The sequence below is a fragment of the Lygodium microphyllum genome, chromosome 10, assembly GCF_053477565.2.
Source record: "Lygodium microphyllum isolate KBCC chromosome 10, Lygodium_microphyllum_v1.1.10, whole genome shotgun sequence".
In the NCBI taxonomy this organism is placed as follows: Eukaryota; Viridiplantae; Streptophyta; class Polypodiopsida; order Schizaeales; family Lygodiaceae; genus Lygodium; species Lygodium microphyllum.
The window spans coordinates 106,621,831-106,693,919 of NC_141144.1; the positions used below are offsets into that span (position 1 = coordinate 106,621,831).

At 38.3% G+C, this 72,089-nt stretch overlaps 1 protein-coding gene across 1 annotated transcript; it reads right to left on the reverse strand.

Moving 5' to 3' along the window:
- Positions 1–37,665: 37,665 nt before the first annotated feature.
- Positions 37,666–41,205, reverse strand: LOC148030397 (auxin response factor 18-like). Its single transcript, XM_087686722.1, has 3 exons — positions 39,479–41,205; positions 38,143–39,188; positions 37,666–37,956 (listed from the first exon to the last, which is right to left on the reverse strand). Exons 1-3 carry the CDS (start codon positions 40,760–40,762, stop codon positions 37,887–37,889), a joined length of 2,400 nt encoding a protein of 799 aa, XP_087542848.1. The 5' UTR covers positions 40,763–41,205; the 3' UTR covers positions 37,666–37,886.
- Between the last annotated feature and the right edge of the window lie 30,884 nt (positions 41,206–72,089).

Consider the following 72,089-nt stretch of genomic DNA (forward strand, 5'->3'; position numbering starts at 1 on the left):
TAATCATGCTATGTTGTGGGGAAGGACTCAAATAACTCAAGAAGTGGAGTTCGCATGCATGAGATGGGAATTAGGTGGGGAATTAGGTGGACAAGTAAGGCTAAAATGCCTAACTTTGGAGAAAAATACAAGGAGTATTATTTTAACAGCAGTAGCATATTCGAAAGAAAAAAAAAATGAGACAATGCCATTGTGAGAGGAGCAAGAAGTCATGGATGTCTTGGGGAGAACCCTCTCACGAATTGAACTTGCAATGATCAATCTCCTACATTTCCATCATCTCATGCACATGTTGAAGACACATTTTGCTCACCCATATGTTGAACATACATATATACTTCGTGACTAAGAAAACAAAACAAAAAGAAAGCTAGAAGCTTTGTGCTAGGATAGCTCATCTTTACATTATCTATAGATCACATGTACTCCCACAAATTGCATAGAGGATTCAAAGTGAGAGCTTGTGATAGTTTACTATTGTCTAACTATCCATACAACAAAGTATCTTTTGTCCATATGGTTTTCTAGATTGAGTTATGGTCTTCAAAGACTCCTGTTGAATGCTACTAATGCTCTATGGTTGACAGATGATTGCCAGAACCAAAGTGCATGCTTTGGAGTGATTTTTGCACAGCATATGTATGTTTTGATGCTACTGTAATAAATTTGTCGAAAAGGGTTGAAATGGATTTTGAAGGCCCATAATGGGTTTACAAAGGTATTGATGCTTTTTGATAGATGATAGCAATTCTAGGTAATGATACCCATCATTTACTATAGGGATTTTGTTATATTCATGGTAGTACTCCCAAAGATTTCATAGAGATTTCAAAGTGAGAGCTTATGACAGTTTATTGATGTCTAAACTGTGTATATAGCAAGGTTGTCATAAATGGGTGGCAACCTTGCTACCTCATAGACATTTCCATTTGCACGTTGCTTCTACCAAATCCATGTTTTTTGTGCAAAATCCGACGAACCTTGTATAAAACCTTCCAATCTCTAATCCTCTATCCCATGCCCCTCTCATAGATAGGGTAGACAAGTAAGCCTACTAGAAGTAGTATTATTGTGCAATTATAGCAATATTACAACCTAATTTCCCATCCTAAAAATGGCATAAAATATTATAGAGATACTCCAAAACAAACCGCCTTTCAATCAATTCATCAAAACAAAGCAAGCCACTCCAACATACAAGTTCCAGCAAGTAGAGGAGGCTCAACTGAAATCTTTCCACAAGGAATTTCCACATTTGATGCAAGATATATCAAACATCCCAAAACTATTCCAAAGCAAGTATTTCTCCTAAACATTGTAGTAATATACAATGCATTTTATAAGCTTCGTGTAGAAAGGGACAAAGAACTCACCAATATATTTATTCAAACAAAAATACTCTGAGACTCCCCTAATTTGTGCCACAATAGCACAAATGGGTTTGTACATTATCTTGAGCCTATCCATAACTAAATATCAACTCCTCTCCTTCCATGATATCTTTGCTAGCAAAAAACACTAGTCTCAAAACAATAGTACCAATGAAAAATGATTACCTCCATCATAAGCATGGTTTATAAACCTTGAACATTTCCAAATTTTGTTGCATACAAAATTCAAGCAGAGGCATGATTGACCTAATGGTAGGTGCTCCTTAATTAAAAGAAAAGCATGTACAAACGTCTTCTCATTTTTTTGATTCTCATCATATAAGCTTGTGTACTTTTAGCTTTTGTTATGTTCAAGCGCTCACCTACAAAAGTAACACAATTAGCTCATATTAAGAACTTTTGAAAGTGTTTGCGTCATGGAAAACTCAACAAATGGATATTGTAAGTGCACACATGTTCATATATACAAAAAACATAATCATATCAAATAGAAGATATGCTCTCTCTCTCTCTCTCTCTCTCTCTCTCTCTCTCTCTCTCTCTCTCTCTCTCTCTCTCTCTCTCTCTCTCTCTCTCTCTCTCTCTCTCTCTCTCTCTCTCTCTCTCTCTCTCTCTCTCTCTCTCTCTCTCTCTCTCTCTCTCTCTCTCTCTCTCTCTCTCTCTCTCTCTCTCTTGTAAGGATGGAACAGAACGTGCATATTCACATTATAAAAGAGCCTCTTGAAATGAGTTGTTCACTATGCAATCCCCAACCCTTGTGTGGGTGCCAAACAACAGCCACCTTCATAGAAAGCCCATGTTGATTTATCTGGTACTTGCAACTATCATCATATCTAGTACTTGCAATTGTCATCACAAGCAAAGAGAAGGCCACATTCCATTATAATATAATCATTCATGAGCTATTTTTGTATGTGAATTGTTAGGCTTACTCAAGCAATGAATCCTACACTCATCATAAGCAATAGTTCCAGTGCATCTGAAAACCACTCTAGCACATTCTTGTTAGCATAGATGTAGTCCAAGACAAAGGATTCTAGTGTTTTGTGTTGGTAGAAATATGTGATATCTTTTCTACCTTATTTTTAGTCAACATTCCACCAAGTTCCTACTTTGTGTTGACCAATCAACCCCATGCCCTACATGTATCAAATTCTACTTCGAAATCAACATGAGGGTCTTAATAGTAGATTTTCTGTCCAAGATTCATCAAATTAGTTGTCATCATTACTCATCTCAACCAATTTTGTGACCCTTGGCATACCCCCATATTTATACACTCATGACCACAAAGAAGGGTAGAGAAATTAGTGAAATGGACATCAATTTTGCCAATAAATGTGTGAACCTATAGAGTATGCTCATTAAGGTTTTCTACGAGTTCAAACTAGGTAGAAAAACATGGACGTAGTATGTAATCAAGACAAAAGAAATTGCCACCCATGATTGTAGCAACACGTCCAACATTTTGAGAAAGAATGACATTATCATCCTAAAGCTCTAAGCCCACATCTTGTGTTGCACTTATTATCAGCTAGTACACAAATAACCATATCATATGCATCAAGAAAATTTTTGAGTACTGTCACTTTCTCTTTGAGATTCCGTCCAGAAGGAATTATTGGATGTAAAGAGGGGAAAATACCAATCCGGTTTTGAATCAATATCAAACTGAGGATTATGGTGGAATTATAGCCATATTACAGCCTAATTTCCCATCGTAAAAATGATATAAAACATTACAAAGATACTCAAGGACAACCCACCTTTCAATCACATAATCAAAACAAAGCAAGGCACTCTAGAGTTCCAACATGTAGAGGAGGCTCAACAAAAATCTTTCCACAGGAAGTTGCCACATTTGATGCATAATACACCAAACATCCCAAAACTATTCAAAAACAAGTATTCTTCTTGAATACTTGTAGCAATATACAATGTTCTTTATTAGCTTCATGCAGAAAGGGACAAAGAACTCACCAACATATTTATTCAATTAGAAATACTTTGGTTGACCAAAGAACCAGTACAGCGATGAGTGTTGTAGCAATTATTTTACTTCTAGATATGATCAATATGTTATGTGTGCTTTGGGGACTGATAATGGTGTGCTGGGGGATAATGATCAAGCGTTTATCCCCTTCTAGCTTTAGTAGTCAATCCTCCCTTTGTATTATTAAAAAATGTTGTTGATGTCTAGGCTTGTTCATTTCCACTACAATCAACCTACGTTATTCGTCAACTATGGATGGAAGTTCCTTTTGTACATTTGAAACTAATCACTTGCTCAAATTTTGAGAATGCCACATAGCATATAGAAGAAGAATGGATAGCGCCTATTCAGAGGATTCACTACTTGGCTATTGCAACTGTCACGACATAGTCTATAACCTCACCACCATCTCCGAATTGCAAGTGACATCATATTCAATTGCTACAACATACTACACGTTCTAGAGACCCATCACATGTAGTAATCTTAGCATACCCTTAGCTACATGTAATCCTCGTTCCACATCATCCTGAGTTCTGTTAGCCATGTTTCAATCTGTGGTAGCATAGAAGAGCAAATCACTAGCTTTAAAATGATGTCAGTGATCCTAAATAAATGTTCAAGCAGACCATGTGGCCCTTTTCCAATTGATAGTTTGACACTTTATTGCAATACCTCTCGAACATAATGTTTTGCAATGCTTTGTAGAAGGATCAGATTTTTGCCCCAAATCCACTCCACGTGCATCACTTGCCATAGCCATAACTAGTCGATCATTGATAACAATGGGCACTCCACTCTTTCTCATGAATTCCACACATGATAGTGATCCCTTCACACAATCTGCTGGGTCCTCAAATTGGTTAGATACTTTGCTTCATGGAGCATGACTAGCTCAATAGTTTTAGCATTTTCCACTCATTAATCTGAATTTTTTTTAAACAATAGCTATTATTTGATACCCTGCTCCTCAATCTGAGAGAGGGCTAATCCGTGTAACACAACCTTCATCTCTTCATACATCCTAGTTTAATGATGATGGTCCCCTTGCACTCTATCATTAGGTGCTAAAAGTGTTCTAAGGGATGGACAACACCTACATTCCTACTATCATTAGGTGCTAAAAGTGTTCTAAGGGATGGACAACAACTACATTCCTACTATCAAAGATGAACATTGACCCCAAGGGCCTTATCATGTCTGTCAACTTGAAGGGCATCTATGGGTTTTGCAGAGAAAATCAACCTATTTGATTCAATATTACATCTAAAAAACTACAGCATCTCATCCTGTATTATCTAAGTGATAAAGCTCATGTGAAATTCCTTACTTTAGGTGACAAAAACATAAATTCAAACAACTGCTCACAAAGTATGAAAGGTCCAGGCTATCAATCTAGAACCCACATTCATACCTGTTAAAATCATATCATGCCCTGACTTGGTAGAACCTTGGCTCAAAACCCCATAAGCAAATATACTTTCATATGGTGTAGGGAACCTCACTCATCAGTTGGACCCCAACCTGCCATTCTTCTTTGCATATGCATAACTAATGACTATAATAATAGTCCCAATCACATACATAAACTTCAATGAAGCCAACAAACCCCATTGTGAGCACCACTCAGCATAGATGGCCTATTGCATGTCCAATTTTCACCAAAAAGAACAAAGAAATGCTTGCAGTAATAGCAAGCTAACTAGGGTCAAATTGCTAAATTGGCCTTTCAATGCTTTTGTGCACTATGAAGTGTATGCTTGAGCATTTATTTGTAGGATTCGACATTAAAGAAATGCAAAGCACCAAGGCAACAAAAATGACTATGTCTCTTCATGTCATAACTAATGTGCATCACATATAACCAAATGGATACTATTATTGTCGCTAAATCTAGAATCATGAGTAGAACTAGGAGAAGCAAAAAGACCTATGAGTATTGAGATGATCCCACAATAGCTCCTCCCATCATCCACATCTTAACTTTCTATCAACATTTGTAACTCTGTGGGATTCCATCAAAACTGAGTCACTTTGTGCTTTTGTTGTAGTTGTTGTAAATGTGGTATAGCTACCAAGATTTCATCCATATATTGGTTGGGTTTCCCTGCAATTTTAGAATCTCCAATTTCATGCTCTTGATGAACACTCGACATCATTCAATTTTCTTGCTAGGAAGATTTCTTTTGCTAGAATAGTTCTAGCATGCTTTGAGCAATTCTTAGAAACATGCAAAAGGCCAAGAACAACTAGGCCATGTAGCCACTGTAGGCCCTTCCACTCCTAGAGAGAGAGAGAGAGAGAGAGAGAGAGAGAGAGAGAGAGAGAGAGAGAGAGAGAGAGAGAGAGAGAGAGAGAGAGTGTGTGTGTGTGTGTGTGTGTGTGTGTGTGTGTGTGTGTGTGTGTGTGTGCACGCACGAGTGAGTGAGTAGTGAAAGAGAGAGTGGATGGGTTGTGTGCCTTTGTGTATGTGTTGTGTGCTTTTGTGTGTGTGTGCATGAGTGGGTAGTGAAAGAGCTCAGAGTATGTGTATGTATATGTGTGTGTTTTTGAGTTTGTGTACGAGAGAGAGAGAGAGAGAGAGAGAGAGAGAGAGAGAGAGAGAGAGAGAGAGAGAGAGAGAGAGAGAGAGAGAGAGAGAGAGACTCACTTGAAAGGAGCATTACAAGCCCTTGTACAAGGAGTGTGCTTGAAGTATGCTAAGAACATGATACTAGTGCACTAAGAATGTGTTGATTTGTATGCTAATAGTGTGATAAGAGTGAGTTAGCAATGTGCATATAAGTGCTAATACCTACATATGGTGCTAATAGTATGCTAACAATGGGCTAAGAATGTGTTAATAGTGTGCATGCAATACCCTAAGAATATGCTAGCATTGTGTTGAGAATGTGCTAATAATATACTTAAAGTGTGCTAAAAATACTAAAACTATCGTAAAAATGTGCTAATATGCACTAAGAATGTGGTAACAATGTGTATAGTCACATGACTACTTTTTATTAACTTTTTAGATGCTACCCATACCTCATCAAGAAGATGCATAGGATTATAAATGTAATAATCTCTCGCAATCCATATTCGAAAAACATGTGTTTTTTGCACAAAACTCATGTCTTTGTTTCCAAAAATTAAGGATTAGCTCTTTCATTACATTTGTTATTGGGTTGACTTGTGTTTTTGCTTTCAACATATAGCCTATTAGCCCATTCTAACACAGCTATCTATAGAAGTGAAAATTGTGCCAAGTTTCACTTGGGAACTTCAAGGACTCTAAAGGACTTAAAAGGGATATTTGGATGTTTGCTTGAGCTCATCAACATATTGAGTGCACTCTTCTTAGAAACTCCTCCTTTGAGTTTTCCACTTGAAGAAAGTGATACTGTTGAGAACATTAGATATTGACATGCTTTGAACCTCACCCACTTTTCTTGTACCGTGACATTCTAAATAATCTGCTAATAGTGTGTTTAACAATTGGTACAAGCAAGGATGCTCAACGTCCAACGATAACTAGTCTGAGTATGATGCAAGTAGACTTCAATGAAAATCAAGGTTTCATTTTAAGAAGAATCCAAATATTGCAAATAAACTTTTCAATGTAGGAGAGGATGTTTTGAAATTGATCAAAAATGAGGTGAGCTAGGTGATTTCACACTCTTTTGGATGGATGTGTTTGAAAAGAGTCATAAAGAAGAAGATGGGCACTTTTCTCTTTAGACATCAGAAAACAAATGATGGATTGTTTTCTTGAACAACCATTTTCAAGCTAGATTGGATTAAAGACATAAGCACCACACCTCCCTTTGTAGGCCCTTGGGTCCCCCCTCCACCTCCCCATCCCCAAAAGTATGCTTCTAAAAATTTTCAGATTAAAAACCCCTAATGTGAATTCTACATGAGGTAAATTTGTGAAACATGCATATAATAATGCTACTTATGAATTGATTGAGCTTCATGGGTAGTCTGAGAAGGATACTTATTGCGGGCAAGAGGATCAAAATATTCAAGAGAAGAGATCATGACATATATACAATGGAACATTTAGGAGAGGATGGTCATATGGTTAGAGAGATTGAAGAGGAGGCAATGGGTAATATAGCGAAGGAGGATGATACTTTGGATGCTTAGGATCAGGAGCTCAAGTTTTTTGTATAGCTCGAAGGAGATGAGGATGGGTAGATGTGACCCATCCAAGGGATGAGCAGGTTTAGAGGGGGTGGATGTCATGGCACTGCACATCCACTCTCGAAAAAAATCAAAAAAAGGATGTTTCTAGGATGAGTAGTTGGAATAAAACCAATATCACTTCCACATGTTAGGATGTTTAGCATGGGAGCTGGTACAAGAATTTAGTGAATGCTTTTTACTTTATCCATTAGATGAGTAAGGTTAGGAAATGGGTGGATCTTTTGCTACTTTTTTGGTGCACTCGTGCATAGATGGAAGCATTGAGGAAGAGACAATGACTCATTGTCATTGTGTTTTGGTGCTCTCTTAGGATCATGTATTTATATCACTCGAATGCACTAATGGATCTTGAAGGTGATGAGAATAGGCCTTTCTATTAACATCAAATCATAAGTCATTTAACTGGCTCATTTGGTATTCTTCTTGCCAAGCTTAGAGGATACGAATCAACTTGGGAAACATAAGGGTATAAACAAGCAAAGTTGAAGGTTTAGATGGCTTATGCCATCAATTGAGATGTAATTGTGGTTGAGATGAAGGCATTGGAGGACATGTCAATATCTCAATGAGGGGAGGGCATGCAGAGCGCTGAGAGGTAGTAGGAAGGAAGGAAAAGCAAGAAGAAAAGCTGGGGATAACCGGAGGTGGGAGAAGAAAGCCATTAGGAACATGATGTTAGAGGAGGAGTTGTCATTCTGATGAACATTAAGGAGGTGCAAATTCAAAGGGAGGAGCCGCCATCATCCTTATGGGGAGGAAGGAGGGCGTTGGGAGTCTTCTGCTTAGCCAGTACTGGCAATCGCAGCTCGACTATCTGGCTCCCCTCCCTCTCTTGCCTTTGCATTGGCATTATGGCACAAACCTCTGACAGAGAGACTACCTTATCAGGGCACGGCGTAAAACTATCGACGGATGCTGATGAGAGCTCGAGAGGTGACGCACTGCATGCAAGTTGTCAACTGTCGAGACACGACGCGTGACGTCTGGCCAGCGAGCATACTAAGCTTCCTTGTAGAAAACTGACTCTAGCAATCAGAATTCACAAGGAACTTTTAACACTTGATAAAGTATCTAGAAAAACTCTCAACTAATAAAAGTGGAACACTTTACAAGTTAGTGATATAGTAAAATATTTCTATATAGAAAAAATTTTAAATTTTAGTGTGATGATCGAGTAAAATATTTCTAGATGAGAAAACTAGTTAGTACCATAGATATAGTAAAATTTTCCTATATAAAAACTAGTTGGAACCATTAATACAAGTTGGTACCATAGATATAGTAAAGTTTTCCTATATAAGAAAACTAGTTGGAACCATTAATATAAGCCATTGCCACACTAATATATCATATTAAACAAACTAATCACAATTTGTTCACAATGTTGAATTGTTAGCAATAGAATTGTGATCGAATCCACTAAAAAAGCTGTCATAAACACTACATTCTCTCTACTTCACCATATTCTATAGCACGTAAGGTTGATCTAGAGTTGTCATCCTCTTCGGATCTACTCCACCATTAAAAAATTTAAGTCTTGTTGGCTCTTCCTAAGCCTCCCTTCCATTTGTTTGAAATGCAGATCCTTGCTGCTTCACCAACAATGTTGTCCCTAGATGCATTTCATGCTTACAATCAACAAGGATATCAAAAGGCTAAAACCTATGCATAGCGAAAAAAGCTCAGAGCAACAAGAGAAGGCCTACCATTTTTAGCAAATTGCCTTCCCTTTGATCCTAAAAGCATTGCAATCTCCCATAGCTCCACAACATAGATCTACTCTACTGGTTGTATGCTTCAAACCCTGTAGTCCTATCTACAACAAGACAAATAATGAAATGATATTTAAATTATTTGCTCATGGAATCATATTGTATCATACTTACTAATGGGGATAAATATAATGCCCATCCAAATCAATGCATACTCTTGTGGGAATATGCAATGATATCTAGACTCTCAAATAGTAAGATTTACCAAACACATATGCTAGTATTGAGTTTGCCCACAAGATATGAATCCAATAGATTGAAGTATCATACCAAGTCAAATTGATTTAGCTTACCACTACATGCAAATAGGATATCAAAGCCCTCTAACTTACATTCTTCATTTTCAATGTTTTAACAAGTTGTTTAGCTAGGCGAATGAAACATACAAATCCATCAAGCTCAAACTTCAATCAATCTAACCTTTTATTGGGCTTACTACAACCAAAGTAGCAAGAGGAGCATCTAATGTAAGAGCACCAAAGTAGCAAGAGTTGTACCTTCTATGGATTTCTTTCATAAGGATACATACCTTGTGCTGGCAGTCCAGGGTTTGATATGCTTCCCCTCCTCCAAGCACCTTATTGGCATTGCCCATATCTGGAAGAGCTGCTACCATGGCCACTCTGACTTCATAGGCAAAAGCTACTAGATAGAAGAAGCCTCCCAGTAGTGAGGTTTCAAGTGCGCAGAGGATTCATCTAGAAGATTAGACAAAGATTCACAAGAAAGAACCCTTGATTTGCTAGCTAAACATTGATACTCCTATTAGAAATGGTGATGTGGATGAAAAATGTCCTACAAGCAAGCCATATTCTACAAAAAGTTAGATTAGTCTTAGATATTAAATATCCAAGGTGAACTAAAGTACCAATCCATAGATGGTCTCAAGAGAACTCAAGAAGCCACTCCTTCAAATTCATAGATGGTCTCAAGAGAACTCAAGAAGCCACTCCTTCAAATCCAATATGCCCAATGTTTCTTATTAATTCATTAAGCTCCAAGAGTTCGATACAAAAGGGATCGTTTTTTAGTTTGCTTCTACTAATTTTGTGCATTATGGAATTCAGTATGATCTCTGTTGAATACATCTCGTACTACTTCCACATGTCACCTTGAGCCTGTAGACCTTAGCTTACCCATTGCTACTAGTGATGTTTGCACTGATGACTGTACTCCCAAATATGTCTATCCACATGCTTTTTGACAAGGCCTATGATGGGGGGTGCTTCAAAGGAGAAAGGCATACACTATGTTGTTAATTGCTATCCTAGTCATAGTTTTGATAGTGATTGTGCATCAAAATTAAGATTTTTGTTGGTGAAAATTGGTACCTGAGCAATGTAGGGATCAATAATTTCAAATGATGTGTTGTTGCTCCCTCAGCCATAACTCGTTTGAAGAGTTAAAATTAGCACCATGTAAAGTTGCAGCTTGCGATCCTTCACATGATGGCTGCAAATTTTGGAGTTAGTATACTGATAGCATTATAAAGAAACCAAATTCATTGTTTATACACTCATACATACAAAGCTTTTAGTTGGTTACACCTTAACACCACCTAATACTACAGAATCACAGAAAAACCTATCAATAGTGTTTTATAAAATCATAAGGCAGCCCCTCCCAGCTTGTCGTGCCCATCCTTATCCTCAGCTTGACCCACCCCTCTCCTTTTTAGTGTATAACTTTCTGTACATGGTACATCAACTCCCTACCCTATTATTCCTTCCTCCAGCTCTGTCTTCGACTTTCTTGCCCACCACTTAATGCCTCTCAACCCACCACTTCAGCCTTTTCTTCCAAAATAAAGTGTGGCAAATTATATTATTCAAAAACATTAAAGAACTACTGAGGGCTCAATAGCATACCAAGGCCTCTCAAGGCCATTTGGGGGAATTGTGAAAGAGAAGCAAGGAGCTAGGCAAACCCAGTATGAAGGAACAATTTCCCAAGCTCTGTTGATGTCAAGCGTCTCCCTAGAGCTGCTCCCAACCCACAAAGAGAGTGGATAATGGAATTTCCATGCACTAAATGGCTCTCCCTGTTGAAGATTGGCTACAATGGACCCTCCAGATGTGCCCCTGTTACATACTTGGATATTATGGATGGGTCCTCTCTGCAACTTGCAAGAATACTTTTATTGTTCCAAAGATGCACCTGTAACCAAATATAACTTCTTTATTTCTGATATTGTATTGGTACTCTAGTAGAGCTCATATAACACATTGCCATAGTAGAGAAGCATAATATTACTCAATTGCATCTTCCTAGAAGCATGCATCTCAAAAAAACAACTATGAAGTAATCTTGTCTGCAAAAATCCACAATAGAAACCTATTGGTTCCTGCCATGGACATTGTTAGTGTCAGCAAATAGCATATTTTCATCTCTTCAGAACAAGCTCTTCAAAAACAATGTTAGAAGCATCTCTTCAGAACAAGCTCTTCATTCTTAGACCAATGAGGATCAGGAATAATTCCCCAGTTATTATGGACAATCTACTTTTTAAACCTTAGGGTCCAACCAAATCTCTATGTGGTATTCAAGCATGTTCCTCACCCTAAACAAGTACTAGCTAGTATGATCATCACTGACTTATATAGATTGTGTTGATTGGTACATCAAGGTTTTGGTTAAAAGCAAACAGTGCCCCAACATAACTAATTGCCATTGATGCTAACTTCTTCATTAAAATAAAATAAGCACTGCCTCCACATAACTAATTGCCACTAATGCTAATCTTCACTAAAGCAAAATGAAACAATGAAGCTAGTAATGCTAACAAAATGAAATAATTAAACATTTCGTACCTCTCACCATGGAGAATGCTTCTACACAACAAAACTTCATATGTGTATTTCCAAGATCCCTCCTGATAGCATAGCAGTCAGTTAGTCCAAACAATGTAGACCTCACAAAGACCAAGTTTGCACTTAGGCATAGTTCTATGGCTGCATTTTTTAGTAAGATTGGATTGGCAAGGGTCCATGGAATGCTTGCCATAGTCTCCATCAAAGCAAGGTTGTAGCTACCCTGCCTGACTTTATGCCCTCCTTGTGTTCATGTATTATGCTACATGCCTTTATGTCCTATTTTCCCCAGGCATAGCTTCTTGCGTGAGCATAAACCAATATGTGTTTTAATTTCTTAACATCAGCCTAGCATCTCTCTTTCACATTATGTGACCTTGACATTGCACCATGGAAGGAAGGGTAATAAATGGAGTGCATAAGGTCATCTCTAGTAGTAGAAAACTCTAGAAAATGTTCCAGGAGGAGAAGCTTCTACCAATGAGATTGTAGCATCAATGATGACCATGGTGAATGCACTTGCAGCATCAATATGTATGTTGCATGATTAGTCCTAGACCTCCACTTCATCTCCTGGAGCATTTTGAGCTCCTTCTAGGATTTGGCAACAGAAGGCATCTTTCAACAGAGTGTTAGAGTCTTTCCTTTCTTCCCTGGTGTCTTTTACATAGAGATGTCTTCCAAATGATGCTTCTTTGCACTATCATCAATGTATTTCAACATATCAGTATCATCATCTCCAAGGACATTTGGTGGCTCTCCTTCCGGCATCTAACCTCTTTTTCCTTCTATTTCCCTGCTACTATTGCTATTGCTTTCTACTTTACCAATCTAATCCCTATCATACTTGTTGTCAACATTGCTAAATTATTGTGGTGCAAATACGTCTTATTTGCATGACCAATGAATCTATACAACTCAAGAATCGAAAAGAGCAAGCTTTAGCATTGAACCGATCTCATTAAACTCAAGTAAACACTACTCTCTTTGGTCTTCATTGTCACTGTGGTGGTCCTCATGGTCTCGATCCACTCAATCCTGCATGTTGTACACTTCAAGAATCCTACAAAAAAATATGAAAACATTATTGCTGATGGGGAAAGCAACTTACAGGATGATGATATTAGCAGCCCACACCACTAACATCTCTCTGCAAGCTAGGCAACACCGCAGTGTAAAGGGGTGGTCGTAACAAGAAAGAATCTGGGGTGAGAGCAACCATTGTTGAAGCCACATAAGCAAAAGGCAGGAAGTTCACAAATGTTTGGACACCCAACTATGTAGGCATCAATTTGGGCAACCTATAAAAGACACTGATTGAGGATTGAGAAAGAAGTAGACCTTTGAAAGAACTTTATGAGTCGTTGAACATCAAATGACTCATTTGAAAAAACCTTATGAGTGATTTGATGTTGGACATAAAAAAACTCTAAACTATAGAGGAATCAAGAGAGAGGATAACACGGCTTGATATAGGGTAGCTGCAATAGTTGTCTAAAGATGATTTATTAAGTGGTGACATGGCTGCCTGGAGTTGCACATACCTCTGCCATCATGCCACAATCATCCCCTACACATGAAACCCTTCTCCTCAGACACCCCCATTAATCATAAGTTGACATACATTCCAATGTTTTCTACAAACCTGATTTATAATGACCATCTACTATTGAGCATTGGTCAAGTCTCCAACTAATGCCCAATGAAGATCCTATCTAACAATTGCTGCCCCCCACTCCCCCTCCCCCCAAGCCACTAACATTTGATGAGAGGATCCTTGTGGCCTACCACTTCGTTGACCTACGACAAGTGTTTTCCATAACATAGTGGAACTGTCATAAAATTGACAAGAACCCCACAAACTGCATAGGGTTAAATGTGGAATATACACTTAGGCTATCTGCATATAAGTAGGACCACGCAATAGATTAGCCATTTGATGCATTGGATGTTGATTGAGAAAACATACCTCCAAATTTTTTTATTTCTTGTGGAAAATCGAAGCTAATATGAGAGCCTACAATCTACCTTCAATCATCATCAGTGCACATTGAGTTTCCAAGGCTCCACTCCTATTAGTGCATAAAACTTTGTGGCATCCATTTTCTCCTCAATCTAATGTTATAAGATTGAAATGATCTAGATTGGCACACATCGTCCAAGAGCTGATGCAATGTAACCAAAATAAAACTATTCTTACTTCTTTGTTCTTTGTATTTTTGTTTGTGCATGTTTCTCTCTTTGACATATGCTCATCAATTTAATTAAAATTGTACCTTTGATCATGATAATGATAATGATAATTCTAAGTTGGAGCATGTTTTAGCTCCTAAGAAGCCAACAAGGGTATGAATCAACTTGGAACAATGCTACAATGTCACTTGGACGTACTAGGTTAAGGACATAAAGAGCCAAAGGTAACTTGTGAACCCATAAAGTAATTAAGACTGGCTTTTATAATGTGGGCTACAACAAGGCTAAAGATGTCTAGTGAGAATCTACTCCTAATTGCAAACTTGGACATGCCAATATAAACATAGTCTTGGTTCTACACCTTATAAGCTTTCGATGAGAAAGCATCAATTGTTGTAGTGTTTTAATTGCTTAGTCAAATGGTTGAAATTTGTGGGGCATCCTATTGGTCTTAGAAGAAGAAAACGTGCTCTTTAATTAAGTATGATGTTGCTCTTAGAAGAAGAAAACATTCTCTTTAATTAAGGATGATGTTGCTCGCCTTTGCCATAGTGATGAGGACAAGCTTCCAATGAGCTCTAATTTTATCGTATAAGTTCTTAAAATGCCAAGATAGTATGTTATACACTCTAGCTACCTAAAAAACCTTAGGATCTTCTAGTAAGCATACAAATGAAGCCAAAAGTGTTTGCCATTTGGATTGATGCTCTAGAATGGTTAAGTCAACTACTTTTTCTCAAAGTGATGGGTTCAAATTTTTTTTTGGTAATCCGTTGCCATATGGCTTTTTATTGTCGAACATCGCTCGAAGACCCTCGAGGGTACCATACTTTGTTTGAGAATTGTAAACACTGTTTATATGGTAGGCAGACATGTAGTATGCATAAGAAGTCTAGCATGGAGCTCATGGGTGAGCCTTTGGCTCTTTGTTCATTTGGATGTATGTGTGGTCCCATGCCCTATCAGTTTCTAGGTGGTGAGAAGTACTTTATCACATTCATTGATGATTACTCACATAAGGTATATGGGCTTACCCTATTAAGTAGAAATCGGATGTCTTGTCTACCTGTCAGTATTGGCTTGCTCTTGTTGAGAACCAGCCTAGGTATAAGCTGAAAGGCCTAAAGTTAGATAATGGGGGTGAGTATGCCTCAAAAGCTTTTGAGCAGTTTTGCGATGAGTGAGGTACTAAGCATCAATGGACTGCCCCCCACACCCCTTTCTAGAATAGTATTGTCGAACGCATGAACAAGACAATTCAAGAGAGAGTCTGCAATGTGCTTAGCCAAGCAAGCTTACCTTAGCACTTTTGGATTGAGCCAGTTATTACTGTCGTACACTTGATTAGTAGGTCCCCTTGCACTACTATTGATTGCCAAGTTGCAGAGGAGGTCTAGACTAGAAAACCTCCATCATATGCTCATTTGTGTGTCTTTGGTTGTGACTTGGCATTCTACCATGTTTCCAAGGACAAGCGCAAAGATCCTGTCTCCATGGCTTGACATAGGACAGCTGCAATAGTTGTTGGATCCCATCTCATAAAGTCATATAGTTTTCATGTCAAGGCTCCTTTGCACATGCATGCCTTTGCTACAATTCAATAATATATTAATAATGTATGTATTGAGTTGAGGCAAACATGCCTTCCTCCTTTAACAACTTGCTCCTATTCAAAAGTCTACAATGATAGACATAATTAGTAGGAGATATTGTTTGTATGCGCAATCGATTTTGGGAAAGACAAGTGACTAATAATGTACTTACTAATAAGGATATTGCGGTTGGGCGCGCATGAAGGACAAAAGATTCATTAGATCACGTGGAACTTTCGGCAGCTTGTGAGATGATGAACTGTGACTATGAGGGAAGAGGGTGGCGCTTGAATGATCTGATAGAGGGGCCACACTCAGATTTGAAAGGCTGCAATGATTGGAGGAAGGAGGGGAGTCCAGTCGACTGCACGGGAGTCGAGCAACCTCAGAGGCGGCGTTGCTGTGGGCTATGCCACGAGAGAGTTTGTATTATTCATGGGCGCGCCTCAACCTGATCAGAGGCGGCGTTGCTGTGGTCGATGTATAAGAACCCGGGGAAGCTTGCAATTATTTCCAAAGAGACTATTGCTCCTTATGGATCATGGCCTGCTTTGAGCAATGCTCATGCATGGACCTTGGAGGTGACTGTCCTTCTAATGGCCTTGAAGCAGAGATATAGAAGGGATGGCACGCCACTGAATGGAGGGGAATAGCAGTTGATGAAACTTGGGAGCAACGCACCCACAAAAGAGGAACTTGTCTGAATTACAAGGGTGGCCATGACGAAGAGAACAACATAAGGATCCACAAATTTGACAATCGCAATAGTTTGAGTAAAAGAGAGAAGCCTAAGCTCGGTCTTGATAGACTCATTGTCCAAATTGTTTGTCTCGACCAATCTTTCCATGCTATGACAATGTACCAAGTTGTTACCCTGATTTCTCAAATCTTATGAATCACTATTACCTCAATCTATCCCCTCACACCCCAATTTTCAAAGCTAAAGCTTCTTTTCCCTAACATCAAAAGCCAATTATTTCTTCTCTTTGACCTCACGAGTACGAAGCTTATTGAAACCTTTATTGATATCCCTAAACAGCATCGTTTCATGATTTCTGCGTATTAGAAGACGAGAGCTGGCAATTGACTTAACTTCATGTTATATTTATCCAAAAGCTTAACTTGTTTTCTCTAAGCTTGTGCTATCATATTTCTTAAGTTCTTGGTATTGATTACACGTCTTCTTCCATCTTACTTTACTTGTTATCCTCCATGGATTTGTGGCTTGATGTGATTGTCCTTTGACAACATCTATAGTTAGCATGTCGATGGTCATTATGATCTACACATGCCCATTGATTTATCAGTTATTATATTTGGTTAGTTACACCTACCTACAACTGGCATAGTTATAGTACCAATCAAGTAGTATAGTCAATTATGTACTGTTTGATTTCGTACACCACTTTTCTTTATGTCGTATACAACTTACCTATACTTTGTATATATGACATTGTATTGTGAGAGAAAGAAGAAAAAAACCAACAAGAAAATATTTTGGCATCCATCTCTCTTCTTGTGTTCTTGAGTGAGCTTCCTCTTATGTGTATTATGTGTGTTGGATGCAATAACTCAAGCAAGTCCCCACCACCACAGTGACGCATGACATGGTATCAGAGCGACACCACTGAGAGAGGCTCGTTTTGAAGACCAAAGTGAAGGAGAAGAAACATAGATACAAGCAAGCACACAATCGATACGAAGCTCTCCAATTCTTTCTCTATTTTCCTTAGATTGCATTTTCAAAGTCTATTTTGAGTCTCACTTTAGCTCCCTAAGGTTGAAGATTGCATTTTCAGAGTATACTATAATTTCAACTTTGTCAATCATTCTTCACTACATAAGTTATAGATTTTAAATCTATAAGTTTCGAGGTGTTTGTCAAGAAGCAAACACAAGGTTTACATGCAAATAGAATGTAGATTATATGTATTATTGAGCAATCACTAAAAAAAGCTACCCAATTTATTGCTATGCAAATTTTATGAAAGATTACAGAAGACTTGTTTATTGTCTAGTGCTTAGTTTTGCCACAATGGCTAAGAACAATGGAAATCTTATCGTCAAAAAAATAGACAATAATAATTACCTGTCAAGAAAATTCTATGTAACAAACTTTCTTATTTTTGAAAAGGCCTCTATAAGTTTGTTTTAGGTGAAAAAAAGGAACCATAGCCAAGTAATCTTACAAAAGCAAAAGAATTAAAAGACCAAAAAGAATGAAATGCAAAAGAAAAAAAGATAATGTGTTGGTTATCTACAGTTTGATAATACTATGATGGGGTATATCAAAAATATAAAAACTTCACATGCAACTTGGACAATCTTTGAGAATATGTTTTTAGTAAATACAAAGGCATGGAAGATTCAAATCAAACAAGAGTTGAATACCTTGAAGAAAGGGAAGATGTCTATGAATGAGTATGTTTTGAAAGTGAGAAGCATTGCAGATACCTTAGTAGCTATTGTTGCAATTCTTGATGATGATGATCTAGTTTCTTCTACTTTGGACCTAATGATAATAAGGTCTCAAAATCTTTTGTTACTCTTGTATCTATACGGAAGCCATTTCTAGATTTTGATGAGTTAATCTCTTTCATGAATGATCACTGAAGATATCAATATCTAAGGTGAATCATCTAAAAGAAGTAGTGAATAGGTCCAAGTATTTTATTGAAGTTCAAGAAGGGAATCATTGATAAATAGATAAATGATGTATGCTTGATGGGACCTAAAACGGGCCGGCACTGGCTCATGCACTAGCCGGACCTCTATCATGCGCTCAACAACCCCACGGCCTCGCGGCCAGGAGCGTTGATGACACATACATCATACACTACCTTCCTAAACATCTTGCGTTTGTATCACGTCTCGTAGTCCAACTCTAACCCAATTAACACTCCTCAGAGGGAGTCCCAGCACATTGCCAAATAGCACGAAGTACAAACATAGGAGGTCCTCCCATGGCTGACTGTCGCTACCTCACTGCGACTCTCCTACGCCTTGGGGATTGGCCCCTCGATGCGTCGGTAAACATATATATTTCACAATAACGCACATATTTCCACTCAAGGTACCAATTATTCATATCCAGGAATGTACCATACCTCACTTTACTTTCCCCTAGACCCAACGCCTAGCCTACAGCTTGGGCAACCTTACTCACTCAACGCTGGTCATGTTCCTCTAGAAAGCACTTACCATGCATCCAGGAGGTATTGTCTGATACCTTTTATCATTTCTTTATGATTTATGCAAATTGTGAATGTCTATGTGCTCAAACAATTAAGAAAATCAGCATTGGTGCACATGTGGAAAACATTTCTTTCAATGATTTCGACTATCGCTCGTATGTGGCATTGCATGAACCTAGCACCGAGAAACCCTCGTGCTACTATGTTCTTAACTTTTAATTATCGACCAACCTAAATGGTATGCATAAAAACCAGCAAGCTTTTCATCATTTCATTCAGCATTTAAACACATTTTATACACTCTACCCCCTCACCCGTTTAGGTTGCGCATGGTGCATAGGTTTAGGGTTCATTTTTCACATTTTTATTGTATGAAAAGCAATAAAAACTCACTAAAACATAAAGGTAGGGCTGAATTGAGGCTAAACCTTATACTTCAGACCCCCCATAAATCCACAAACATGAATCTTATTTTTCCTTAATTTTCGGCACTCAAAATTCATTTTTCCCTTTTTTTTCCATTTTTTCTATTTTTCTTGAAATTTTTGCAATATTAAATAATTAAAAATTCAAAATGAGTTGTGGGCTGTGGCCCTTAGGTTCATTTGCAACAAGAATACAAATTTAGTTGGTGTGTCTTATTGTATTTTCCATTTATATATCAAAAACACCTAATTTTTCCATATTTCGCGTGTTTTACGGGTTTTACACCATTAATTTCAGTCACAACACTTATGATTTTCTGATTTTCTGAGCATAAACTGATCAAACTCATAGCAAGCAACATCATAATGCATAATCATCCCATGGGAACAAATACTCATGAAGCAAATTGCATAAAACATCAAAATTTCCTTTGTAAAAATGAGATTACCGTTCTTTGCGGGTTGCGGGTTTTTATTTGTCATATCTCGGGACTGATTTCCAGCAGCCATTAATGCTCATGACAGTCCACAATCAGCAATCTTCCTTCCTCTTGAACCACGGAGCAATCCAGTCTTCATTGGACAAGTATCCGCCATCCATTCTTCTACTTCTTCTTCACCACATGAATCTGGCCTTAGAAGAGAGAGAGGGAGGAGAGAGAAATACTGAAATCAGAGATCTTCATAGAGACCACCATTGGAGGAGCGAAGACAGGCAATAGAGTCAGCCAACAGGGAGAAGATCAGGGCCAGCATCAATTGGATAGGTTGTTTGCAGCCCCACATCTCCATCTCCATCATGAAGGGCGCATTTTTCGCACACACGCAGGCGTTGTCCTCTTCTCCTCCATCATGATTTTTTTTAATGCCTTTTCGTTGGGGGGTTAAAATGTCCCCAAAGGGCACCCCCCCTTTGGTCCATGTTGTGGCCACCCTTTCAAATCTTGACCATTTCTTGGCTCCTTCCCCGTCCGGACTCCGAATTGAGCTCTGAAAAATCCTAGGTGTCCGGCTCGACATCCCGCATAGGTTGATAACTCTTTTCAACCCGCACGACAGTCTGAAAAATTATGAAAAATCAACAAGTGTCGCTCGGGCGCCCTTAAAGCACTTTGACGCTTAAAATCGTCCTAGGTCGAGCCACCGCCTTCGACGTTGAATATTTTTCCCTTGATATTCGTCATTTTTAGCTATTTTTAAGCACTTCTTAGCACCAAAATTCCGCTCTCAATGCTCCAGGAAGATGTACTGAATCCCATATGCACAATGAGGAGAGTGGAACAACCCAACTTCTATAAAGCAGTGTACTTAACTATCACTTTCATAATGATGAATACAATATCATGATGATTTCCTCTTTCAGTTAGTGTCAATGTCATTGTCAATTCAATACACAAGATTGTCTTTATGAGTCCAAGCTTCCATCTTGGAATCTAATTCACTTATGTAACAGTTGTCTACTCATTGTCCATGTCAACATGAATTTAGTATTCACCTTCCAACCTCCATAGCTCCTGCCATGCTCTAGATCCAACATTGTTACATGGTATCAGAGCTTAGCTGAGCATGGCATAACGCCCCTCTCTGCTCTCTCAATCCCTCTTAACCTCATGTCAACTCAAATCCAGCTCATGGTTCCATTTCTCACTTCCATTTCCACTTAACCTTGTGGCAGCCATAGCCAAAATCGCACCTACCTAACTTTGAGCTTCTGGATCTCTCAAATCAAAGCATATCTCTTCAAGTTCTCTTCTAGAGATCTCTTCCTTGACTCCTTGGGTAACTTTCTATCCCTTCAAACACTGAAATTTCCTTAGCCATAGCTCAACTTTGACCGAATTTGAGCTCGCTAGTGAAACTATGCCTGTTGACGTTCGTACGGCCTGCTCTCCCTACACGTAGTGTGATACTCGCCATCACCATAGGGCAATCGAAGCTCTACCTCTAAGCTTTCTCCTACTCAGAGGGTTCCCTAAATGATCTCCTGTATGAGTTGAAATTTGATAAAAACCAGTCGGGTACAAAAACCCTAACTATGGACTCCATTGCCAATCAAGCTTCAAGCTCATCTTTCCTACATTTTCTCACTCTTGCCACTTGAACCAAGTTTCTACCACTGAGATCTGTAATTTCCAACAAATTTGACATCTGACATTCAGATCCAAGATAATATCTTTTTAATACTCATGTAGTGTTGTTAAACACTAATCACCTTGTGTCTCTTGAGACATTAAAGTACAAATATTTTGCTTTGCTAATTTTTTGCTAATCAAAAATGGCAAATCTTGAAAAAATAGCAAAGTTCAATGGAGAAGGCTTCTATGCCTGGAAGGAAAAGACCATGTACCACCTCATGAGGAAAAACCTCTAGGACCTCTTTGAAGATAATGAAGGTGATGCAAATGGCAGGAAAGAAGATTCAGAAAGTGGGATCCTTGCAGTAGCTCCACCAAAAACCAAAGAATGGAAAAAGATGAATAACAAGGCACTAGGCATCATTGCCTGGGAACTAAGTGATGATGTGCTACATCATATCTCTAGCATCAGAGATGCTAGAACTACTTGGGAGAAACTTGACAAGATCTTTGGTACCCAAGTAAAGAATTCAAAGGTAAATTTACTCATGCAGTTTTATAAACTGGATATAAAAGATAGTGCTTCCATGACCATACACATTAACAAGTTCAAGAGCCTAAAAACCCAGCTTGCAACTCTTAAGAAGAATATTGGTGAAGATGAAGCAATAGCCGTACTACTTGCAAGTGTAAATAAGGATCCATATGAGAATCTTGTGTCCACCCTAAGTAATGTTCCAAGTCTCTCACTTAAAGATATTGAGCACTCACTACTTGATGGAGAAAGCAAAGTTAAAAGCAAGGATACAAAGGATTACACCACCAAAAACAGTCTCTTATACACCAAGGGCACTTATGGAGCAAAAGGCCGTGGTCGAGGACTCAGCATCAACAACAACAAGGATCAGATTATATGTCATTACTGTGGCAAGAGTGGTCATATAGCCAATGAATGTTTCCACAAGAAAAGAGCACAACAGATGCAAAATGATCACCACCAAAACCAATTCATGAATGAAGAAGATGATGAAGATGCTTCTGCTACCATCAACAACTCTGATAGATTGTTCTAAAGAATTTTTCATTGTATCTTTCATATGTTTTTCCCATAGTGGATCTCTATTTTTCCCTTAGTGGATTTGCTTTGTAAAAACCCTTGACCAAGATATAAAGTTTCAAGCTTTAACTTGACTAGGCTGCCTATGAGCTAGTCTTCCGAGCCATGTCACCATGTAGAGGGGGCAAAATCTTGCAAATGTAGGGACTCGTCATTTGAGGGGAGGTGTTGAGAAATAGACAAATGATGTATGCTCCAAAAAGAGATGTCCTGAATCCCATATGCACAATGAGAAGAGTGGAACAACCCAACTTCTATAAAGTATTGTACTTAACTATCACTTTCATAATGATGAATACAATATCATGATGCTTTCCTCTTTCAATTAGTGTCATTGTCATTGTCAGTCCAATACACAAGTTTTCATCTTGGAACCTAATTCACTTGTGTAATAGTTGTCTACTCATTATCCATGTCAACATGAATTTAGTATTCACCTTCCAACCTCCATAGCTCCTGCCATGCTCTAGATCCAACGTTGTTACACGAACATGGTAGATATTCTTCAGGAGGTTGTGGTATGGATCATGCTAGTAGTAACAAGAAAAATAAGTTAAATCAATAGTTTGATAACATATAGATTTTGAGAGAGATGGTAATAATTCTAGAGGAAGGGGGAGCTCTAAAGGAAGAGGTAAATGGCAGAATAGAGCTTCTAGCAATTTAGGTATTATCTACCATTATTGTAGAAGAATAAGTCATATCACAACCCACTACTTTGATAAGAAGGATGCCATGTGCAATGGAAAATTGCAACAAGGAAATTATGCATTGTCTTTAAGATAGAATGATGATAAAGATGAATATTTATTTGTTATGTGTCATATGATAAATACTATTACAAAAAATGGGACATGTAATGATGTATGGTATATTGATTCTGGTGCATCTAGTTATATGACTAGCCATGCTAAATGGTTTGGAGAAATGCAGAATTAATAAAGTCTAGGCTATGTAGAGACAAGTGATGATTCATATCATTCGATTTCACATATCAAAAAAGTTCATTTGTCCTTGTATGATAGTCAAATATTGTGTTTCTAGATTACTATTGTTATTATGCTAGCGGCTATTAGACTCCAACAGAGTTGTCCCAATAAATCTAGCATTGACTGTGGCTCTCCAACAAGTCGCGAGTGTTTGCTTGATGTGCACAAACTTTAATTATAATATAACAATTATGACTATGAAAATTCCTTCTTTTTTCATAATGTGGATCCAATGAGGTTCATTGGTCAAGGGTTCTCGTTGTTGAAATATCAAAATTTCAACATGGAAAAGTGTGCACAAAAGGGAGAAAAGCGCTCACAAAGTACAATAAGAAGATCTTGCTTCTTTAGTTTCTCATGAAAGTACAACTGGTACACTCTCTCATCTACTGAGAGTGACCTTTGGCCATATTTATATAGCCTCTGAGTGAGCTAGGGTTAGAGTTTTCTCTTTCCTCTAGTCCATTCACACCTCACCTTCCCTCATGCACCCTTGCTTACATAGGGTTCTCATGCTATACTTCTAACCACCCCCCTCAATGCCAAGGTGGCATTGGATTACATAGCATATAAATATTCCCTCTCTCAATTAGTTAGTGGTATGTCTTTATAAAGTAGGCTATAAGGATATATATGGAAAGATGATACAAAGGATACTAGAAAATGAGGTCATTAGAGGTGCTTTGGAGGCATAGTTCGCCTCCAATTCCTTTGGTGCTTCAATGGAGTTAGGACATTTACTAGTGATATGTCATGTTTGCTTACATTTGTTGCACTTCATCTTATTGGGATATTTTTCCAGCAGTTGCTTACAATATGTCCCTTTTTATTGCAAAATAAACATTTAGTGAGAACTTTATGAACTAAGAGTTGATCATGGTTGTTGAGGTAGATGCTGAACTAGTGCTACCTTCCTTTTGATTTCTTTTCCCATCATCCAAACAAGACTGAATGACACCTTCAAGTGTAGGATTTGGTACATTTGTTAGAGTAGTTATAAGAGTTGGGAAGACTTTCCTTACAACCTTTAAAAGTTTTGCGATAACATCTTCTTCTCAACAACTTGGGCTTGGATTGAAACTAGTTGGCCTATTAGCCCCTTCACGTGGGAAATGAACTTTCCCAAGTCTTCTCCTTGCTTGTAAAAGAACTTTATTTTGAGGAAGATTTTGGAGTTCTTTCCTCTTGCACCATACAATTTCTCGAGATCATCCCACTTCTCATTCTCACAGTTGCAAGTTGAACAATGTGGCGGATTAAGGATTCATATAGGTGCAACATTATTATAGCATAGGCTCTTTCATTATCTTCTATATATATATAAGGTTGGATAGGTCAATTGCCTTGATTCATTTGATGAAGGGACAGAAACCCCTCTCCATCATTTTCACCAATACCTGCCATGGATGAAAATCTCTCCCATCAAACTTGTGGATTTGAGGTTTTACATGAACATAGGCCATGATAACAAGATAACATTTGAAGAGGAGCACTAACATGGTTTATGTTTTTATTATTTTAAATGTGGCCTTACCGTGTCACTTAATGAGATAAGCACTTAATAATTGTGCTAAAATGCTAAATGGCATTCATATCTCAGACTTAACATTCAGATTTCTAATTAACATCAATAATAAGAAATGACTGAGAAATGTAGCATTAGTGCTTACAAGTACTCATCTCATAGTTTATGCATCACTTGAGATGCGAAATGTCGAAGGACTTAATGATATCCACCAAGTGTGTCTAGTCCTGAGAGATGGAGCTTCCAAATCTACAATGAACTCCAAAAAAGATTAATGAATGATTATTAAAATCATTGTTAGTGTTAACCTGGATGATTAAGGTTGAAAGAAGTGAGCTTGAAGCTTTCTAGTTATGGCTGCCAACCAGACACACAGTTAGGATTTCACTCTGTGTGACCAATAGAGAGAGAAATTTGTAAATCCTTTTGGGTGGGGATAGTCCACTTGGGGGCTACAAATGCCCATTGTGGCTTTGGGATCGTGCCTTCTACAGAGGCTGCATGAATTGACGAGATGCGTTGTTGTCAAAAACTATGTTGTTTTGGGGAAAACGCCAATGTTGTCCTTTTGCATGCTCAATGTTGACAATTAGGATGATAAGCAACTGCACCTTGAGGTGGCGAAGAGCTTCTCAAAAGAAATTGGAAGCTAATATACCCTCTTTTTCCCTAACCAAGTCCTCCACCAACTGCATGTCCGAATCTAGCTATGGATGTTGAGATGATAAGATGAAGAATGTAACTTTCTTGTGCACTTAACTGAGATAGGATGATTAGGAGAATCTTAATGTATCAAATATGGCTCTAACACCATGTTAAAACATTAGTGTGCAGCATGGAAGAGTGTGTATAAGAGGGAGAAGAGAGCTCACAAAGTACAAAAAGAAGATCTTGCTTATTCAATTGCTCGTGAAAGTACAATTAGTACACTCTCTCATCTACTAAGAGTGACCTTTGGCCATGTTTATATAGCCTTTGAGTGAGCTAAGGTTAGGGTTTCCCTTGTCCTCTAGTCCATTCACACCTCACCTTCCCTCATGCCCCCTTGCTTACATAGGGTTCTCATGCTATACTTCTAACACTTGCTCAGTACCAAATAGTCCAATCATCCCCTAGAAAATGATGCTTCCAATGGTGTATACTCACTCAAGTGAGATTTCGTTCTCAATATTACTCACAAATTTTGTGCCCTTGGTGAACAAAATGCTATATCGTCACAATCACAATTCTTGCACCGAGGAGACTTGCTTGATGTTAGATAGAGATGGGCTCTCAAAGCCAACATTGAGCATCATTGGCTCAATTAGCTAAGCACCCAAAGCCCCTATTTGTAGACTGAACCAAATGTAAAAGCAACCTAAACTAGCATGAGTGTACTTTACTTCAAGCAATCTCTTGGAGCTTGAAAGAAGTTGAACACAACATGCTCCTATAGTGAGGGGTCTTGGTCTTATAGTATATTGAACATGCAAATTCAAGGGCACTTAGCCTCTGTTAATGCAATGTTTCTCGTCCCACAAAGTACCCTTTATGCAAGTTCCTCTCTAAAGCAAGACTCGGAATTTGGGGGATATAGTACAAAGTCTAATGAGCCTCCAAGTATTCCTCAACATAGTTCTGACTAATTTTACCTCAACTGATGGTAGCTCTTATCTTAGTGAGACTCAAAGTTTGATGTGCTTGGCTCTATGTAGGCTATTTAATAAGACGTTCCATTAGTGCATGGGACCCAAAAGAATTGTGATTCCAAGGTGTATATTGTCAATGTGGTGAGGCCTCATTGAGTATCCCCGTGTAGGTCAAAGAATGTCTCCTAACAAATTACCCCAAAGGTTGTTGCTTCTTCTTTAGCTCCGTTAACACTAGTTCTTACAATAAAGCTTCATCTCTCATTCCTCATGATTGCAAGAAGTAAAGAGATCCAAGAGCATGTGGTAGAGTCATTGACTTTCCTTCTCCATGTTGTATTAAAAAATGCAAGTAATCGCATCATCCAAGTGTAGCCCCTAAAGCTACCACCTTGGCTTCTACAAACCTACACCACCACCAACTTAACTTATTTGAATCTACACCACTGCAGCTTCAATGTCGAGAGAAGAAGAAGAAGAAGAAGAAGAAGAAGAGCTTCTTCCAATTAGTCATTCAAGATATGGAAGTAAGAGGGGAAGAAGATAAGAAAGCAAGGAGTGAAGATTGAGTTTCACCCTCCCTAGTCCCTCACTCTCTTCTCTCTCCCTCTCTCAAGCAATGGGAGAAATATGCAAGCAAACAAAAGGATAGAGAATTGATAGAACCAAAAGTTGCACACACAAGAATGAGCTCTCTATTCACCTTTACACATTGGATACATATGATTAGGGTCTCACTTTAGAGTTGGTCACCCTCTACCCTTTTCCTCTTGTGTCAAGTCCTCCTTATTTTTTACATTTCACTTTGGGCACTGCCTTGAGGTAAGAGAATTAGAGTTTCCCACAACCTCCTCATCCATTGTGGGTCTTTTCTTACTCATCCATTGTGCACAATCTCCACAACTTTTGTTGGGGTCTTCTAGTTTTACTCCAAGAGATAATACAACTTACACAAGTGCAAGCCCACATCTCTCACTTTGTTTTTAGAAAAATATAGGAATTTCGTATTTGCAAGTAATGGATCGAAAGATAACATATTTGCCTTACAAACATACAATGCCTAAAATAGCAGAGTGAAGTACTCAAAAGTTACAACTCTTTCCTAAAATCAAATATGCCATGCTTATTGGCCTTTTTCATTTTTGGACACTTACATTACTATATTTAGTAGCTGTTATTTTTTATAGTGTTTAGTTACATGAACATGCCATCTATCATAGTTCTTACAAAATTTACACAAGAAGATACTCTAAGGGGACCGACCAAAGAGATCATTGTTGTAAAGAGCCCAAGGATAAAACCTCTAAAAAATAAACAATATCACCTAATAATTCTTAGTTATAATCATTCCATAACTAAGCTAGAGAGAATAGACTCAAAAAGAGGAGATTAAGAAGAGTGAGAGAGAAGAAATATCTACATCGTGTCAGCAACTAATGTCCATCTACCATAGCACAAACATAATTATCATTAAATATATATATATGTTCCACCCCTCACACCCTCCAACTTCATCATCACAATAATCACCATCTCCCTCTCTGTTAATATATCAACACCACCCTCTAGCATAGTCACCACCATCTCCAACTTTATTCACAATACTTCTCATATCTCTCTTTGACATTATTTCACCATCCCCATCATTAGTAATAGTCTAATAACATGGAGCACATACATCACCACCACCATTATCTTACGTATATGTTGGTAGTTTGTAGACTATGAAGGTATTTGAACATTGATTTGTAAGATCATATAACTTTGGAATCCCATGTTTTACATGTTCATCACTCATTATAATATAAAGTTCCAATAGTTGTAAGCATTGAGGCTATGAGACACACTAAGAGAATTTGGCTTATAGAGAGAGAATTCTCATAGGGATGTGAAATTTTGAGATGCTTTAAACTTGCAAATAACATTTGATTAAGTTACTATTCAAATACGCAAGGTTATTTAGCACATGTGATGCACATGGTAGTTATTTCATAGTAACAAGCCAAGGACCCGAGGATGCAATGGATGTCAAAGGAAAAAGTTATGACAAGTTACAACAACTGGGTTTTGGTAGTCAGTTGATGCCAATTTGGAGCTTAGGACAATTATTTGGCCACTAAGTGTCAATGATTGGTAACACTAGGATCTAGGCATTAATTAATTGATTAATGCTAGTCTAAGGGTCAAAACAAGTTAGGGACCACTCCAGGTTGTAAATGGCCTGGCCATTTAATTATGGATGGCCACATTAAATTTGGGTAGGGTCAAAAGGGCTCAAATTAATTTTTAACCTTATTTAATTTTAAAAATTAATTTAATAACTAAATAATGCTAAAATTTGCATTTAAAAGATTGTCACTTAGTAAAAACACCCATGCAAACTGAGAAAATATTTGTGGGCCTGATTTTAGCAAGAGTTTCCAACCTGTGTGAGAGAGAGGAAGAGGCTGTGGATCAAAAATTGGCTTCAGACCAGACATTCAGGAGGCTGCCAACAACTGCAAGATACCTTGGTGATGCAAGGACATGATTTATGATGTGTGTTGATGCAAGTGGTAGCATTTAATGTAAGTGATAGTAGCCACTTTCTTGACAATAGGCAACGACAATCTATGTTTATTTGAGCAAATAGCAATTAATTCCAACCATTTTCCCACGTGAAATCCTTGAATTTTGTCTCTAACATTCTCTCACCTTCTACAACCCATTCTTAAAATATCTCGACCATTTGGAGTAAATCACAATCAAATTTGATAGACATCAAAGGAAATTTTGTTGTAAACCATAAATTTTTATAATATTTGAGATTTAACGATCACCTCGAGACTCATTCCATCAATAGAAGGCATAGTACAGTAAAGTCAACACATGCAATTTGTGGTATTGTTGAATTTGGGGTAGTATTTAGCAAGTTGGGGTCCAATTAGAGCAAGTCCTTAGTGAAAATCAAGGGGCAATTTGCCCAATTTATATGTTGATTGTTGAAATAGCATAGAGCTTTTGGATCAACCAAGAAAAATTTGAAAATTCAACTTATAATCAACCCATTAGCAATTGAAGATAAAGAAATACCAAAAAGGCCACCAATTTTGGGGACCAACATGGTGTCCATTGTCCAAGATTTTAAAGGTTAAGTGTGAATTTTAACTTATGTTTATATATCAATTGCTATAATTAAGTGCTTGATCAAGCAACTACCATCACTCCACAAAAGGAAGGTTAGCTTCATAATAAAATACTTTGGATATGCTATCTAGGTATAGGATGGAAATTGTAAGCACATATACTATCACCACCATTATCTTGTGTATGTCTTGGTAGCTTATAAACTATGAGGGCATTCAAACCTTGATTTCTAAGCTTGTATAGCTTTGGAATTCCATGTTTCACATGTTCATCACTCATCCTAATGTGGAGTTGCAATACCTTTAAGCATTGAGGCTATGAGACACAATGAGGAGATTTAGCTCATAGAGAGAATAAAATGCTTTGGATATGCTATCAAAGTATAGGATGGAAATTGTAAGCCAATATCCATGCAATAGAAGAAACATCTGAACATGAGCAATGATACAAAAGAGCGGCTAGAAGACCCTACTATATACAAGAAAATCAAAGGGATTTACTATGTCTATATTTGTGTGTTTGTATACAAGAGTATACTTATATGATCGAGTATGTAGATAGCTTCACAATGGCTTATTTTTCTTTATACGTATGTGTACAATTTTGCCACCCTTCTTCATCCCTTAATATGATTTCTTTGTATAAGGTATGTTTAAGAATTCCTGCATAAGAACAAGTAATCATTGTTCTTTTAGATTTCTTGGATATTCTAGGATCATCTTGAAAATGTTCATAATCAAGTGGAGCAACATTTATTGGATCTTGAGTGCTTTTGCATGTGATTTCTCCAAAATATCAGATATCGATGCATGATTACAATTCTTAAAGATGGACAAAATGAGAGTAGTGATGAGTAGATTTCTTAGGAAAGATTAAAACCAATAGACTTAGGACTTCTAGTGTTTGTCAATCTCAATGTGTTCTTCTCATAATCAATCTTGGTGTAAAAAGGACATTACAAAGGCCTTTAAGGGAAGAATATACAATTTAATATTCTAAAGAAATGATAAGAAAATTTATATTTTTTTTAATTTATCATATGCTTCTTTTGTGATGTATATAAGTTTAAAGATGATCTAGAGAATTATTAGAAAAGAGAGAAAAGATAACCTAAATTTGGATTTTAGAACCAAGGATTTGAGAAGATCAAGCCAAATTTCATTAGGTTTGCATAGCTTGAAACTCATGTTGTTTTTTTAAGAAAAGGAGTATAATTATATCTATGCAATTAGCTTTCTAAATCCATGAAATTTTCTTTCTATCTAGGCTTGAATATTTGTTTGAGATAACTATATGGTTTTGACTTCATGGTATTTTTGGTTTTGTGAATTGCAAAGAATGAGGTATTTTTGTTGCATATTTTCTAATCTAGATTTGCATGTGTACTCATGAGATGTAGTAGATAGGGAGAAGATTAGAGATTAAAGAATCCAAGTTATGGTTATATGACCCTTTGTAAAGGATATTAGCTAGTCTTGAGTACAACTAGGTCATAATCAATGGTAGCTTATTGACCACTCTTATGCTTGGGTTGTTTTTTCAAACCTCTTTGAATATACCAACTAGTGGATATAATAAACATTAAAAAATCTCTAAATCATCATGTACCTCGTTGGCAAAATACAAAAGAACTAATGAGGTGTTGGTTGTATAAGAAGTTTGCGCTTGGTGATTGTGTACTGTGAGGTTTTTTAAGGTGGGCTAGTTATACTACTTAGGGGTATGGCTTGGCCTTAATAAAAGTTAGCAATGTTCTAAAGTGAATGGGGTTTTTCCCCCATCTCAACATGTTATATCTAGAGTTTTAGTTTATCCATTTTATAGTAAAAGTTGTGCGCCTTTTGAAGTATGCACACACGGTATATATCTTATGTAGGATTCTAAAATTAATGACTCGCTTTTTCATTAATTATTGATGATGATGTAGCATGGCCATGAGACCATTTAGAAACCCAGTATTCCTAATGCATTACTTAATGGGGTGATCAAAGCACTGTGACGGGGATATCTGGTACAGATATTACAATTTATGAAGGGGGAAGAAAGTGTATGCCAAGTGTAAGAGTGTACACAAGAACCAAGGAGTTACACATAAATGAAGATGGATTAAGTTCTAAGAAGAGGAAGTGCATTAGCATTGTGTATATGTATTTATGTGTGCATCCGAGGACGCCTAGGAATGTTTACTTGTGTGTAATGAGCATTGCATTCATTTGGGGTCATCCTCTCCCTTACAAGTCAAGGTTTAAGGTCTTTTCTCTCTTAATTAAGAAGAGAAGTAATTTTTTCACTAAGAAAAATGAGAGAGGTAATTCTCTCACTAAGAAATACGAGAGACATGATCCTCTAGAAGTAAGGAGAGAAGTGATTTTCTCTTTCTAAGGTCTAAGATGGCACAAGCTTTTGTGGGAAGTCAATCTTAAGGTTGAGACCCAAGGCAATCTAATAAACTCTCCTTATCTATGACTCTAGGTGGTTGCATGGACCATAAGTTAAGAGTACAGTTTAAAAGGCTGATTTTCTTAAAATAGACATAGTGAATCCATTTTTAAAATATCTCGCGATAAAAAGCCGATCTCTAAAAAAGACTCGTGAGGGTTATCAGAAACGGCGAGATCTAGAACTTTTGTATTGTATGTTTTTCCATCCGAGCAACACACAGAGAGATATTCCAAAATTGGTGCTACAGAGTAGGTCCTGGAATAGCCACATCTTGCATGAAGATCAACCTTTCCAATCTTGGCACTCAAGCCTCTCTCCAAGAAGAGAAGCTCTTGGAGCCTATAAAAAGGGAAACTCTCCTTGGGTGTGGAGAAGGTGAAGGAAGCATCACTTTGCATGTATCCAAGAGGAGAAGAGAAGGAGCAAGTGCTGCAAAAGTTCTGCTGAAATCAAGTTCCAAGAGGAGAAGAGAAGGTGCAAGTGCTACGAAAGCTCTACTGAAATCAAGCTCCAAGAGGAGAGCCCTACACATTGTGTAGGAGAGAAGGGGAGACTCCAGAAGCATCAAAATGTGCCAACTTTCAAGTTGTGCTAGTATTATCCGGTTGTATACTGTGCAAGGAATTGTGATCTTGTTCCCAAGATCTACAAGTTAATAACTCGTTTATGTGTAAGAAAGGAGCTTACTCCTTGTCAATAATATAACTCCACAAGGGGGAGGACTAGGGAGGACTAGCACATCTTCCAATCCTTAGTGTGTTGTCAATCTCTCTATCTCTATCTCTTTCTCTCTACATCTTTCTTTTCACTCATCTATTTTCTCTCTACACCAACATAATATTCACCATATATCTTTTAAGTATATAAGAAGGTTAAGTGCATATCTCAAATCTTATAACAGTGGTATCATAGCAAGTCTCTTTGCTGATATCTAGTACAAACAATACAAGTTATGAAGGGGAAAGGAAGTGTCTGCCAAAGTGTAAGAGTGTACACAAGTACCAAGGAGTTACACATAAATGAAGATGGATTGAGTTCTAAGAAAAGGAAGTGCATTAGCATTGTGTATATGTATTTATGTGTGCATCCGAGAACACATGGAAATGTTTACTTGTGTGTAATGAGCATTGCATTCATTTGGGGTCATCCTCTCCCTTACAAGTCAAGGTTTAACGTATTTTCTCTCTTAATGAATTAAGAAGAGAAGTAATTCTTTCACTAAGAAAAATGAGAGAGGTAATTCTCTCACTAAGAAAGATGAGAGACGTAATACTCTGAAAGTGAGAGAAGTGATTTTCCCTTTCTAAGGTCTAAGATAACACAAGCTTTTGTGCAAAGTCAATCTTAAGATTGAGGCCCAAGACAATCTAATGAGCTCTCCTTATCTATGGCTCAAGGTGGTTGCATGGACCATAAGCTAAGAGTAGAGTTTAAAAAGCTGTTTTTCTTAAAATAGACATGGTGAATTTATTTTTTAAATATCTCGCAATAGAAAGTCAATCTCTAAAAACGGCCCGCATGGGTTATCAAAAACCGTGAGACCGACCACTTTTGTATTGTATGTTTTTCCATTCGGACAACACACAGAGAGAGATTCTAAAATTGGTGCTTATAATAGGTCCTAAAATAGCCACATCTTGCATGAAGATCAACCTTTCCAATCTTGGCACTCAAGTCTCTCTCCAAGAAAAAAAGCTCTTATGAGTCTATAAAAAGAGAGGCTCTCCTTAGGTGTGGAGGAGGTGAAGGAAACATCACTTTACATACATCCAAGAGAAAAAGAGGAGCAAGTGCTGTGAAAGCTCTGTTGAAATCAAGTTCTAAGAGAAAAAGAAAAGGTGCAAGTGCTACAGAAGCTCTGCTGAGATCAAGCTCCAAGAGGAGATCCCTACACAATATGTGTAGAAGATAAGGTGTAGGTACTGCGAAAGCTCTATTGAAATCAAGCTTCAAGAGGAAAGCTCTACACATTGTGTAGGAGAGGAGAGACTCAAGAAGGATCAAAATGTGCCAACTATCAAGTTTCGCAAGTGTTAGCCGATCGTATACCGTGCAAGGAACTATGATCTTGTTCCCAAGATCTACAAGTTAAAAACTGGTTTATGTATAACAGAGGAGCTTGCTCCTTGTCAATAATATAACTCCAATAGGGGAGAAACTAGCGCATCTTCTAATTCCTGGTATATTCTCTCTCTCTCTCTCTCTCTCTCTCTCTCTCTCTCTCTCTCTCTCTCTCTCTCTCTCTCTCTCTCTCTCTCTCTCTCTCTCTCTCTCTCTCTCTCTCTCTCTCTCTCTCTCTCTCTCTCTACATCTTTCTTTTCTCATATATATTTTCTCTTTGCACCAACATAATATTCACCCTATATCTTTTAAGTATATAAGAAGATTGAGTGTATATCTCGAATCTTATAACAGCAGTAGTGTGGTCATAATCAAGTATTACTTTGAAGAACTAAAATTTTAGCATTAACTTCTAAGAGAAGTAAATCATCAACTACATGAGCAATTGCAAGTGTTCCCTTGAAGGGTTACAACAAACTAATGTGAAAATAATTATGTTACCAACAAGAAAAAATTGTCCAATCTAAATAAATTTTAGAGTTAAATTTAACTTTAGATACCTTTCAATGTTTGATAGCCTCCTCTTTTTAATCAAAAGTCATAATAAAACTATCTTTATAAGAAAATCTAAGTATAAAATCTATCAAATCATGGTATTATATTTCTAAAGACCTAAGTCACAAGAAATTATTAAGTTTATCAATAACCTTGTATAGAAATGTCATGTGGATAGTGGCTAAAGCATTAGTTGTTTAAACAATAGTTATATTACTATGGAGATAGAAAATATGGATTTTTTGTATCCATGGACTTTGATTATGTACTAATGCGTTAGTACATACACAACGATAACTAGACACATAGTTGCCAAGAATTGTGGCACTCGATAACCTTGACATCTAGATTAAGTTTAAAGACTACTATCATAATACCAAATAGCCTAAACTCAAAGAGAAACTCAAAGTCAAACATACAATCATTTTTTCCAAAATAATAAGAACGTGAAAATTTTGGAGATGCATGAAAATTTTATGTCGTATACTTTTCAAATGAATGAATTAAAAAAGAAATACACAGTATTACTTGGTCCCAATCATTATGATCCATGAAAGTTTCTAATAATCCTTATTATCAAATGCAAACGTCACCTTTCATCTTAAATATTAATCTCTCTTTTTTCCTTATTTTTATAAGATTTATTTTCTTGGATTGCTATAATCAATAAATGGTCCAATACTATGCAATAGTTGCTACAATCAATAATCAATCCATTACTATGTAATAGGAAGGATTTTAATGGGACTTGTCTAATAGCTTGGCAAAATGTAAGGTCACAAATATCTTGAAATAAAGGATTGTGTAAAATAGTGGCATCCAATTAAACATAGCAATCAAGGTTGCAGTTATAAACACAACATTGTCTCATATGATATCTATTTTATGGCTTGCTAGAGCCACCCCCACACCCTCCTCCCATTCGATCCCATTCCCAAAACCAAAAAAGAAAACCATAAATCAACTCAATACCATTTGCAAAAACTACATATGGAGTGGAGACAATAACCAACATCTTGAAATGTACATTCAAGCTCTGTCATCCAACTCACAAGGTCCAAAGTAGCTGAATGGACAACCTTCTCCCACATTCAATTCATATCAAATTGCCTTTCAACCTCAATGCCTTTACCTTTATCTAGCAAAGGCAACCTTCTTCCCTTACCTCCACTTAAACCCAACTCAAAAATAACCTCACACACTCAAAAAGATGAAATCTCGAACAAACAACCAACCATTGAGAGTATCCCCACACCTCCATGAATTGTAAATGTAATAAGCTTGCCCTTAGCCTAAGTCGTAAACTAATTTGTACATGACATCCCTCAATCTCCAAGAACAAATTGATTAAGCAAAATCCACCTCCATGAATTCTAAATGTAATAAGCTTGCCCTTAGCCTAAGTCATACATTGATTTGTACATGACATTCCTCAATCTCCGAGAAGAAATTGATTTAAGGAAAATCCACCTTTGATGTGTACGAAAGCATAGACCTATATTCGTTTTCAATAATCAAAGGCCTAATTTACTCTCAACTCACATTTAGGATTATTCTTGTTTCAAGTTTTCAACAAGGATAGGTTTGCTAAGATGCAAAGTCTAAATCAACAATCGCCACCCCCTATTAGACCTCACACTCAAGCAAAGGTATCATGATATATCTCCCACAAATGGTCAATTAGTTGAGGAAACTAAACTCTCATATGCAAGCTTCCCCCCACTACCATCTTCTAACTAGGAACAATCCCTCAAAAATGTGTTAATTCTTGGTCTACCCTAAACACACTACTACTTGGGCAAGCTATGTGCCTCTACCTAAATGGTACTTGATCCATGTCATATGTAACTACACTTTTCCTTCCATAGTGTGTACTTTGGTATCTTCTTGTTTAGCTTAAATTCAAGCCTTTTGTTCAAAATCTAACAATTCATTAGACACCCTAGAACTTAGTTTTTTTTTTTAACAGTGCATGGCGAACTCACATACATATGGACAATCCAATTCTTCATTCACACATGTCAATCAGCATGTGCAAGGACACCCTAAAAGTTTGAAGAATGTGCCATACGACACCAACTTTAGTTGTAAGACTTCCAAGAAAGCCAAATCAGTTCTTGGTTAAGCTCAAGCATAGACTTATTAAACCTGCTGGGCAACTCCATCTAAGATGTGCGAGAAACCATTGGGACTATGGAAACACAGACTTCTATACATGATCCTACAACAAATCGGAGAGAACCTCTCGAAGCTTTTAATTGTGATCGATGTTAAGTACATTGCGTTGCTCGTAAGATTTTGCAGAGATCTGAGGGTATGGAACAAAACGGAATTTCTTTACCACGTATGAAGAATAAAGCAGCCAAACAAACCCACTCTACTAAGACAGCCGCGAAGAAAGGGGGGGGGAGGGGCACAGACAGACAGAGAGAGAGAGAGAGAGAGAGTGTGTGTGTGTGTGTGTGTGTGTGTGTGTGTGTGTGTGTGTGTGAGGCTTTGAAATTTATCAATCTGGGGCTGAACCCAAAAAAGGCCCCAAGTGCATAGACAGCCAACGCAAGATGTACGAGAGAGAGAGAGAGAGAGAGAGAGAGAGAGAGAGAGAGAGAGAGGGGTTATGACAGTTTGCATTGAACCTTGAACTTGTGGAAACAGAGGACCCCCGCCTCGACTTCGTGTGACAGCGTTTTGGAAAAGAGTGTTTCGGAAAAATTAGCAACCACAAATCACATCTTTCCAACCAGTGAAGCTGGCCCATAAACTGGCCCAGCCATGTTGGTTGGCAAGCTATTGCTTTCAAGTTTCAGTCACCTTGTCATACTCTCGCTGCTGGACTCTGATAGTATCTTCAGCCTCTTCACACGTTTGACAAAATCCCTGCAAAAATGTTAAACAAGCATTAATTTACACCTTAATTACATATCAGCACAGATAAGACACGTAATCCCCCATGTTTGCAGTAATGCATGATAGACTCCATGTCAGCTTAGTAAGACTAAGAACCTTCCAAAAACACGCATCATTCCCTGTTATGCATAATGTCAGCTGAGTAATAAGAATTACCTGTATGGTTCCTCACCAACAGGTCTTGAAGAACCCCTAGAGTCAACACACACCACCCGATTCAGAATTTCAAGTTTTTGAACACCAAACATGGCTGACAGCCTCTCGTAAAGCTCCTCATATGAGTCAAATACAGAAAGATCTACAGTTCGCCCAACCTCGTCACTTTCTCGAAACACTTTGCAATGGTTGAAGGCATTGTCAACATTATTCATGGCTCGGTCTCTATCAAGAATGCTTGCTTGTTCTCGGAACCAATCAAGAGTTCCAACTTCATTGTAAGTGGACTCAAAACTTTCCCATTGTTGTTGTAAGGTATTTGATCTTTTACCATGTCCTGTGATGCACCCGTGCATCTTATCAAGCACTTCGGATTGATTTCCATCTGACATGGTCTCATGTCCATGGCCATCTGAAGCACTGCCACCAGACAGTTGAGTGGGGTGAGATTTTACTGATTGACTAGTGTCAATCGCCTTGCCAAAGAGTAGGAATGGTGCATTCTTGGTGCTGGAGCTTCCATTTCTATCCCAATTCAATACACTACTGCTTGATGCAGGCTCAGTACTACTAGAACTTCCAACTGTCAACAAGGTCGAGAGCTGGTTCTGGACACCCAAGTTGCTCCGATCAGCTAAATTACCTATATTAAGCTCAGTTGACACCCTAGTACCAGCCACCACCGGATTGTCTTGGTGCTCATAAAAGCTCTCCAAGAACATACCTGGTTGGGACATGATGGGTTGAAAGTCCTGAAATGCTAGCCCAAAGTTACGATCATGCCTGGCTCCCTGCATGCCTGCAGGAACACTGTCCACATACCCATGCCAAGAGTTAATGTGCCCCAGCATATTGCTGGCAAGTGGTGCCATCGTAAACCCCATAATGCCAGCCTGACCATCAACTTGGAGCTCTGGTGGTTGCGAAAGCCGCAATTTTTTCTTTGGCAAAGAAAATGACGGCAGCTGCATTGGGGATACGAGCTCCACTTGCCATGGACTCACTCGTACAATGCCCTGAAGCAGGTCTGGTTCATCCCATGTAACCTGCAAAACAGTCAAACTGTAATTTAACAAAGGTTATGAGTACCAGACATTATATCAAATTGCATGCAACTCTAATGTTGCTGTGTAGATTTAGCAGTTAAAGTATCTGCCACTGGTTTACAAGATGCAACAATGTTTCCAAGAAGCACCAGCCATAGTACGAATGTCAATTCTTGCTGCATCAACCATGTAAGCCAAAATTGATCAATTTCACAATTTTACAAGTTGACACATTTTCACAGAATTTGTTAGCATGCTATTAAATTATCAAAATCAGAAAGAACATTGACCTGCAACATCTTCCAAGGAGAATTGGGCCAGTGCACAGGATCAGCCTCTTGCACTTTGGCAATGGTCCCCATAAACCAACTAATTCGAGATGCATCCTCAGTTTCTACTGCCATCTTGAAACGCATCCCAGGAGCCCAGCTTTGCTGTAGGGCTGCCTTCACTGCAGATGCTTTGACACAGAATTCTGAAATGGTAGCCCGTGGATAGTAAACAACCTCGAATGGCTGCCCCTCTGCCGCCAGCATAGCCGCTTCCGTGACAGATTTAGCAGTAACCCGAGCACGGTTCCTAGCAAAGTTACTGGTAGTGGTGCCAGCGTCTGTACTTGCTCTAATGGCACGATTCAAACTTGTCAAAGTTGTGTTGCCTTCTGCCGGCCCCAGGAAGTCATAGGAACTATCCTGAGGCTTCAGTTCCCACCTTGATGAAGAACGCACACCTGCTGCTGAAATATGCCAAGAAGAATAATCCCCTGCACTGGTTCCTCTGGAAGACCGTCGCACGCCTACACACAGCTCCCCTCCAGCACTTCTCAAGAACACAATGGCATCACCAGCAACAAGTTTCTTCTGGTTAACAAAGTTGCTCCAGCCAGTGGTAAGAAGATGACGCCTTGGCGTGCCCCGGTAGATGTGCCGGAACTTCCACACAGTACCGTGAACATCCTTTGCATGCACAATCTGAACCGGCGGATCCTCGGTGTAATCCAGCCGGGGGAAGATGGTCTCGGCACAGTAACGAGGGACGGAGAAGCCACCGCCATTGTTGGCATCACTCTGGGTTAGGGTTTTAGCAAATGACGCTGATTTCTCAGGCAGAGGGGGTGATGGTGGGGAATCCTCTAATGGATCAGAAACCACGACAGGGTCTGGCTTCAGGCGGATGCGGGCATAAACCTCGTCTGTCTCGATGTCGGCGAGGAACTGCACCGAGAGTACGCGGCAAGGGACAGTGCAGGTGAGGGCAAGAGACGGCGGGAAGTCGGGCGGGGATGCGGCATGCTCCGCGTGGCCCTGTGGGAAGTAGATTACCTTGGCTCCAACCCTAGGCAGGTGCACCATGGCTCCGGCGCAGGCATGCCACAACTGAGAATCGAGCCCAGTACCGCCGCCGCCGCCGCCACTGCTGCTGCTGCCGCCGCTGTTGCGGTGGCCATTATCAGGTGCCGGGGGTGGGTCGGCGGTGCGCTTGCGCAGCGCTGCTCCTACCCACGGGGCGCGGTGGTCGTCTCCGCCATGGTCCATCTTCAGGCTGTTGACGCTCATTGAGAAGGGCCCGGGCATCCCAGACGCCAAGGGGGGGGTCGCCAGGGCGATCTGTCTTGCTGAAAAAACAGGCAAGACACAGCGAGAGAGAGAGAGAGAGAGAGAGAGAGACGAATGATAAGCTGTGGATGCGTCAGGAAACTGGGATGGGGAGGCGGAAAGGTGCCATGGCAGGAGGGGTGCTGATGAGCAATCTATGGCGCATGGCAAAATCTACGGGGGAGGCATGGCAGGATGGGCAGAGTATGAGAGAGAGAGAGAGAGAGAGACGACCGACAAGCATAAAAGGCACGAAGTTTTTCTTCTAGCCTATATGGATTGTTCGTAGGGAAGCAGCAAGGTGTGCTATCAGCAGTACTGCTGTGGAACGGAACCCGAGAAGGGGGAGGCCAAAAAACAAAAAAAGAAAAGAAAAGCAGAGCTGCAAATGTCTTGCCCCACAGACAGACACAAAAGAGAGAGAGAGAGAGAGAGAGAGAGAGAGAGAGAGAGGGAGAGCTCTCTCAGAGCACTGGCAGCTGATGTGTGAGAGAGAGAGTGAGAGAGAGAGACACATCAAACACAGACAACAAAAGAACCGGGTTCGAGAAAAAGAAAAGCAAAAGACATCATATTCCGTTTCGCTGTTGTTGTTCATTGTTTTTCCGATTTTTTAAATAAAACAATTCGCCCCGTTTATTAAATACCCATAAAACCCCGCACGACGAAGGAAATCTGTGTTGGTCAATTTTTGTAGGAACATCAAATGCACGCACGAGCCACGTCATCCCCCCGCCAATTAATTCCAATGAATAAATGGAAACCCCCACCCTAAGGAAAAAAATAAGAAGATCCCGCTTGCTTGAAGCCGGTTCACATGCCCCTGCATTCGTATATCAATAAAAGAGATTGTCGCACACACTAAACAACCATCTCCTTCCTGGGTTCTTAGGACCTCTTCGAACTAGGACTAGGGTGCTTAATCAAGGACCAAATTGGTTCAACACCCCAAAACGATTTAAAGTCGCATGGTTTAGATGTTGACTTAGAATCAACTAAAAACCAACTTGCAACTATAGTCCAAAATAGACAAATTTGAATCTTAAGAAAAAAGGGAAAAAAAGGAAGCTGCCTTTCACTAAACCCACCCACCACATGTCACACAACTGATACTCCCAATCATTTACTGCATACCATTCCCCGTCATATTCCACTAGGAACCACTCTAGGCTATGCCCTCATCCATTGTTTCTTGTGGTTCCAAGTTCACAAACCTATTGCGTACTCCAAAGCTATGCAAACTTGTGATTTCACTAGGTGGATCCAACCTGATTAGGAATCTAGGCTTAGTGGGAATAGATCCTTGTAATACTAAATAGCTCAAACACTTTACTATGCACCCACAGTAAAGTGGTCAATAGTATTATGCCTACTAGCAGCCCTTGATTTCTCCATCGAAATTAATGATTTTTGGAAGTAAATTTATTCCTCTCCTTTTGCATCATTGATCACAATACACAAGCAAATTTTAAAGGAATTGTGATGCTGTATAGTTGAATATTAAAGACCATCATCGAATCATTGTGGTAAATCTTTTGCCCACAAAAGAGAGGCGAATCAAGGCATTGACCAAAATGCAAACAAGTGCCAAAAGAGGAACTAGATTCTAACATCTCCCATTTGATGGAAAACCACCATGGTGTCATCAATGTAACCATTTCACCTTCAATCATAACAATTTACTAAAGGATCACAACTAACCCCCTTAACCTAAATAGAAACTCACAATCCATAGCTTGACAAAATGAAACCATCTATCCCTACAATGTTTCATGTACATATTGGTTCCTTATTTGGTTAATTTAAAAGCTAACAATACCATCACTTATCACGATAACCTTCCATTTGGAAAAAGAAATCACAACATAGTAATGGCATGGTGCATCTGACAACCCCCTTGTTTCATTAGTAACCCTTCAAGTTGTTGGCATAACTCTAGCCATTTGCATGAATTGAGATACATATTTTGGGTTTAAAATAGGTTAATTTGAGAAACACACTTTTGGTTTCAAATTAGTTAAATTGATAAACATACTTTTAGGATCATTTTGATTAGCATCTAATAAACAAAGTGATTGTGGAGTCTTCTTAAATCTCTAGATAGTTTGGGAAGCACTTTTGATTAAACATGCTTTTAGCTCATTTGCAAATGATTACCACTGTTAGCCTTGCAATGAACATGGTAAGAAAAAAAAAATTTGTGGGTTGTGCATGGAATGTGTTGCTTGTTAAGAGACTAGTGGGTTATGAAGCTACTATTTGGACCGAGAGGTAGTAGAGGTGTATGACAATCAATACCTAAAACTTACTTGCAGATCCCATGTATACATTTAGTGAAACTTTAACACCCACCGTTGTATGTGATGCTCTTTGTTATTAATGGGTCCTACCCTTTGTATGTGTACATTTCTATTCATAGTTTAATTTGCATCATGTATGCATAAGACAAACTAAACATATTGTCATGATAGTATGCATTTCAAAACATCATCACACTAGGAGTGGAGGGGTATAGGCGAGTTAACTAAGGGTTAAACCTACAGTCATCATCAGGAGGAGTGATTAAAGGAAATCACTAGTTACGTCCCCATTGTAGAATAATGCATAAGGTGTTTATAAGTCACAAACATTATAAATATGTTGCAAGTTGAGTTATGTGATAAAGTACTTTAAGTACAAAGTGACCACCCTCGGGACTTGTGGGTTGCTTAGTCCCCTTTAGTGCTTTTAGAAAGAGGGCTAATTGAAGTGGAGAGTAGAAAAAAATATCTTATTGTTACATCCTTGGATTAGTCGACGACTCCCAGCCACAGAGACAAATGGGCTCACCCCCAACTTGGGAGCTAGCGACAAACCGAGTCACAGCCATGCCCAAGAGCTAACATCCCATGCCAATAGCCCACACTATCCTAGTGTATGGATGTGTTGGCCTGCAACCAAGAGTCCAAGAGTGGTGATCACTCAATAATGTGCACAATAGAGCTTTGAGCCCTATATACAAGCTAGCCATTAATATGAAATGGATAGCATACTCCATAAATAAGAGTGTGGCAGCGGCTTTCTATCTTTAGATCACTCCAGGTCCTCTTGCATGTTCCTTGATTGCTCTAAAGGCAAATTATTATTAATGTGCTTCTTCATTTTGGGGTATGTATGGCTTTCAAGAAATGAGATGTGTTTCAATGATGCAACGATTGAAATAGTATAGCCTATTGACTCAAAGGACTACTTTTTTGCAAGTTGATTTGGAAAAAAAAATCATTACTCAAGACTATTTTCCAAATGTGTGCAAGCAAGGCAAAGGTGGTGTACTAGTCATAGTGAAGGACAATTTTCGAGATGAGATCATTGCATGTGATGGTATTGGTAATGTCCTCACTGTCAAAGTTGCCATCATGGGTGAGACACTAGATTGCTTCTCTATCTATGCACCCAATGTGTCATGCATGCAAGCTGCCACATGGCAGTAGGTGAAGTCACACATGTTTGGTGACTGCACATTTCTTTGTGGAGACTAGAACATGACGGCTAGTAGTGCAAATCGCTCCCATGGCTCTAGCAATATGAACAAGGGCGAAGGAAAAGGCATCCTAGCAAGACATGTACACATAGATGGGATTGGTAGATGTCGCCTTGTTGATGTCCACAGAGGATGGCCGATGCATCACTTGGCACAACAGAAACGAGTCTTGGAGAGGGGAATGGCTTGAGACGTTCTATCTCAATAATGAGGCTAAATGGGCATTGACAAATATAAGACACCAAGTCCTTGTTGATTGCTTAGAATCTAATCATATTCTTATAATGAACACCTTTAGGCTTATTTATGTAGGCAAGGTGGACCCCCATCGTTCAAATTTAATACTAGTTTTTCTTACTAATAAAGCCTTTCTTCAAAATGTTAAAAAGGTTTGGGCTGGTTGTATTCCTTCATCTGCTAATCATATGTTGGTTGTTGGGAGGAATGCATGCAAGGTATCACGCATCTTTGCAAGCAGCATGGGAGGCAATAGGCTCAATTTTGCAGAGGAGATGGCTCCACTTGGCTTAGCTATGCCAAACTCACATTCTTGCTGCTCTATTATGTGATTTGAGAGATTGCATATTGCTTGCTCTCCTACAAAACCTTGAAGGTTTCATTAAGGATAGTGAACATCATATAGTTGCATGCTCTCGAGTTCAATTAACATCTAATGCCTTGTCGATGCACAAGGCACCTACTTCTCTGTACTTGAATGCACTAAAGAGAAAGTAGAAGAGGGAAAATCTTACAATGATAGAAGATGAAGAAGGGAAGATATATTGTGATGATGCAGGCATTTCTAATGTCTCTAAGAAACATCTCTCAGCCATTGTGAGTCTGCCCTTCCACGCCACTGATGAGTGGAGGAGGAGATTAGATTGCTTATTGCTCTTCTCTATGAATTGCTTTGTTGATAGCGATGTGGCCCTACCTTTGTCATGGCCCTTCACCAAGGACGAACTACATTTCATGCTTAAGTCTATGAAGAAAGGTCATGCTCTGGGGGGCTTGGATGGTTTTCCCATTGAGTTATTTTTTGAGATATGGGATGCATGCACCCAAGACATGTGCAACATGCTTAATCACTTCACGATAATGGGGTACACGCCAGAGGAAGCAAATAAAGGAATCATCAAGCTAATCCCTAAGGGACCAAAGAGGCGTAAACTTGCGCACTAGAGACCACTAACCATGGTTAATGTGCCATACAAGATCATGGCTAAAGCATTAGCCGTGCGAATCAAGTAGGGAATGAAAGTTCATGCATGCTAATATGGTTTTGTGCATGGAAGACATATCCAAGATGCAGTTCTGAACTTGCTTTTTGGCATAGACCATGCCTTGTCACTCAAAGAGGATGTATGTGCTGCTGAACATGAATCTAGAAAAGGCATATGACAGGGTGTGTTGGGAATTTGCTCTTGCTTTCCTATCCAAGGTTGGATTTGGTGAACAATTTTGTGGCATGGTTAAAGCTCTATTTACCAATGCCACTATGACCATCTCCACCAATGGCTATGCTTTGAGTAGCTTTGTTCTTCGATGCAATATTCAATAAGGTTGCCCTATTGCACCTTTACTTTTGCAATGGTCACCCACCCGCTGCTATGTTGTATTAATCAAGCTATAAGAACTTCTGCTATCAAGCCCCTTGTGCTTCCCTAATTGCCAATATCTATGTGCACAAATGTTTGTTGATGATAACTCCAATGTTGTTCATGCAGATCTTGGATCAATTCATACCATCCTATATATTTATGATGAGTTTCCATTCTTATATGGCTCTAAGGTCAACAATAGCAAGTTTGAATTGCTTTTTCTATCATGGGATGATAGCCCTTAGTGGGCTGAGTTAGTTTGGCTTTAGATAGATCCCAAAGGGTCAACCTATACACAACCTAGGGGTGCCAATAGGTGTTGGAATCTCCTGTAGGAGCTGCTTTAACTAGTTCTACAACAAGTTTCAGCCAAGGTTTCTAGTCGCCTATCATTCACTATGGGGATAGTTGGGTAGACCATCCTACTCAAAATGGTCATGACCCTTATGTCTATCTTCAATGTGTCATTGTTTCCCTTTGCCAAATCCAGGTAAGCCAAGATCGAGTTCCTTTTAAGAAGGTTCTTTGGTCCTATGGGAACTCTAGAGGGTGGGCCTCTATCATGTGGGATCAAGTTACTACCCTAGGACTAGGCTTGGAGCCTTTGCAAGGAGAAAGCAATGAGGCTATCAACTTCTCTCCTAAAGCGGATCCATGAGGGACAACCCTAGAGTATTCTGATATTTAGTTGGATTATATAGTCCAAGATCTACAAGAAAATATAGCCAAATGTCAATCGATACAACCTTGTGCTGTTTAGAGCAACCAAGATTAGCATCCCACAATGCTTAGCAGATGATGGCAACATAGATATAAGCAACCTCTCTTTTTGATTGGTGAGGTGGGAATAGAAGAAAGATTGATCCCTCCCTCGTTTTGAATATTTGGCTGGTCCCATATGCATACGAGGATGACTACATCCCGATCAAGTGTAATCCGAAGCTATCCATTAGCTTGCAGAAAAAAGGCATATGTTGCTAGCAAGATGTTTGGGATGATGCAAGTTCTATGTTCAAACCATTCCACCAAATAGTGGCTACCTTTGGTCTTAATGCCAAAGAGGCTGAATGGCTCTAGGACACTCTGATCAAACTCAAGGACTCATGGCCCACATCAAAGCTAGTTGGTGATAATGGGATCTTGAAATGTTTGGTTAATGAAAAGGGTAGGACTTTGATATAGCTGCTAAGAAAAGGTCCACCAACTTTCGTGTTGCTAATGCGAGGTGGTATCTTAGAACTCTAGAATCTTGGAAGGAGGAACCTAGAGGGACATTGAAGACTTGAAAAGAAAGGGTCAAGAAGGCTTGGAGGGCCACCCCCCTCATACAAGATTAACTTATTGCTGTGGAGAATAGTTTCCAAGAAGCTTTCAAATAGAGTTAGGATCCCCAAGCTTGCCCATGTATCCCCCTTGTGTGTTTTTTGTAGGAGACATGAAGAAAGCCCCAAACATGTCTTTTGGGACTGTTTTGAAGCCCAATCTCTTTGGAGGGAAATTAAAGTGGGAATGACAGAAATCCTTCTCCTCAGTGATGTAAGTTGGAAGTAAGCATTATTGGGAGATAGAGGCAACCTCAATGATGCATCCAAAAGAATTTGGGGGATGGTTAGAGGGGTCACTCTTCTTAGCTTATGGACTCTCAATAATAATATAGCTTTTGGTTGTACTAGCATGTTGAGCATTGCACCATCCACTTTAGCTCAAAGCATCTTTCATGAAGCTAGCAAGGAAAAACACAAAGTTTAAGCCCATGACTAGTCTTTAAGCTACTTATGTAGCCAGGTTTTACTCGGTTCAGGGGGATGCTTATACTTATGATTTTTATCTTAATACAAGCTGTGCATTATTTTAAAAAACCATGCAAAGTTTGATCATTGGGGAATTTCAAAGTACCGAGAATAACTTCATATGAAGCACACATCTTTGACTTAATAAAATCTGAAATCTAAAGGCCTTGAAATTCTAGCCTTTAGGTCAAGTAGGGTCTACTCTTGAGTTCTTCTTAGAAGCTCATCCACTTCATTTGGTCCACTCTTTACCTAGATTTATGCCAATTTTAAACAGCCTATCGTCCCTTCCCAACATATTTTTGGCAAGTATAATCACCTTTACATACATTACACCCCTCTTCCTGCATAACTTTTTACATGATAAGAAGATGATTGGTTATGTTTGGTGGCCCAACATGTAACATCAACATGTTAACAAGAGTTTAGGATATCATTGCACATGCAAACACTACTTTTGTAATTAGCACATGAGACTCTATGCAAAGCTATATGTAATAAACATGAAATGTGAAAGTCCATTTCAATTGTTAATTGCCCATGTGCAAGGGTTAGTTCACTTCAATTATGAAATGTTCAGGACTTTATATCTAGTTAGTGAAGGAATGATCAAAAGAGGTAGATGAGTAGTTGCTCCAAAATAGGTACTTTGTTGACATTCATAAGTTTTTATTGATGTCAGAAATCTTATTTTTTGTTTCTACAACAATCTTCTCTCTGTCACTCTCTCTTTCTCTCTCATCATTGCGAAGGTGGGGTCCAGTATGAGATATATTTACATGTTAACAAGTGAATTGTTTTCGTGCCAGGAAATTGACCTACTTGTGGCAAGGCTCTAATGCTAACAAATTGGTAAAGTGATAGTTGATTATAGCTAACTATATATACTGAGTTCATCTAGGGACATGTTTCCACCAACATGACTTTTGAAGTTCTCATGTCATTGTGAATTGACACTAGTTTTGAAACTAAAATCAAAGTGGGCCTTCGTAAAAGTACGTTGTCTACCAAGCTTGAGTTCTCCACACAACTTGTTTTGGATTGATAAAACCTTTAGAAAAAATTATAATAGCTTTAAACTAGGGTTGGAACTTGTTTGGAACCACTAAAGTTGGTGGGAATAGATCCCAAGGGTGGTGCCACTTTGAGCTCTTACTAAGAGGAAGTCTTAACAATAAAGTGAAGATGGTATGGCATGTTTTATTGCCTTCTCACTTACTGACAATGCAGCTACCTTCACTTGCTAGCCTCTTGAAAGTTTGTCATTTCCTAGCACTTGTGTTGCATAGGATCTCAATGGGTGAGTTAGTGCCACTCCCACTTGGTTGCATTGATTCGGGATGGGGGTAGTGTGGGTTTGGTTCACCCAACAACAACCACCTTGTTAACACCATCAACAAGCGTTGTGCAAGGCTATTGCTAGGGATAACTAATGATAGTCTCAGCTTACACACACACACACACTCTTTCTCTCTCTCTCTTTCTTGAGCTCCCCCTCGAGGGTGCAATTGCAAAGTTATTTCTACACACTTGAATTCCGTGTAGCACTCCTAATGCGGGTGTGAGAGGTTTGATAATGTGGATGTTGAGGCGTCCCATGAGGTGCAAGGAGTTGGAACGTATGTGAATGGGCCCTTTGGAACACGAAGGGAGAGCGGGGAGGCCCAAAGGACGCTACGGACAGGAGACTGGAGTCGAGGGGAAGACGGACAGGATGGGTGCGGGAGGAGGGCGGGACCCGCACCTCCCTATTTGGGAAGCTCCTTAAGAGGCAGGCCGCACAGGACCGCAGTGGGACCCGCTGGTCCGGCCCAACAACTATTGTGCCACGCAAGCACGGTACTCATTAGTCAGTCGCCATCCGATGTTGACTGGCCCAGTGCCCTTCTTATCGCGGGTCCCCCACGTGGTTTCCTTTTCTTTTATTTTTCTTATTTTACCGGCTGTTTGGCGAAATTACCAGCTCAACCGGTCACGCCAGCAGAGCCTCGGCCCCCGTCACCGCCGGGGGACGCGACCATTTTAGCGAGCCTGGCAGTGGGGCCCGCTTTTCCCCACGTGCGTTCCCTCGCTCCACCTTCCGAGTTCCACGCCTTCAGCCGGTCACCTCGGATTTCACCAAAATTCTCCCCCCCGCAGCCCCCTTTTCTTTTTCATTTCTTCAGACTCCGACACTCTATTGCAAATTTGCAGCCTTTTGTTTTATCGCTTTTTGGATGTGTTTCTTGTCCCCCTCAAGGCTCAGGGCCACGCCTCCTCATTCAAATCCCTGTTCATTCATCTTTTCGAATGATAACATAACATCTTAAGGCTTTATCCCACTCTTACTCTTAACAATGGCTCTCTACCATGTACATTTTCTAATCTTCGAGCCACGCCCCCACCAAGGAGGTCACACGGAATCGACTACATTGAGGAGGGTGAAATTGTTGCCTAGTCAGCTCCTCCAATCAACAATCACCATGTCATTTGCACTTCGAGAAGTTGATACAGTCCTTCCACTTTTTGAGGGACCGCATCTACTCTCTAGAGTTGTGAGACAGACACTTCGAGAAGTTGATATAGTCCCTCCACTTTTAGAAGAACCGCATCGGCTCTCTAGAGTTGCGAGATAGACACTGTGATCAGTGAGCCTAGAAGCTAGATGAAATCAAGTTTTGCTTCCACACCTTCATTTCTTGGTGCCTCATTAACTTGTCTAGGTCAATAGGCCTAGCCCGTACTTTACTTTGTGGCATGGCTTTACTAAGTTATGAACACTCCTTTCCAAACATCCCTTTTTGGATTACATGGATACTTGTTCAGCTGCTTACGGGATGCAATCTTTTCTTGTCACCTTCATGTAAATTCTCAACTTATAGTAGAACTTTTCACTTTCTCTATAACACACACACACACACACACACACACACACAAAGATAGGTTCTGAAAAATCAAGATTTGAAAAATAAACTTTTCAACTAGTTATCTAGACGTTGTGGCATAATAAAGCTTCCTTGCTCTACACATGGAGGCAAAAATGTTGCTTTTTGCCATGGTGCTCATTCCAAAGCATGCAACCTCAACACCCATCCCATGAACACTTGTTCCAATGCTCCCCCAAGAGGGAGGCTCTCCCCTCTAGACCTCAGGCTTTTTTCTTCTTGTAACTCCATCTATACCACTTATGGGAGGTGCAGGTCTCAAAAAGCAAGAAATAAGAAATATGTTGTTTTGGAATGACCTCCCAGCTCTAGTCTTGTTCATAGGAGACCTGCAAGGTAGGGGATTTGCATATATGATACCCATTGTTGCTTCCCCTTGTGCCATGGATATTGCAAGTTCCAATAATGAAATCTAGGTATTCCTTGTCATTTTTCTCAAAGACCACATATAAATCCCATTATGCATGTCCCCATGTAAGAAAGCAATCTTGATATCCATTTGATAGAGGTCTAGATCTAGCTGTGCAACTAAAGCTGGTACCAAGCATATGGTAGTCATCTTGACTATAGGAGAGAAGACTTCATTGAAGTTAACACCATGCACTTGCTTAAAACCCTTAACAACCAATCTGACCTTACTTGTTGGCTTGGGGCATCTAGGGATACTCTTCAACTTTCACACCCATTTGCATGGCAAAGCACACTTTCCACTAGGCAAAGGAACTAAATCTCATATATGATTTTTATGTAGTGAGTTTATATTTTGATTGCATGACCCTTGTGATTATCACCTCTGCACATGCCCTCATCATAGATAAGAGGCTCACTAACATTAGTCACCATAACATAATCCATGGAGAGAGCAAATCGATCAGGTTGACATCTATTTGTAGCAGACCACTTTAAAACATGCTATGTGGCATGTATATCCTATATAATATCATGGTCAAGGGCCATTGGAGCATTGGCTAGTGTAGGTTGTCTAGTTGGTTGTACCGTAAATATCACCCTACGTACCTCAATGATCTGCTTAGGATGCTTATACGTTTTCTCCTCACGAAAGACAACATCATGGCTTGCAGATGACCTTTCGAAAGCCTATAGATCCCATAGGCAATAGCTCATCTCACTTACATTCCCGTAACTAAGAAAGATGCATTTCATGGACTTAGGATCTAGCTTATTGTGCTTGTCCTTGGGAACATGGCAGAAAGCCTCACAACTAAAGATACTCAAATGGGCATATGAGAGAGGTTTTTTAAACTATACCTCCTTTGCAACCTAATAGTCAAAAGTAGTGTATATGGATCATTAATCAAATGTACAAAAGTGGTGATTGTCTTAGCCCAAAAGTGCTACAGTAAGCCTACTTAGCTAAGTATATTATGGATTCTCTCTTGAATTATCCTATTCATGTGCTTAGCTATACCATTTTGGGGTGTGATGTAAGGGGTAGTCTACTAATGCCTAATGTCACTCTCATCACAAAACTACTTAAAGGTTTTAGATACATATATTCCCCCATTGTTAGACCATAGATATTTCAACCTATACCTAGACTGGTTCTTAACAAAAGCAAGCCAACGTTGAAACATAGCCAATACTTTTAACTTTTGCTTTATGGGGTATGTTTGGACCTTATGTGAGTAATCATCAATGAAAGTAACGAAATACTTCGTGCCACTTAATGACTTGCAAGGCATACATCCATAGACATTAGGATGAACAAGAGCTAAAGGCTCATCTATGTGCAGAAACCCAGACTTCTTATGCAAATTATGTGTTTGCTTGCCATAAAGACAATGATCAATCAAAACATTTATAGTCAAGAGGTGAAAGATGTTGCAAATGAGTAAGAATTTTCATTCCCTTTAATGATTTGTGCCCAAGGTGACGATGCCATAATGATACATGTGGAATTTCAGTCACTACCAAAACATGGTCAATACATCCGAATACAAGCAATGGATAAATAGTACTAGACTTGGCACCTTGTGGTAGGACAAGATTCCCATGGGTAATCTTCAAAGAGGAATCACTAAAAGATACAAAATAACATACATAATCTAACTATCCAATAGAGAGTAGGCTTTTAATCAAAGCTAGAACATGGTATACATCATGCAAAGTAAAGATGCTACCTGAAGCATACTACAATTGTACATTTGTAATACTAACAATATCCAATGCTAGTAGGTCATTACCCAATATGATAGATCTTGTTGTGTTGCGATAAGAGTGGAACCACTCTCAGTGAGGCGTAACATGAAATAAAGCCCCTAGATCAATTAGCCAACATTGAGCATAGGTGGACAAGGCATCAATCAACTACAAAACATCAAGAGAAGAAGCTAAAAGTATGTAATGATCATCAGAATCAGTCTACACGACATTAATCTCTTCAATCTTAATATTGGACTTGCTAGGGACAATGTTGCAATCATCATTCTTTTTTTGCACTTTGCCCTTTTCCTTTTCCTTGTACTTGCCATCACGCATTTTATTGCAATGTGGCTGAATATGACCTTGTTTCTCACAATAATGACAAGTTAATGCGGACTTACGGCCATGGGACTAATTACAAGATTGTCCACATGACTGAGAATGAGACTTCTAAGAGTCTCTCCCATGGCGGTCATTACTACTCTTAATATTATTAGCTTTGACTATTAAATCATGAGAGTTACAGGAAGCATTAACGTTCTTCTTGTTAATCTCTTCATTCAATAATGCACCCCCTACATCCTGTAATTTCAACCCATTAGTAGGCATATTTTCACTCATAGAAATATAGAATGTGTCCCATGATTCAGACAATGTAAATAGCAAGAACAATGGTGGAATATTCTCCTTAAAGTCAAATCCCTTGAAAACACATCGCTAAAAATGGAATGAAACACATTCAAGTGGGTGAAAATGAAAGTATGTCCTTCATACGAAGGTTGATGAGTTGCTTCAGCCAACACATTTGAGAGGCAGGGCTCTACTTATCATAGACATCAGGAATCTTCTTCCTTAACTGCCATGCAATCTACCCTTCTTTCAGAGACAATATTGTAGAATAACTGCTTAGAGAGTGAAAAATGATTGTAGATTTACATAACTCATCTAAATCAACGCAGTCCTCCACATCAAAGTGTTTGGGCTTTACACCCTTATGTCTCAATGCCTTAAACTACAATTTCTATACAAAAACGTGCAATATCTCTACCTTCCAATAGATGTAATTAGTGCCATCCAATTTGTCAATGTTAAAGATAGCATTATCATTTGATCCACTACCCATCATGCCAAGAAATGAAAGCATAGTACAAGAAGATGGGCCACTGTAAATTATTGCAAATCAATCCCAAAATTATACCCAACGCAAGGGCTAAGTAAGAGAAACTTCCAAAATAGTAAGTGTTCACTAACTGCAACCAATGAATTGTCAAGACAAAGTGTGTGCTCTCATAAACAATGTTGAAAAATGCAATTAGGGCATGCTGAAATAAATACATCAGTAAATCAAAACCAAGTGTGGGCAAGTGATCCAAAAATCCAAGCTCTAACTATGAGATATATATTGCAATAGACGAGATATGTACGAGCAACTAGTGACTAAGCATGTAATTGGTATTGAGAACTTTCAATCTCAATGTGTCATAGAGAGATACATCCAATGGGCATAAACATCATGTGTGTAGTAGGTCTCAAGAATAATTGAAGAGAATTGCCAAATGCACAACCAACTGAGCAAGGGTAATGAAGCTCAATGCATAGCATAGTAGGGTAGATACATCACTAACAACACACTGATAGAGATAGGTGCGGGGTCCAAAGCAAGAATCAAATTAGCCCACTAGGGAAGTGACTACATCCAAGTAGCATCCAGAGAGCAAATACATCAGTTGTAAGTCCCGCTATCTCAATGAAGTAAGCTCAAGCACAATTGCAAAAGTTTGAAGCTCAATGCAAAGATCCAAGTGTCAAGTAGCTCCCATTGAAGAAAAACCAAATTATAGATGAGTAATCAAGCTCAATACATGAAGTACACAAGCATCTGAAAGCTAAGATGCATCAAGACCATACATTCACAAGCAATACATATAGTAAATCCTCAAGCTTGTAAGTGACAATCACTATAGCAACCAAAGCTTTAAGACATCAAATGTCACTCAAATGTGAAGCTCAAATGTCCCCATAAACCTAGCATCAATGCTATGCATTAAGACATCCAAGTAGTATGCCCATTTAGCATCAAGTGGCAATAAGCATTAAGTGTCCTTGATAAATGGCTTGCTACTCTATTTATTACAACAGTATAATCTTTGTGTATCCTGAGGTAGTTTAGCTCAAATTAAGGCCAATAGCATTGCAATGCATGACCATAATATCCTCCAAGTATTGGGGTATCAAATGAGCATTAATAGGGATATGTAGTAGCTCCAAGTTTGAGAGAAGAAACTATCACATGTCTGTAATAGCAAGCCTATTTGAATATTCAGCTAATGGTTGATGTTAGGGAGCTCCAACCAATGCCAAAACACATACCAAAGATGCCAGGGAGTTTGCCAAGTTAGTTTCCCAAATGCCAAGAGCCACATGAGTTGTTGGGTGCCATTGGTAAGTAGGGAAGAAGCTGGAGAAAAGATGTGCAAATAGCATGTTGTTTGCTATTGTAATGGTTGCTGGTTATTTCAACAAAGGAGCACTAAATGAGTACTCAAACAATCCTTCACTAATGCTAGGGAAGTGGCCAATGCTTGTCCAATGATTGCAAACTAGTGTAGGGAGCATACAAGCTATTGAAGTATGCAAAATACTTAGGAATATGGTTTGCTAAAAATGCTACTATGTTTTTTGAGCCAAATGGCCAATGTGGAATCTCAAGCAAGGTTCAAACAATCCTCCTTACTACTTGGAAGAAGCCCAAGGAGACCCAAAGCAAGTTGAAAGGAAAATGGTTACCTCTTCAAGCTCGAGCCATGGATACCATGAATGTGAATTGTAGGGATTTAATCTAGGTTGAAGTGAATCTCTGATGAAGCTCCTTAAACCAATGCTCTGATGCTAGTTGAAGGGAGGAGCCCAAGTGTGAGAGCACAAGCAAGTGGAAGCAATGGTGGTGTGAGCTATGGCAGATGGAGCAAGGGAGCAAGAGAGAGAGACTTAAGATGTGGAAAATCCAACAATCACAATGTGTGACCAGTCTCCCTTATTCTATTCGTTGTTGAAAGAATAAAGAATAAAGTAATAATGGTGGTCACTAGCCAGAGTTGCTGTAGTGTATGGGTGTGCGTGTACTCTTAGTGTAGTGAATATACGGGCACCATAGGCATAGGTGTCTTTAACTCAACATTTATGTGGTTCATTTTTAAAAACCTTTCCTAGTTTTCTTTATAAAAGCAACATAACTATGTGCAAAATAGAAGAACACCATCTTTTTATGTTTAATTAAGTTATCTATATCTAAGATTTGAGATGTTAGATTCATTACTTGGTCCACTTCGCAGCAAGAATACCTAAAGGTAGCACCCAAAGTGAGACATTAGTGTAAGTACCATAGGTAAATTTGGGCTTAAGGTATAACCACTCCCCAAGGTCCCTTGTTGGGAGTGCACATACAAGAACCCATCCATTTTATATGCATTTAAAGGGTACTTTAAAACCCCCATTGCTTAGATTGGATGCAATATGTAGATGCGCATTTATAGGCATGTCTATAGTCACATCAACAAACATGTTTAATGGTGCATTGTTAAGAACTCTTACATGGGCATCTATATTCATGTTTAACATTGTGCCTATAGCCACACCTAGCTCGTATATAAAGATGTTTATAAGTGTGTTTATAAGCATGTTAATAATTTGTAAGCACATGCATAAGCACAATTATATGCATTTTGAGCACTTTTACAAGCACATCTATATTCATGAATAGTTGTGGTTATAAATATGAATTTAGATGCATATTTGGTGATGTGATATTCAAAGGTGCAAACCACTCATTTTGAACATTTATGCAATTGTGTTGAAGGAGAAAAGAGAGAGAAGAGTAGAATAGATGGCAAAAAGATGCACACAAAAGAGAGAAGCCATTGTCTTCCATCTCCAAAGTAAAGAAGGGTTGTGTGTGCCGACAAGAAAGAGAAGGAGGTTCTTTTTCACATCTAAAACCATGTATTTTCCCCCTTCTCTTCTTCTTTGGCAAAAGTTTTACTAAGTTTATCTAAATCATTTTTGGTAGTGCTACTGCAAAAATAATTATTAATGGCAATCTTATAGCCCCTTTTCCCTTTCCCAATGTGGAGCCTCATTTAGCCATATTTTGTGATGAAACCCAACCCATGTCAAGGGTCTCAAAAAATTAACATACATAATGTGAGGATACTCACATACTTTGGAAACATGTTTTGTTTATAACTATGTGTGGTGAAGAATAGATATAATTTTGATAAATGTTTACCATTGAATGCATATAAATCATAGTAGGACAATGAATGAATTTTTCTAAATCCAAGGTTTTGTAAACTATATTTTGTAGAAGAAACATCAATAGCACTCTTCAATTTTAGAATATATTGAAAAATACATGCTATGAACCTAATAAATAATTGAAAATGCTTGAAAAAAATTTGAGCAAAGCAAGCACATTATTACTTGAGAATGTGGGCCATTAATTTTTACAGACCTAGGTATTATACAACTTAGGGGAAATTGAAACACAAGTACTCCATGCTCATGAATTAGGCACACTCTTAATTAACTACTTAATTTGTCCAACCTCCCCTCAACCACATGGTAGAAATGAGGTAACCATTCAATAGAGGAAGAGAGAGAGAATGGTAAATACAAAGTAGTGCTATGCAAAGCTATTCATTTTTCTAAACTACCAACATTTGTGCTACATATAGAACTATCATGTTTGAGGTATAGGTTGTTCCAAATAGAGCCTCCAACAACCTAACTTACTAGGAGTAAGTCATACGACATGGAAGATTTGACCTTTGATGTATGAACCATAAGAACTTGTGGATTCTTATTTCTCTCATGTAGTTTGTAGATATGTAACATTTGATGTACCAACCATAAAAACTTGTGAATTCTTCTTTCTTTTCATAGAAATATGTGCACATTGAAACTAGAAACTTGCCATCTTTATTGTCAATTAAGGGTGCACCATCAAATTCCATGGTGTTTTTTCCATCATTTTCTAACATGGATCAATCATCAATAATTAATAACTAGGAAATTTTTTTGACTTTATCATAAACATTACTCCACACATTAACCCCTCAATAACCATGCTGAGCTATCATGACATAATCAGTACTCCACATTAACTCTTGAATCACCATGTTGAGCTATCGTGACACAAATATCAACAACATCTCATCATCCTCACTTCTTGAAGTTTATAAACAAGGCATTACAAAAGCTTCCCTAGTCTATTTGCACATTTTTCCACATATTTTTGGGTCATGGAAGTGTCTCATAAATTACCAAGCACAAAATGTTTGTGTTCTTAATCGTGGAGTTGACTTCGTGTTTCACACTAATCAAAGTAAAAGGAAAAGAGCAACTAACTTGCAACGTGATTGTGGTCCATAATGTTTTATATGTGTGCAATGCCATGTCACCAAACTGATTCATTGTAGTCAACTAACAAGTAAAAGCCTCCAGATTTGCCTTGAGACTCGAGTTACGAGTACGTGTGAGGGCAAGGACTCACGAGTCATTTCTTTCATCACATTAGTTGAATATACCATCACATCAACACACCCAATAAGTTCATGTCTCGTGGAACTTGATGCTCGAGAAATAATTTGGAACATGCATATTCCCAATTCAAAATTTGGATGAGAAGTAAAATTACCAGAGCATGATGTAAAGTGCAAACCTTGGGAAAACGCTAGGAACACCTAAACATCCTCATATGACAATAAAGAAAGAGTTAGCCTAGATAGTTGTGAAGCTTTTGAATAGATAAGGAGCAAACAAGTTGTTTGGCATATGGATGTGAAGCGTTTGTCAAGGAACTCTATATCACCCTAAACAAGGGAGATAGTAAAAAGGGGAAAGGGTGAAACATGATCGTGCAAGCATCAAGCCTAATAGAATATGTTGCACTTGGAAGGATGTGCAAGCAAAGAGCACACAACATATTGAATGTGCAAGCAAATAACACAAAAATATTGAAGGTGACATCATGAACAAGTCAATGCTCTCTTTCTACGACAAGAACACCATAAAGCATGGCGTGGAAAGAAACAAAGACTTTGTCTAAGGCATGGAATTGTGACCCTCAAGAGCATTACAAAATGAAACCGCCAATTATGAGTCTTTCCATGAATAGTTTTGGGATCACTTGGATGTTGTTATCTTTGCTTGCGTGCCCAACACTAAAATAGCCTAATCATGCATTGGCATTACATTCAGGAGTTTGAAAACTTGGCACTCCCTGCCCCGTCTTGTCAACCATCGTTTTACCACCAATCCAATACCATTCATCCACACCTCCTCGCACAATTATTCTCACATTAAGCGGTCTTACAAGCATACATTACATGGTCACCAACATCCCCGAATGTCTATGACATTGATATGACACAAACACATGAAAGCCTAGAAAATAGGTAGGCACTATGATACATATATTAACTATTAATAATTTATGGTTTCTTTTCTGGCTTAAACTTCAACCACAGACATTGAAATGTAGCAAATACATGAAAGCCTAGATAGGATGTTGACATTTATCTTAGAAAGATTTAACCACTAATGATTCATGGTTTCTTTCTATCTTAGAGACATTGAAATGCAACAATTTCACGAAAACCTCGAGTAGATGTTGACATCTATCTTCGAAATATCTAATTACTAATGATTCATACAATAACAAAAGGGCTACAATTGTGGAGAAAATGTGAAAACCAACTTGTTGTTACCACTTTATTTGTAATAATTATTAATACTACGTTGGTGATAGCAAAAGGGCTACAATTGGAGAGAAAATGTGAAAATCAACTTTTGTTAGCACTTTATTTCTAATGATTGTTAATACTACTTTGGTAAGTCTTGCTTAGCTTATTTCTTGCTACTATGCATTAAAACCATTGGATGTAAGTTTGTGTACATCTACAATTTGCACACTCAATAATACAACTTATGTGACACATCATTGGCATATAGAATACAAACTTGTTGTAGTTAGTGTATAGCTTGAAAAAGATGGGGGCATTTTTGATTAGCAAGTAGAGTACTATGTTATGTTCACACACTATTGAATTTATTAGGAGGACCAAGCCATATGCCTAGCTATTGTAGCCTAACACACTCAAAACCTAATTATCTAGGCACAAAAGTGTAAATTTCCTATACAACCAACACCTCAACACTCATTCTATATTCTTTCAACATGAGGTGCATGATGATTTAGATAATTTTCTATTTATTATATCCACTAGCTGGCACATTCAAAGACAAATGAGAAAAATGACCTAAGTATGAGAATAGCTTAAATGTACTAACTTAATTGTACTCTAAGGCTTGTGAAGCTTACACGATCAATAGTAGTGAACGACACTCATAAAGGCTTCATAAAACCATTGCTTGGATCCCTTGATCTCTAATCTCCTATCCATCTACTATGTTTCACGAACATGCACATATCGGTCTAGAATTGAAGATACACAACAAGAATACCTCATTGTTTGCAAATCACAAGGGTAAAGAACATCATGACATCAAAACCATACAGCTACCTTAAAAAGATTTCCAAGCCTAGAAACTGAGAGTGTTTGGTGGATGCAAAAAACTAAATGTATAGGAATACTTACACTCATTTTCTTTAAAACAATCAAAGTTGCAAGCTATGCATATCTAATGAAATTGTTCTTGAAAGTACATCTCAAATCCTTAGCCTTAAAGTACAATTTCAGGTTATCTTTTCTCTCTTTTCTCATAGTTTGTAGATCATATTTAAACTTACATATACCACAAAAGATGCATATGGCAAACAAAAAAAACCCATATACTTATCATTTCTTTAGAATATTTGATTGTAGGTTTTGCCTTTTACAACCTTTATTAGGACTCATTTTGCTTATGCATACAATGTTCTTTCACACTAGGTCCAATTATGAGAAGAAGACATCCACAATGACATACAACAGAAATACTCTATTTTTAAAAAGCTTTCCCAATGAATCTACTCACAACTTTACTTTTCATTTTATTCAAGTCTAAGAGGACCATAAGCATGTTTAAAAGGATGTGTATATGTCAAAACACATCAAGGAATGCAAGTGTGGAATTTGCATTTGAAATTTTGGAGAAATCATATGTAAAAGCCCTTGGGAGCCAATATATATTGATGAGAACATAGAGTGCTCCACTTGACCATCAACTTTTTCAAGATGAGACTAAAATATCCAAGAGATCTAAAAGGACAATGAGTACTTGTTCCTATGTATGAACTCTGGAAGTGCACTTCAAAAAGTGTAAGTCTAACACATATGATTCAAAAGAATGGTTATTTTATTTGACAACACTTGGAAAAATTTACAAAGTTATAAATTTGGATAATCAGAAAGGAGAAAAGGGTTTCACTAAATGTAGATTTATCCTTGATGCCATCGTACACATTTGACAGGGTCTTGAGAGCATACTAATGACATCAAACACGACATTGTCTTCCTCAAAGTTGATTTTGATAAAGCATATGATCATTTGGGATGGGACCTTACCTTTCAATCCCTCCATGGGATTTGGCAAAAGGTTCATTAAGATGATAATGGTATTCTTTGGCAGTGCATCCTCTTGAGTCTCTATCAATGGCTATATGAACCCCCCCCCCCCCCCCCCAACCTGGCCCGCTTTTTTGGATTGCATAGCTTGCATGGAGCCAATACTTTGTTTGGATCAAGATGCATGAATTAAAAGCATGCATTACTGAATTATGTCCGGAGGATCCAAATTAGGCTAAATCAAAAAAGCCTTTAAGAGAAGAATTTTACATAGAGGATGCTAATCTCGTTATTTGCAAAACATTCCATGAGTGGGTAATTAAGCCTAACAAAGGACTTGCAGTCAATGGATTACTATGTGAATTTCAATGTACATACGATTAGCTAGATGTAGCAGAATAGTAGGTTCTAGAGGCACAGAAGTTTGAGATGTTTTTACACATAGCTGATCCTACCTTATAGGAGAGTTTGGAAAATCTTTTGGAAGATCAAACAAAAAAAATTGGGCTTAAGACAACTTGGAATTATGTAAAAGAAGTTGTTAATCACTTATAAAGAAAAAAAGAAGAAGGGCTAGATTAGATGTTGGGAATCTACCTACCACTTCTAACAAGGGAATAGAGTCTATAGCTAAGCCACTTGTGCCTATGGATAAACCTACTATAGCTATAGTGAAAGAGAATGTTATGGATGAGTTAATGAAGAGGATGGATGACCTATAACTGAAGGTTGTGAAGTTGGATGAAAAGGGGTGGGCTACAACCCCCGTAAGCCTCCTCGAGAGAGCTTTGTTCATTGGTGTATATGGTATGACAATCCTCACCATGAGATATGGGATTGTGATATGTACCGTGATGCATTAGAGCAAGATTCAATCTTTTGGAAAGATGAAAAAATTCATGCAAAGGAAATGCATATTCCACTTGCTTTGAACTTTGGGAAAGGAGGAATGCAAATATTATTAGAAGATATTGTTGCAAAAAATGCATACACAATATTGCATGCTGCCATGCTTGGATTATAGATAGAGAAAGTCCCTAGGAAATTTATGGTCGATCAGAAAGTTGAGATATGGTCTCATGCAATGCATGCAGCGGCGAAGGACAAATTAACTCATGCAGATGAAAGTATTCTTAATATTACAGGATGGGATTGGCCGGTTGATTCTTTCTCAATGTGTGCTTATTTGACTAAGTTGCAAAACAAATAAGTAATTGTGGAGGATAAGAGAAAGAGGGATGAAGATAATGCACTAACTTTAGAAAGAGTGATATGTAGAAATCTTGAGCAACCAAAGGCTTCAATCATTACTCCTAAGCATGTAACAGAGGATGTATCTCAAGAAAGGAAGCATGATGGAAAATAGGATGGAAATAAAAAGGATAAATGGCCAAGCTACAAGCTATAGTCCAACATTGAGATTGAGACAAGTATAAGGAAAGTGCTTGAAGAGGGCATTCTCAATAGCAACGTGGAATTTACTCTTGGGGAAGTGCTTGGTATTGCAATTTAAGCGTGAATTTCAAGTTGGGGGCTAAAGGCCACATCATGTGCTTAGCCACCTATATTACTTGTACTTACTACCTGCACACTTGTATATTGTAGGTGGTGGCTACTCATCACTATCACTTTATTCTTTATTCTTTCTATGACAATAAAATATGGGAAGGTAGGTCACACATCGTGACTCTTGGAGTTCCCACAGATCATCTTGCTCTTTCTTTCTTGAACCTCCATAGCTCTTGTTTCTCTCTTGATTTTGATTATGCTTCCACTCTTAATCCACCTTTCAACTACTATTAGAGCAAAAATTTGAGGAGCTTCACTAACATTTACTTCAACCTAGGTAGTGAGCTTCATTCTCATCTTCCATGCCAACCACTCAATGAGCTACACATTAGCTCCATCTCTCCTCAAATCAACTTCAGCCCTTCCACAATTACTCAAGACCTTCCTAACATTGATTTGAGCTCAAGAAAGCAACCATTGTGGTTAGTGGCAACAGTAGAAGCCTCCAAGACAACTGTCGTGTTTTGCACTAGCTATACTTGTTGTTCCCACTTAGTTTTCCTCAATCATTTCTACCTTGCTCTAGCTCTAGGATTGCTCCAACATTGGTTATTTTCTTGGCATTCTCTCTAGCATTTATCCTTCAATCATGACTTTTTGAAGGATTTTGAGGTCATCCATTGATCTATAATTTATGATAGGTCTGTTGTTCACTATTTGGACAATAAGCATTTACTTATTTTATGCTCTACTAATGCATGATGTTGTCTTTCATGAGGAGAAGATGTATATGAGACAAGACTAGGGAGTTGAGCTATGTAGGGTGATCTTTCAAGAGGAGCCTCCTATTTTACAGTACAATTAGTCCCAATTAGACAACTTGCAACTAATGATGATATAGTGGCCCATGATTTGCTTGTTTGTGCACAATCATGATGTTACATAGAGAGAATGGATAGTACATGCCTCACAACTAATTTTGAGATGCTCTGCTTGAGCCTCATGTCCTTGTGATTATTTTGAGTTCTTTATACATTATGTCATGATGATAGCTTCTGATGAGCTCCTTACTCCTTATGAGGAGGCTATACACAGAGGTGATAGTCACTCTTGGAAGAGTATGATGTAGCTCGAGTTTGACTTATTACAAAAAAATTGTACATGGGACTTGGTTTTCTTTCTAGATGGTAAACATGCATCACCATGCAAGTGGGTGTATAAGTTGAAGAGCACCCCTAGTCACCCTAAGCCAACATATAGGGCATATTTGGTTGCTAAGGATTTTAAGAAGAAAAAGTGAGACTTTGACTTTGATGAGATATTCTCCCACTGGTCAAGATGACTACCCTTCACTTGAGATTGGCCTTGCTTATATAGATGGATTTGGACTTGTACCACATGGATGTTTAGACGACTTTCTTACATTGGAAACTACATGAGGATATCTATATGCAGTAGCTTAAGGGGTTTAAGGAAAAGGGTAGGAAACACCTAGTGTACAAGCTGACTAAAAGTCTTTATGGACTTAAGGAGGCACCTAGGAAATGATATCATAATTTTGATGCCTTTATGGATTCATAGAGTAATTTTTGCAGTGATATGGATCCATGCCTTTACATAAAGAAGCCCCCCGATGGTAACCTTATCATTTTAGTGCTATATATTGCTGACATACTGATTGGGCTGGGAGTACTCATGCTAGACTGGATACTTTGAAAAATTAGCTCAAGAAGAGCTTTGAGATAAAGAACATGGGATATGGCTCTTATATACTTGGTATGCATATTACATGCAATTGCTCTAAGGTACTCCTCTACTTGTCATAAAAGAAGTACATTCGCAAAGTCCTTGAGTGGTTCCATATGTAGGATGGTAAGCATATTGACTGCTTGTTATCTTCTCATGTGAAGTTTAGTGAGGAAGATTGTCCCTAGTTAGATGATGAGAAGGCCGAGATGTCCAATATCCCATATACTTTTGCAGGGGATAGCTTGATGTATGCCATGATAGCCATTAGACCTAACATAGCATTTGTAGTGGGAGTTATGCCTTATTATATGGTAACACCTAGCAAGCGACATTGTGACACCATGAATGATATCATGTGATATTATAAGGGTACTGCAAAGATGTGCATTTATTATGGTAGCCATGATTCTAGAGTCATAGGCTACATAGGCTTTGATTATACAGGACACGTAGATAGTAGGAAGTTAACCTTTAGCTATGTCTTCACTTTTGCTAGAGATGTTGTTTCTTGGATGTCCAAGCACAAAAAAACATGGCCTTGTTTAGTACCAAGACTGAGTTCATTATAGCTCATTGAGGCTTGGAAGGAGGCTTTATGGTTAGGCAGTCTAGTTGTAAACCTTGGTATAACTATGACTCCTACATTGCATTTGGACTCTATGAGTGCTATTCAGTTGGCACGCAACTTGATCTTTCATGTGAAGACTAAGCATGTTGCAGTTTGTTTACCACTTAAAGAGGTGGTCGAGGGCAAGCAAATAGAGCTTATCAAGATCTATCTAATAAGAATCATGCCAGATTTTCTCACTAAAAGTCTTCTAGTGGAACATTATGGCTTTCTTTAGGTAGTTGATGGGCATAGGATGAGATGATGTATATTCCTCATCTTGTTGTACTTATATACACACACACACACACACACACACACACACACACACACACACACACACACACACACACACACACACACACACACACTTTGTCACTAGTTTTTCTTGTTTTCTCCACCCTCAAGTACATTTTTCTTTAAGTGGGAGGTTGTTGGGAATTAAAGGCTATCTATGTCTGGCAGCCTAAATTTACTTGTACTTACTACTTGCACACTTGTATAATGGAGGTGGTGGCTACCCATCACTGTTACTTTATTCTTTATTCTTTATTCTATGACAACAAAATAAGGGAAGTCATGTCACACATTGTGACTTTTGGAGTTTCCACACACCATCTTGCTCTCTCTTACTTGAATCTCCATAGCTCTTGCTTCTCTTTTGCTCTCACTTGTGCTTCTAGTATTTCTCCGTCTTTCATTCCATGAGGAAATTATTGATGCTAAGAGGCATATTCCATGGTAGATTCCGTGAGGTTTTTTGGTGGATTCCATAAAACTAGAGGCATATTTCACGGTGGATTTCGTGAGGTTTTACGATGGATTCCATAAAACTATACGTATCTGTCGGGGCTCATACACAAGATGGATTCATTGTGCGAGAAGTCGATAGGGATGCTTGTCCTTTTTGGGCTGCAGATTAATTTGATGTGTAAATGGGTGATTCCACAGCGGGTGATTCTGTAAAATACATATTTAAATTAATGGACGTTTATGAGCTTAGAGTACACTTGTATTAAATTAAGGTTAGGGCAGAGTTCCAACCTATTTAATTATTTTTTAGCTGAAGACTGCTAGGTATTCACTTTTGTGAGTTTTATCTTATTAGTTTCTAACAATTGTGAATGCTTTAGTTGATGTGTAGAGCAGGTAGTGGTGGTGTTGGGAAGCATCGAACAATGGCATGCATTCAGATTACCTAGAAGAATTATTATTTTTGATGGGCGCACATCTTGTCACTAAAGGTGTGGCATCAATATTTATTTAGGTGTACTTATTTATTAAAGTGCTCAAACATTTATTATTTTGTATGCGCATAGGCACTCAATTTAAATATTCCATTATTGGACATTGTATTTGAGCACAGTCTGACTTTTGGGATGCCCAAACATTTTATTCTTTATTTGGGAAAAAGCAAATACAAAAGCCAAAAGCATGCTAATTGTAAATTGGGCTATTTTTGAGCTTGGAGATTAATAAATTTATAAATACATGCCTTGTGAAGCACTCGCACAAGGCATGGGGGGAGATTGTACCCAATTTGTCTTTTTGTCTCATGTCATGCAAACCTCTCTTGGGACCTTCTGGAGTTCACTATACTCGTATACAGCATTCGATTTGTGCAACAATGGTATCAAAGTGAAGCTGAGATCAAGGCCTTCCAATTGCTTACCATCTCACGCGAAGGCGAAGCTCCTAGAACAAATGGGCTCTACACGCTGTCTTGCGACAAACTGCCAATACCAGCGTGTTCTTGGCAGTGAAGAACCCCTGCTGTGCTGTCAGATCGCGAAGGACCACTCCCAAGAGGCGGATGACCATCTCTCAAGCTCCTTTGTCAAAAAAATTTTTTTCTTCAGAGAAGCAGAGAAGGAAGATTATGAATTTTATAATTAATAAGCTTTATAATCTTAAGAAAAAGCTTAATCTTCCAATTTCAATGACGAACGGCGGCAGGATGTACTAAATGGCACCGATTCTGATGATGACGTCATGATGTCTTGCCACGATTGATTCAAAATAATTAAGCTTTTTAAAGCTTAAAGTTTTAAGCTTATATAAAGCTTCAATTCAATCTTAAATCTCCTTCTTCCTAGCGGGTGTTCACACCAAGCTTATGCCGAACCTGTTTCGCAACTCCAACAATCCTTTGTTCTTACCTACACTTTGACAGAGTTGATTTTCAGCAAGCAGGTTGTCACACAGTCTATTTCTTACTTGGGGGAAGACCATAATCAATTACCATAATCGCAAAAGAAGCAAGATCGCAAAAGCCATACAAAAAAAAGAAAAGCAAGCCTTGTAAACACAAATCTGAGCTACTCTCATCCTTCTAATGAGATTTCGAGTGTGTGAGGTTGTTTGAGATTTTTGCAGGATGTTCGATCAAAACATGGAAGATTTTATGGCCGAAGGTGATTTGCAAGAGCCAACTTTGGAGCAAAAATTGAACCTAATTATGATGGAACTTCAAGAAGAGCAAAGAGCATGCCAAAATTTGCAAGCACAACTGGCTACACTTCAACGATCCACTGTTGATCGGGACGGAGTGCAACTCAAAGATGTTATTCGACGTATGATTGATGCGACACTCGATGCATAGTCTCTCAGGAAAGAAGCCAAGATAAGTTAAAGAAATTTCAAATTCTGAACTTTTAATGGGCAATGGGACGGGAAAATTATTCTCACTTTCATTAGTCAGTTTGATGATTATTTCCATGAAGAGTAGTATGCTGAAAAAGATAAACTTAAATGTGTAACTAACCACCTAGCAGTCAAAGCATCATTATGGTGGACAGTTGTCCACAAGAGTGTTGATTGTCACTCTACTTGGGAGACATTTCAAAAGAAAATTTTGCGGAATTTTCTTCCACCTCAATTCCATAAAAAAGCAATCAAACAATGGAATTTTCTACAACAAAGAGATCATGAATCCATTCCGCAATACACTGAGCATTTCTGGATTGCCTTACTACAACTTCGGATACTTGAAGATGTTCCTGAGGTGATCCACAAGTGCAAGTATATGTTCGGTTTGCCTGGCCACTTCTATGTGAAAGTGAACATGTTCAAGCCAAAGACTTTGGAGGATGCAATTTCTTTAGCGCATGATGCTGAAGACAACATTCATGGATGAAAAAAGCGACCGCAACAATTTCCAACTAACGGTAACTTTGGTACAAAGCAATTCAATTCTAACTTCCAAAGATTCAATCAAAATCACTTTGTTCCTTCTTCTTTCCATAAACCCTGGACTCGATCTCCTACTTTACCATCAAACACAAATTCAAATCCAACATACCCAAATTTTCAGCCATTACTAATAATGTTTCCAAAGCAAAAGCCTATAGGTTGCTACAAGTGTCAACAACCTAGACACTTAGCAGTAAATTGTCAATCCAAGAAGCCAACTGTTCAAATTAATCACTTGGGAGAGCGACTGAAGATGAAGACCATGAAATGCCAGAGTTCACTGAAGACGATGATGATATCGGTGATGCTTCATATACTTTACTAGGTATGCAAAATCCTCATTCATTATTAACAATGAAATGTTTTGTGCATGGTCAAGAAAAGATTATTTTGCATGATGATGGAAGCACCCATGATTTTATTTTCAAAATTTTGGTAAAAGAATTGAATTTATCTATTGTTCCAACTCATTATCGCATAAAGGCTGCATTCTTAGGCACTAGTTACAATGGTACATAAGAAGTTCATGACTTAGAGATTAAAATTGGTGAGTATGTTGAGCAAAGAAATATCTTGATTGTGCCTTTGCAAGCTAGTGATATTATTTTAGAAATGCCTTGGCGTCACAAATATAATCCCAACATAGATTATTCTGCACATTCCATGAAAATTTATTCTAAAGAAAAACAAATTACATTACATGGAATACATACCTTTGATAATTTTCCATTGCTTAGTCACATACAGGCTCAATGTACATTGAGAAAAGGTAGTAAATCATACTTAATATGGGTGAATGAAATGGAAGCTAAGAAAACTCAGATACATCCTAGGCATGCACAATTTCTTTCACAATTTAAAGATTGTTTTTGTTGCTAATTTACCCCTTAGTTTACCACCTACACGTCTCGAAGACCATTAAATAGACTTAATCCTAGGTTCTCAACCACCATGTAAAGCACCTTATAGACACAATTGGATTGAATAGAAAGAAATCGAAGCACAAGTTGAAGAACTGTTAAACTGAGGACTCATTAGGCCCAGTAGTTCTCCTTTTGGTGCACCTTTCCTATTAGTTAAGAATAAAAATAATACCTATAGGATGTGCATTGACTATTGTGCCCTAAACAAGATCATTGTTAAGAATAGATATATATGACCTCATGGATAAACTACAAGGAGCTAGTATTTTTAGCAAGATAGATCTCAAATTTGGATATCATCAAGTACGATTGGATACACCTGACATTTTTAAGATTGCATTTAGAACTCAGTTTGGTCATTATGAATTCCATGTTATGCGTTTCAGTTTGACTAATGCACTAGCTACATTCAATCATATGATGAATCGAATATTTTTGAAGTATTAAAATTGTGTAATTGTTTTCTTTGATGATATATTGGTTTTTAGTAAGAATGAGAATGAGCATTGTGAATATCTATCTTTGGTTTTCAAATTGTTGAAAGAGAATCAATTATATGCTAACCTTGACAAGAGTGAAATTTTTCAAATCCAAATTGAATACTTAGGTCACATTGTTTCTTCTGATGATATTCATGTTGATCCTAAAAAGATAGAGGCAATTTTGCATTGGCCAATCCCTAAAAATGTGCATGAGTTACGTTCTTTCTTAGGTCTTGCCAGCTTTTATAGAAAATTTGTGAGAAATTTTTCATTGCTTGCATTGCCTTTGACGAAATTGTTAAATAAAGGTGTTGTGTATCATTGGTTTGATAATCAATAAAAGTCTATTGATTTATTGAAACATGCTTTAACACATACACCTGTTTTGCAATTACTTGATTTTAATCGACAATTCTTTCTAGTAGTCAGTGATGCTAGCGGATCAGGAATATGAGCTGTCCTTTTATGCAAGATTCACATCCTAAAGCCTATTCTAGTTGCAAACTTAAACCCTTTGAACTAAAGTATTCCACCTATGATAAAGAATTGTTAGTTGTAGTTCAAGCCTTACGTCAATGGAAACACTATCTAATAGGATCCAAATTTATGATCAAAACTGACCAACAAAGTATCAAACATCTCCTTAGTCAGCCACAAATTTCTGACCATCATATCAAATGGGCTGCCTTTAATCAAAGTTTCCATCCACTTATCCAATATCAACCCAGAAGAGAGAATGTTATTGCCGATGCATTAAGTTGAAGACCAAGAATCCATAATATTTATGTTCTATCTTTTGATTCCCTTATTCCTATGAAGAATACCTATGACTATGACCCTAGTTTTCAAGCTGATTGGAACAAATTAGTTGCTAATAACTGGATTCCAATTGATTCTTTGTCTTATTTTGATGGATTTATGTTTATGAGAAAAGATTGTATGTCACTGTTCAATTTAGATCATTTGTGTTGCACGAAATTCATTGTCCTCCATATCAAAGCCATAGATGTATTATTTCAGCTTTAAGAACATTGGTTGAAGATTTTTACTGGCCACAAATGGAATTTGATGTTTCTAACTTTGTTTTTGAGTGTTTAATTTGTCAAAGAGTCAAGTGACACCACGGTAAGCAATATGGTTTGTTAATGCCTTTACCAATTCCTGAATGTCAGTGGGAACATAATTCAATGGATTTTATAACTGGTTTGCCTAACACATAAGCTAATCACGATGGTTTGGACTATAGTAGAACGATTTAGCAAACGAGCATATTTTCTACCATGCAAGAAAACATTAACTGCATCTCAAAGCTGCGTAATCGTTTTTGAAGACTGTCTTCACTAACCATGGTTTGCCAAAAGTTATTATTTCTGAGCATGATTCTAGATTATGCAATAATTTTTGGACTACTTTATTTGCTAATTTAGTTACTAAGATTGATTTCTCATCCGCATTTCATCCTAAAACCAATGGGCAAACAAAAGCTACTAATAATACCATTTTAGATCTTTTGTGTGCATACACAATTTCAAAACCACAAACATGGGATACACATTTACATCTACTTTAATTTGCATACAATAATACACCACACACATCTACACATAAAGCACCTTTTGAAACCATTTATGGACATTGATTGCCTATACATGTCACATCATTATCAAACAAAGTTAAAGTTGATGATGATATTGCCAATACACATGCTACTATTTTTGCTGAAGTTCAAGATACGATTGCGAAATCCCAACAATCATACACTAAACAAGCTAATAAGGAAAGAAAAGCCACGAGTTTTAATGTTGATGATTATATATGGTTACACATTGAAAAGAGAATATTGAAAAGTGTTGAGAAACACTTTGTTGTTAAATTAGCACCTAGATTTTATGGACCTTTCAAAATAATTCACAAGATCAATGACAACGCATTTAAACTATAACTACCCCAACACTGGAAGATCCATAATACTTTTCATATCAGTTTGTTATGACCTTTTAGAGGCCAATTACCTGTCCACCCTGTCTATGAAGACCCTCCTTTGTTAGAAGAAGAAACTGAAATCCTTGAACCCGAAACTATTTTAGACACTGACTTTATAGAACTAGCTGTAGATATTCTAGATATTTGGTTAAGTTTAAAAATCATCTTGTTGAAGAGGCCCAATGGATGCATGCCCACGATCTAAGTGGTTACCCCTCATTGCTCACTCCACATTGAGCTAATAGCAATTGAGGACGATTGCTATCCCACCTTGGGAGTATGATATCAAGAGGCAT

Coding starts and splice junctions, on each gene's coding strand:
- LOC148030397 (XM_087686722.1), bottom strand. CDS start 40,762: ATGCCCGGGCCCTTCTCAATGAGCGTCAACAGCCTGAAGATGGACCAT. Junction 39,189..39,478: donor CTCCTTGGAAGATGTTGCAG/GTCAATGTTCTT, acceptor ACTGTTTTGCAG/GTTACATGGGATGAACCAGA. Junction 37,957..38,142: donor GTTGGTGAGGAACCATACAG/GTAATTCTTATT, acceptor ACATTTTTGCAG/GGATTTTGTCAAACGTGTGA.